Here is a 72089-nt window from a genome sequence, read left to right on the forward strand (position 1 = left end):
TCCTAGGTTTATGTACCCCTCCATAGCACCCGCAGGCATGACCAAAAAGCTTTGAGCCACTGTCTTGTTGTCATAGCTGATAGGAGCGTGCAAGATTCCAAAGAAAATAGTTTTCTTCTTATAAATACCCTTGACTTGGATGGTACTTTTGGATAAAGACGACTTTCCTTATTGACACCACACTCCATAGGATAGCATATTATGTTTAGCTCCTTTGTCCAATAAAGCGTTATATAGCACTTTCCCATAGGTGCTATTTAGCTCAATGGGGTATCGTAGAGTTGGGTCAAAATCTTCCAATTTGCCCTCTGTTTCAACTTGAATAAGATTTTTGAGTTCTTCCTAAATAATCTTCGCATACTTAGGATTCATTGGGTAGGGTCTTTGTTGGACTAGTTTAGCAGTGTTAATCATTGGAATTGTATGTTGCACTATGTAAGGTGGAACTCCCTTCATGTCATGGTATGTCCAAGCAAATATATCCTTGAATTACTTGAGGATCTCCTTGAGTACATATTCCTCCGTCTCTGTCAGGTCTTGGGCAATGAAAACAGGTTTGGAGTGCTCACCTGGGTCTGCTAACTCTATTTCTTTAACTACCATCGGACCATCATAGACTCCATTACTTCCATTATTAGGTGTTCTTTGGGCCTTTCTATATACAACTTTACGCTCCTCCGTGGTGTAGGATTTGAAATAATCAGGTGTAGGGTGTAAGCCTGTGGGATCTTATTGTGTTGTGGACTGCAATTTTGCTTCCACTTCCCTTAGTTGTTGAGCTAACTCTTGGTTTTGGCGTTTCCTTATAGTACGACTCAACTTTGGCTTCTCTGCGGCCTCTAATTGTGCAATGTCAATGGGTTGTGGGTTGCACCACATGACACTTTGAAGTATTCACCCCAATTATCTACCAACTTTTGATGAGCATCACATGCCCCCATATAATTGAGCCATTCTACGGTAGATTTCTTTTCATTTATCCTGGCACGTACATTGGATCGATATTTTTGCCTCTTATATTGCTTACTCCTTTTTTAAAATTTTTTATTATGGCTAGTCTCTAGTGCAAAGTCACTAAATGAATTGCTACTTGTGTCTTCTCCTCTCTGGGATAGATTGTCATCTAGGGTACCATTGGGCCTTGAATGGTTTGACCCCACATTTGCACCAAGATTTAACTCAAATTATTCATCCTCAAAGTCAATTTCAATTGATGATTCCGACTCCAAATCGTGTGGGCTATAGTCTTTTGAGACTCTACTGGTTTCACTGTCAGTCGAGCCTTCATTTTGTAGGTCATCAGAAGCGATATGCATTGCTCCTATCATATTTAAAGGTACTAGTTGTGAGACTTTGTCCCCATCAGGTGTTACCTAAGTCATCCCTCTATTTCCCCAAGTGTCTATGATTGCCGCTAGGTGGACCAGTCCTGGTTGTCAGACTCAGCCATTCTAGGTAGAACATCCATATGAGGGACCAATCTCTATCATCAGTGCCGTTCTTACACGTGTAACAATACTGCAATGGGGCCGAGTGAATTGTGGTATTAAATTGATGATCAATTATAAATTTGTTTCCTAGAGGATGTGCTCGACGAGTAACAAGATCAACTCGAATGACAAAGTCTTGGAACTATAAGTAGACATGGTTTTTAGACCAATCATGCACCATTTTTGCTTCCCTTATAAAAGGATGTCCTAATATCATCTCAAATGACATGTGTGCTTGCAAAAATTCATAACAATGAAGGCGTGCTTTACCTTGTGTCCAAGAACCTTTATCTTGAGATCTTCTAGCATCCCAATAGGTTTAACGATGGTCCCATCGACCATCTTCACCACTATGTTTGTAGTCCCAAGGTGAGGTCTCCCCATATATTCCCAACAATTTTTAGTTACAATGCTAACCCCAACACCCCCATCAAGGATTCCCTTCACCGTTAATCCTTTGGTAGTGATTGCTAGGGTCGCATTGGATTTATTGCCTTCAAAGTACTGTCCCAACTTAACAGGTATTTCAACAGCAGAGTTCTCATCCATGTTGGGTTATGGATCTAAGGTTTCATCCTCTACTGTCACTTCATTAGACTTATCTATCGGTGCAAATTGTTGTAACCCGACCTTCAGTTCTCCATTGAGGAAAGCTTGAAGAGCTAGGAATAGCTCGGGGTCTCCATATAGTTTAGACATGATGGTGATTCTAACTTTTGAAGCCATGAAATCCATCAATTTGGCAATATTTAACAAAACTTTTTGGGCTTCAATCCCTTGACATGGGGAAGAAGGAATCTCCATTTCTTCAATAGGGTCAGGTAATTGCTCTGTAAACATTCTCTCCAACAAGAAGGGAGTACGTCCACTTCCCAATAACTTAAAGTCATTTTACTCTTGGATGACACTAGGTATGGCTAAAGGTCAATGGTTTTTGTGAGGTTCATTTTGTGTAGGAAAAATTGTGTCTGTAATTTGGATCTTCCTAGGTGTTGGTTCTAGCTCCCTTTGGATCTCTTCTACCAACCTCCTTAATTGATTGACTCGCTTGATCTCCTCCATAGAGTTTGGGTAAGTTCCGATCTTCTTCCTATGTTCCATGGGTTGCGTCCATTGTGGCCCATCATGATCCTCCTTGTTTTTTACTTTTCTAATGGTCGTTTTAGTCTCCACGGTCTCACCTGAATCAGAATCATTTTCAACGTTGTTCATATACATGGGGTTCTCCACCAGACCCTTTGTTAGTCTTTGAATTGGGGTTTGACTTTGTTACCTTTTGTAATCTCTTCCTTCTTGTTTTTTTCTTCTTCTTGGATTGGGCGATTGAGGTCATGTCTCTTTCTTCAAGAATATAATTTTGGTTTTGGAGCATCGATCATGTGAGTACATTTATTGGTACACCGGTGACGTTGTGATGGCACCTCATTAATGTCAAGTAAGTTCAATGGCGTGATCCTTGGTGTATTCGGATTATTAGGACATTGGGCAATCAAATGATCTATGCCACATCGATTACACATGAGTATCAACATTGTAGATGTGCTCCCTTGATTGGTATGCACTAGTGTGGCATTCTTTGTAGTCTAATAGGACACTCAGCTACATGATGCGGACCCCACACTCGTAGCATTGAAGAGGTGGTCTCTTGGCAGTGAGATTGACATTTTTGCCTCTTGCTGCAAGAGCAGTTACTTGATAAACAGGTTTATTTTGTCCTCACCAGTCCTCTATGTAGTATTGTGGACACTCTTTGAATGCATCCATCCCATAGGAAATATTAGGGTATATATCTTCCTCACAGCCTTCCAAACAAGCACTAGATGGCTCACAATCCATCTGATTCATAGGGGAGACTCTTGGATGCGGGGGTTGTGGTCCTAGCACTGGAGGTGGTAGCTGTGTATCTTGAACAACATTTTGGGATCTAAGAACCATGTGTTGCGATATTTGTTCAATAGATGGGGTAGACATCAAATGCAGGAACTCGAGGTGAATCCGTCCAAGCCAAGGGTGGTCTATTCGCCATCACACATTTGAACATTATACAATCCTTAGCTTGGTGACCGTACCTACCACATAAATTGCAATTCCTATTGAGTTTTACTTTAAACGTAGGGCATTCACTAGTGGGGACTAAATCAAACTGATCACCATTGTTGTTCCCTTCTTGGATACATATGATTGTTTTGTGAGGCACAATTATCTCTAAGACTTGCTTGAATGGCCTTGGTGAGAACTGTTAAAGTCATCTCAGATATCTTTGACTCTTTAACAATAGGCTTTATGGTCAATTGGCTCATGCCCATATGCTTGCAAGCTACTTGATTTAGGCTCAATAGACACTCTTTCTCCTTGAATCATTAAATTTTCCTCCAATTGATTTGCATTGGTGGTGATACCTCTAATGACTAGGCCATTATAGATATCCTCATGTCGTAGTCCCCTAATGAATCTATTGAGAAATTCGTTATCATTGAAGCGCTCATTTGGATTACAATGAGAATTCAAATGTTTCAAGCAACTAATAAAGTCTCTCACTGACTCCCCTTCCTCTCATTGGGCTTTCTGGAGCTGAGATGCTACACCCCAAAGCACTCCTTCTTGTATATACTCTTTTAGGAACAATCTTCGAAGAGTAGGGTAAATTGTTTTCTCTTCCATCCTTAAGGTCCTATACCAATCCCATGCCTTCCCACTCAAGGTCATGCTTAAAGCATTATTTTATGTAGTTCATTGTGTTCTCTTAGGGAATCACATATTTGTTCAAATACTTTGATATGCTTTCTAGCATCCCCGTTCCCACTGTATTTTTGTGTGAGCTTGGGCACTTGTACTGCCTTACTTCTAAGCTCTCTATCAGACGTGTTACATATCTTTTCAGAAATAGATTGACCGATAGCTTGAGCAAATGTTGCCAAGTCACCCAAGTGAGCAGGTATAGTGGGGACAGTTGCTCTTGGGACTGCATGTGGAATGAAGGTTGGCATCGGGTTAGGCATGCGGGTGATCCTTGGGTCCCAAGTTGGGTACGATGTTGTGCCATGTGGTGGCCCAAAGTTTATATTGGTGGCCCCAGGCATAACGGACATAGGATATGACATGTTAATAGTAGCTGGTATGGCCCCATTAGAATGAGTACTCAGATAGGGTGGTTTTGGAGTGTAGGATGTCAAAACAATTGGGGGTGTGGGAGCTACATGGGTATGAGGGCCCATAGGTACATATGATTGATGCACACTTTTAGGTATTGTTCTGGGCATTGTGCTACTATGTAGTGATGCTTTAGTCACGAATGAGGTCCAAGGTGTACTTTTTGGTGGGACAGGCATAGTAGCCATAGATTCTTTGAGGGAAAGATGAGCTAAATTTGGAAATGTGAAACTATTGCTTGTGGGTTCAAAGGGTATCGAGACTCTAGGAAAAACAACATATGAAAAATCAATGGGACTCACTGAGGGAGTCTCCATTTGTGATAGGGTTGGTCATTTGGCCTTTCCCGTATCCAAGAATCTCTTAGGACCCACCGAAGGAATGTTAATTCCCTGGTCTTGCCTCCCAAACTAGATGGCACCATGGATGACATCACATATCATCCGTTGCTGCTCCTCTAAATTTGTGGCCCCAAACGTGGATTATAAAACTTCTAACCACCCCACATGGTATGTGTAGCCTGTGTACAAATCAATCAATGTCTCAGTTTTTGTAGGTCATACTCCCAATTTTCAGTGAGAAATATCCCCTCTAAGCTTGGCGTGCTGGAGGTTCCCCTTGAAGTGGAAGCATTATAGCTCCCCATCGCCTGACCCTCTGGGATTGCTATCTTGGGAGCACTCAATTGCTTAGTTGGCATGGTTTTTGTCACTTTCATGGCTCAACTTTGTTCTAGCATTCATTGGTTCTCAATTTCCCTCTCCCTCGATGCTTGCATATATCGTTTGATCTCTTGCACTTCGGCAAGACTCCTACCATTGGGTAGTAGAACCTCAGGGGGTGATGACTCGGTAGGGTCTTTAATGAGCGGAGTAGGTAGGATGTCAACATGGGCACTTGGGGAGTACAGGTTCTACATGAGAAGCGAAAGGCAAATCTACCTCCCCATTGCCCTCGTTCACTTCACTAATTGTGGGCTCCGAATGGGTGGCTCGACTAAAGGTATCTTTTAAGAGGCTAAACATGCTAGACCCGTGCCATGGGGCAAAGGCATGCATGTCTTGAGTTGACATTTCAGGGTTTTGTGTAGGGTATCCCTCCATCGCATCTGAGTCAGAGGAAGAGTCACTAGCTGCTAGGTGGGGGTCTTGAGTAGTACTTACTGCCCTGGGTTCCCGTTGAGGGCCCAAAGCCTAATGTGGAGGGATAATGGGTGCCCGTGTAAGCAGAGGCACTCTCTATATTTTCATGCTCTAGCACATTACCAGAGCGTAGGTGCATGTGACCTTGGCACCCTAGAAATTTTGGTGAGTGCCCGCGAAGGCCGCTCACCTAGTTTTTGGGTGTTTTGCAACCCGGTTTTACTCTCAATTTTTTGGACTTTTTGGTATTTATTTTCTGACCAAGCTATGGAATATAGCATGTGATAGCTCAAAATGAGTGTCTCAACGTGGGGTTCTTTATAGCCCTAGATTTGGTTACTTTACGCCCTCAAAATCCTTGAGATAGTCTTTTACTAGTTGGGCACAAGGCTCAAAAAAGTCCAAGGGTGCAAGTGTGAAGGGGAGAGAGGAGGACTTATCCCACAGGCCCTCATTCCTCTTGGGGGAGTAGACTATATATATAGTATTGAGTCTATACTATATCATAAGATTGAGGACTCAGGCCTGGGCATGGGCTTGGTCTTGGGGAATGATCACGATCCTTCTTTTAGTACGCCAATTTTTAAAAATAGAGAATACGATAAAACACAAAAAGTTGCAAAAAGCACAAAACTGTGATGCAAAACAACAGATCTAACCCTAACCCTAACCTTACCTCATCCAAAAAATATATTTGTAGAGAAAGCATTAAAAAAAAAACTGCAAAAAGGATAATAAATAGTTACGTCGCAAGCTAAAAGCACATCGCCTCCTCGGCAGCAACGCCAAAAATGTCATGTCACAGACGACTTGCTTTGCATTGCGTGAGAGCCACTAAGGCTGCAAACATGCAACCTGTGAAGCGAGGAAGCTCAGGAATGCAACGATGTATCACTCACCTATGTCTATCTGTCGTTGCACAAATCTGGAGCTACCGTGAAGAGGGAGCCTGTCGATGCCGCTGCTCAACCGCCTCGCCACCGTCGATGCCGTCGCAATACTCAATCGCGCGCACGCACGCACACACACACACACACACACACACACACACACACACACACACACACACACACACTCCTGGGAGCACACAATGGAGAAGGAGATGGAGATAAGGCAAGAGCACTCTCTTTAGCATGCACCACTCAAAATTAGGCATTTAGGTCACAATGACCCTTTTACATGGGTTTGGCCTATTCACACATAGGTGTCCATACTATGCGTAAAAGACTGCAAGGTTGTCCTATGTTGGCACATAAGCCAAGCTGATCTCTCCTGCTGAGAGACTCAGCCTGACATAGTGGTAATGCACCGCAATGTGCTTTGTGCAAGCATGAAAAACTAGGTTCCTTTCAATTGCCAATGTGCTCTGACTGTCAATGTAGACAGTGTTGGCAATGTCTTATCCAACACCCAAATCAGCCATAAGGCGTCAGAGCCATACACACTCAACCATAACTATGAACATTGCCCTGTACTCAGGCTCACAACTGGAAGTGGCCACAGTAGGTTGCTTCAAGCTCAACCATGATATGCATGAACTGCTGAGCATGAAACACAAACCGCTCGTGGACACTCGCGTGCCAAAACAACCAACCCAATATGAGTCTAAAAAAGCATGTAAATATGATGGCAATGATCCCCCCTTGGGATAAAACAAGCCAAGATGTAAAGTGCCACTCAAGTAGCAAAAAATCCTCTTGACAACCTGCCAATGCTTAGACCTTGGCCTATGCATAATTTTCTGACCTATGAGATCGCAAGCTGAATATCTGGCCTTGTGTTGCATACATAAATAAGGCAGCCAGTAATAGTTTGGTAAAGAGTGACCTTGGCAGAATCACCAACATCATGAAGAATCAATTTCAAACTTGTTTCCATGGGAGTGGCAGTATGTTTGAAATCCTCAATTCCAAACTTACATAGCAATGTCTCTATGCAACATGTCTGACACAAGGCAATACCACCATCACACTACTTAAGAAATATACCCAATTAATGATGCAACAGACCCAAATATTTCATCTTGAAAGTAGCATTCAAATCAGCGTTAATTTCAGCAATATGTCTCTCATTTGGTCCAATGATCAGCAAATCATCCACATAGAGAACCACAATGAGAAGTACATCACCCTCACGCTTTACATACATTGTGCTTTCTGTTGGACTGGTACAAAAGCCTCGTTTGACCAAATGAGTGTCAGCCTTCTCATACCAAGCACGAGGAGATTTCTTCAACCCATACAAAGCTTTCTTACATTTGCACACTTTATCTTCTTGCCCTTTAATGACAAAACCGCGAGGTTGTGCTACATAAACTTCTTCAAATATGTCACCATCTAAGAAAGCAGTCACAATGTTTGATTGATGTACATCCCAACCAAAATGAGCTGCCAATGCACATAGTAAACACACAATAGTCATACAATAAGTGGGAGCAAAAGTGCCTTCATAGTCTAAGCCCTTTTGTTGTGCACAACTCTTTGCAACAAGTCGAGCCTTATAGAGATCAATCTCACCATCCGTCTTGCATTTCAACTTGTAAACCCACTTCGTACCAATGGCCTTTTTGCCAGGAGACAACTCACATAAACTCTAGGTGTCATTTTCTCTATGTGCATCATATTCTGATTGCATGGCATCCATCCAATTTTTTGGGTTCCTCAACATCACATAAGCTAGACACAACCAAAGCATAACAATCTAATGCATAAAATGCATGGCGAGAACCTAAACGAGTACGACTAGACAAATGTGCATCCAATTTATTGTCATGCAAAGTAGTCATCGACCATTTTGGCGTACCTCTAGCCTGCTCATTCTCAACCCTTTTGTCATCAAGTACATCATGCACATCTGCATCAATAATAGGCTGATGTGTAACATTTTCAGAAACCCCCATAGGCTGTACATTTGCCTCATTGGAATTTACATTCAAACTTCCACCATTGTAAAGAGGCAACAAAATGTCATACATGTCCTGTGAGCTTACAATACTGTCTCTAATACATGATAGCAAGGGCTGAACAGAATCTTCCACAAACACAAAATCCCGTAAAACCAATATACACTTTGTTTGTGGATGATACAACCTGTAAACTTTGCTTTCAACACTATAACCAACAAAATTTCATTTAATAGCCTTATCATCCAATTTTATGGGTTGTGTTTGTGGCACCAAAGCATATGCCAAACAATTAAAAACACGCATGTGCTCAATAGAAGGCTTTTTATCATGCCATGCTTCATAAGGAGTCGTAGACTGCAAAGCTTTTGTAGGACACCTGTTAAGTATATAAGTGGCACACATGATGGCCTCAAGTCAAAACAAATGCGGAAAAGCTTGACTTTTGACCATACATCGTGCCATTTTTGTAAGTGACATGTTTTTCCTCTTAGCAACACCATTTTGTTGAGGCGTATAAGGCATTGTACATTGGTGTTTTATCCCACGACTAGCCAGAAATGCATTAAATTCATGAGACATGTACTCCCCCCTTCGATCTGAATGGAGGGTGTCCATAGTACATTTCGAGACATTTTTAGCCATAGCCAGAAATTGTTTGAAGCACATAAACACTTTGGACTTCACCTTAAGCGGATATACCCATGCATGCATGGAGTAATCGTCAATGAAAGTCATGAAGGAAAGGTACTTGCCCAAGGACGAAGTTTGCATGGGCCCACAAGCATCACTATGCACAAGTTGCAACCTGCATGTGGCCCTAACTGAATGTAGTAAACTCGCAAAATTCAGATGCCCATGTACAATGGAAAGAAGGATCATAAGTACATTTTGTACTAAAATCCCACTCTGCATCTACATCACCATCACAATCTCCTTTCACATAAGATTCTACAATTGCTGCACTTATAGTGAAACCAACCTCTTTCTTCTTAATCTCGTTTGCCTTCAATTGTGGACACTGCTTGATCAAATAATCATTAGCTTTATAATTATGGAAACACATCTTCTATACAAATGGACGATAGCATTAAGTGGGCTATGCAACCAGAATACAATTTGATTGTGGCTAATGAGACATGGGATTTAGTTAAATTACCAAAAGGCAAAAAATCTTTACCTTGCAAGTGGGTATACATGAAGAAGTATACAACGGAAGATCTCGAGCCTAGGTACAAGGCTTGTCTAGTTGCCAAGGGGTTTCAAGCAGTCAAAAGGTGTGGATTTCGATGACATTTTCTCTCCAGTAGTCAAGGTGACTACATTTTGCAGTGTGCTTGTCTTGGTTGCTATCCAAGGCATGGAACTTATCCAAATGGACTTGAACACATCATTTCTTTATGGGGATCTAGATGAAGATGGCTACATGAAACAACCAGAGGGTTTCGTAGGTGAAACCCAAAAGCCAATCAGGGCAGATTTGGTTTGTGGACTTGAAAAGGCACTCTATGGCCTCGAGCAAGGTTCAAAGGCAGTGATATCAAAAATTCATCAAATTCATGCAGTCTCAAGGTTATATAAGAAGTCAAGAGGATCATTGCTTATACACAAAGAGGTTGAACGATGGTTCTTTAATCATCTTGATCTTGTATGTAGATGATATGCTTATCACATGCAAATCAATTGATGAGATCAATCAATTGAAAAAGATGCTAAGCACTCAGTTTCCAATGAAAGATTTGGGAAATGCCAATCACTTTCTTGGTATGAGCATCAAGAGAGACAGGAAACATGGAATTCTTGAGTTATCTCAAGAAAAGTACATCCACAAAGTCTTGCAACATTTTAATATGCAAGTGGGAAGTCACTGAGTACCTCAATGAAAGCATACTCCAAACTTAGCAAGGAAGATTCTCCCAAGACAGTTGCTGAGAAAGAGGAAATGGCGAAAGTGCCATATTCTTCAGTAGTTGGCAGTTTAATGTACGCTATGGTAGCCACAAGACTAGACATTGCACATGCAGTGGGAGTGGTTAGCAGGTACATACCCTGGCAAGAAGCATTGGAAAGTAGTGAAGAAAATCCTCAAATGCTTAAAGGGTACAACTAGCATGTGTTTACACTTCAGAAACAACGATGCATCACAAATGCGGATTATGCGGGTTGTGTGGATTGTAGAAGATCCACATCTGGCTATATGTTCATGTTTGTTGGAGCAGCTATCTCTTGGAGATCGTGTCTCTAAGACTGCACGTCTTCATCTACCACTGAGGCAGAATATGTTGTGTGTCTGCCGCAAGCAAGGAAGCCATATGGTTAGCTCGTCTAGTGGGATATTTGGTCATGAGGTTCCAGTACTACATTGTGATAGTCAGAGTGCCACTGCTTTGGCAAAGAATCCGGTGTTTCGCTCAAAGTCAAAACACATAGAGGTCAGATACCATGTCATATGAGATGCATTGGCTAGCAAGCGCATTAAGCTTGTCAAGGTTCACATTGACGACAACCCTGCAAATGCTCTCACAAAGAGCCTAGCTTCGGAGCGATTTACACATTGCATATAACTTATGGGTGTATGATGAAGCCTAGGCAATGCATCATCAACGTTGTATAGACTAACTATATTGATGCCACTATTGGCCACCATGACCTTCAAGTGGGAGGTTGTTGGGATGTAGTCAAGGTGGCGGTGGGAAACCACCCTTACACTTTTTTCTTCCTAATCAAAATAGGGAGAGAAAGTGAGAGAGTTGACTACTCTCTTACTTTCCTCTCCACTAACACAAACAGGCTGTGCTTCATCCCCTTCCCCAATTCTCTTCTCCCCTCTCTCGCATGCTTCCCTTTCTCTTCTCCCCTCTCTTGCATGCTTCCCTCTCTTGCACACTCCGCATTAGTGCCCCATCAATTTCCAATGCTTCTGCTGGCAACACCTTGTCTAGGAATTTGGTGAAAAGGAAAATGCATTGCCATTATTGTATAGCTAATGATCACTTGATCAAGAAATGTCCAAAATTGAAGGCAAAAGAGGCTCGTTCCACCACAAATGCAACATTTCTAGAATCTTCTGTGAAAGGAGATTATGATGTTGATGTAGATGTAGAATGGGCTTTTAGTGCACAGTGCACTTATGATCCTTCTGTCTATGATGCATGTATGTCAGATGCTGCAGATCCGCATGTGTGGTACTTTGACAATGGTGCTAGACAACACGTTACCTCTCATTGTGACTTGTTTATGCAACAAACACATGCGCGATGGCCCTGCAAAATACTCAAAAATAGCATAACATAGCTCATTAATGACAAGCCTGCATACTTGCTAATTGTACTTGCCCATAATTCGAGCTATACGCAAGAGGAGAGAGATAGAGAGCGCTAGAGAGTAGGAAAACACATGCAGGCGCATCTCCTAGAGAAGAGTACTACATCGACACGGCGTGAGAGAAGAAAGGAGAGGGGAGAAGAACAACACGGATAGTGGGTGGAATCTCCACCTGTGCAAGAGTCACCATTTCCCTCTTGCATGCATTTACTTTATAGATTTCTTGAATGGTGTGAGTACAAATTGACCGGCCGGTCATAATTGGCCAAAGCTCATAAAAGAGCACTTGAATAATGTAATGTACATAAAGTGTACATAAAATGTATATTTGTTCACATAGGCCTTTGCTCGGTTAAGACTTTTCTACCTGTCAGCTGCACTAGATAATAAAATATCAATTCCATTACATACCTCTCCGCTAGAAAGCAATTGTCCTCAGTTGTAAAGATAAAAATCTGCAAATCATACATGTCAAAAACAGTGGTTAGTATTCTGTGTCAGAAATAACACGTAGTAAAATGAAAAATTTATGAAACGAAGAACATTGCTTATGCTTGCTGTTAGCCACATACACCTATTCAAGTGTCCCATACCACTAGAATAAGCAGTATATATCATATCTTGATGAATTAGGATATCATTGGTCACACTCATCATTCAATAATCTATTCTCATCAATTTCAAGTTTACTTTCATAAATACTGTCGCGACAGAAAAGCATCGTATACCAATTCCCAATCCAAGTCCAAATCCAAATATCTGCCTACATATACCCATTTCAAATCCAAAATCCAAATATCCTTCATTTTGTACACTTGGGTAACAAAATCATACCAGTTACAGTGGTGGCTAGCCACTACAACATGATTTCGTGATTGGTGTTGCCTAAATCGGTGAATTGTCTGTGCAGATCCGTCGATTTAGGCAGCACACCAACATAGCTTTGTGAATCTATCTTTTGTCGGTCTGCTGCTTAAATCGACGGATCTACACAAACAATTGGTGTTGCCTGAAGCGACAAATCTACACTAGGATGAGTATTTTCACATTGCCTAAATCGGCAAATCTGTGTGTCTATGACCAATGGACTAGTTTAGGCATAAAAATATAATATTTATCACATGCGTGAGACCAATTTGGAGCATGTTTGAGTAGGAGGGTACTTATAGACTGTTGTTCACTATCCCAAAGCACCTTAGCTCACTTGAGTAACTATATAGCTTAATGAAAAATGATCTTAATGAAAAATCCTTTAGATCAATGAGAAACCATGGTCGTAGCAGTGCCGAGTATTCAGCTTAGAAGACATTGTAGACAAATGAAATATGAAAAGAACACTAACGTATTTGTTGTACTTACCATCAGGATATTGAATGGGTATCTATGTATGCGTGTCGAGAGAGATGTGTTCTCTTTGAATGGTATAAGCAAACACATTTAGGATTTTGGCACAATCTTGTATGTTAGTGTTCATATAGTCAACCAATAAGTAGTAAGATATGGATTAATTAAGATATTTGATTGATTAGCCAAAAAAGGTATTGGAAAATCTCAAAGAACATGGTTAGTATATTATCAATGAAGCTTTTAAAATGAGTTTGCAAAATTAAGTAAGGAGATGAGTTATTTGAGTGCCTCTCATTATGGTATGCATAGTTTTTTGTGAATCCTTAATAAACGAGTTAGAGAAGTGTAACAAAAACAGATGAGGATCATGATAAAAATCAATTGATTAAGGTCAATCAACACAGAGATACACACGATGAATAAACTCAAAGTGCTAATACTAATGACCACAATGACACTTTCTCTTTTATAGCTTTACACTCAACTACATGGTAAAAGAATCAATCACAAGAGGTGATCATTTGCCGTAAGCTGGCGATGTTGAGGTTAAAATTGAATATTTATGTATGTTATACTATAGTCATAGACAAAAATCTAGAAAAATTGCATTTGAAAAATTTTAGATGGGCTTTTTGTCACCATAGATACAGTGAACCCTCTGCCTCCCAGTTGTAACCTGCAACAATTGGAGTCATTTCTTTTCAGTCAGAGCGGGTGTGTTGTGGCTCTTGAGACAGCCACTGGCCATATTCGAGGCGAGAAAAGTAAGGTTTATGGTATTTGTACAAACATCAGGTAAGGTAATATTTGTAGCTGGTATGTGGTACACGTGTGTGGATTTCAGTCCTTTCCTCCGAAGATGGTCAGATAGATAGGGTGAATGGACATCCCATTGATTTCCAATGTAGACGTCCCAAAATTCCGCAGACATACGTGGTTTGTGGTAATTATCATACATGATGAGGTTATGGTGGGGGTTATTGCATAGAATTTTACCAAATACATTGTGAAAGTGGCCAAGCGGCACACAATGAAAAGACTGATAGACATTATGCTTGACAAACATGTCCCAAACTTTAAACATAACAATGGGAAAGCAGCCGCACTATTGGTTGAGGGTGAATGCTTTACGAGCCCGAGTGCTTTTGACCGTCGGTGAGTGCAGTAGGTTGAAGGCATTACTGTAAAGAATTTTATTTGTGATGTGTATTTCCCCCGTGCGAAGTTTTTCTTTAGCCCACTCAATGTTGCCTGGGCGGGGTATGCCGAAGTTTGGAAGGCAAAAAATTATGGTTTCCCTTTGATGTATTCATGCCAAGCACATAGGGTGTTAGGTACCAAATAGTCTGTAGTTGATCGTGCATGGCAAAAATATCGATAGAATTTGATACCCCAGTAGACGTCATTGCCAATGGTGTAATCCTACAGAATGGAAATTTGAATGTCGTGTAGTGCCATGAGAAAGTCATTTTGGCGTCAGGAAATTGTTGTAGTTGCTTAACCGGAAGTGGGCTAGCTAGGTAGCCTATAGCGGCCACAAAAGGGGTGGTTAGAGCACACACACAACCGAATTACTTGCAAAGAGGCCAGCTTGTCAAGTGCCGACAACAGCAGCACGTGACGATTGAGGAGGCGTTCACTTATGATCTTCATCAATGTCCATATAGAATCAAGTGGGGATTCAAGACCCGCCTCAAAAGCTTCCAAGGTTGATAAGGTAGCATAGGTTGCACCGTTTGCTGAAGAGCTTGCTCAATGTTCACCTCTCCAAGTATTTGGGGGCCGATCACTATTTTGTGGTCATCAGATTCAACGGACAACGGGGAGAGAGAGTGTTTGTTGTAGTTCCCTTATAAGCTCAAGCGGCGGTGCACGTTGCATATCCAAGTTCCTGTGAGTGAGCAACAAGGGTCATTGAATGTGAAGTGAATGGTAGAGGGTACACCATATGTCTGTTGTAGGCAGAAAGAGGGAGTGTGCTATAGTTTGGCAACTGTGTAGATGTGTGTGTGTTGCAGCTCTAAACCAGGGAGAAAGAGTTGGAGATTCGCGTTGGCCTTGTTTCTAGCTTATGTGATGTAGAGGAACCTCTATCTTTTGATGAAGCATAGAATTCTAAAAATTGGATGGCTACTATGCAATCAAAATATGATGCACTTATAGAAAATGACACATGGACTTTATGTGATTTTCCTCTTGGAAACAATTCCATTGGTATGAAGTGGGTTTACAAGTTGAAACGCAAACTGGATGGTAAGATAAATCGCTATAAGGCTTGAATTGGTGCAAAAGGTTATGCACAATAGAAAGGTATAGATTATGAAGAGACGTTTTCTCCCACTTATCATATGTGCATTGGCAACTCATTTTGGATGGGATGTACATCAATCAGACTACTTCTTTTTTGAATGGTGAAATATTGAGGAAGTTTATGTAACGCAGCCTCGCAATTTTGTCAAAAAAGGACAAGAAGATAAAGTGTCCAAATGTAAGAAAGCTTTGTATGGGTTGAAACAGTCTCCTCGTGCTTGGTATGAGAAAGCTGATAATCATTTGGTTAAATTAGGTTGTTGTAACAGTCCAATAGAAAGCACTTTGTATGTAAAGTGTGAGGGGATGTACTTCTCATTAGTGTTCTATATGTGGTATCACTTGTCCAAATGAGACACATATTACTAAATTTAAGGCTGATTTGAATGCTACTTTCAAGATGGAAGATTTAGGACCATTGCATCATTACTTGGGTATACAATTTAAGCAGTGTGATGGTGATATTGTCTTGTGTCAGACATGTTACATAGAGACATTGCTATGTAAGTTTGGACTTGAGGACTGCAAGCCTATTGCCACTCCGATGAAAATAGGTTTGAAGTTGAGTCTTCATGATGCTGGTGATCCTACTGATGTCACTATTTACCAAACTGTTGTTGGATTCCTTATTTATGTATTCAATACGAGAACAGATCGAGACCAGATATTGAGTTTGCAGTCTCACGGGTCAACAAATTTATGCATAGCCCAGGGTCTAAGCATTGGTAGGCTGTCAAAAGGATCATTCACTACTTGAGTGGTGCTTTACATCTTGGGTTGTTTTATCCCAAGGGGGAATCATTGCCGCTAGGTTTATATGATTTTTTGGACTTGGATTGGGCTCGTTTTTATGACACGTGAGTGTCCACGAGTGGTTTTTGTTTCATGCTCGACAGGTCATGCATATCATGGTTGAGCAAGAAGCAACCTACTGTGGCCACTTCTAGTTGTGAGGCTGCGTATAGGGTAGTCTTCACAACTACGGTTGAGTGTGTATGGCTCACATGCCTTAGGGGGATGATTTGGGTGTTGAATAGGACACTACCAACATCATCTACACAGACAATTAGAGTGGATTGGAAATTGCGAGGAACCCAATTTTCTCTGCTCGCACAAAGCACATTGAGGTGCATTACCACTATGTCAGAGAGAGACTCTCAGCAAGAGAGATAAACTTGGCTTATGTGCCAACGTAGGACAACCTTGTAGATCTTTTCACAAAGGTGTTGTCTCATGAGAAGTTCAAAGCTTTCCACAAAGCTTTGGGCTTACTCCCCTTTGTGGCTTGATCATGTCCTCACGACATGGCACTTCCCTATACTCTATGTACGAGCTATCGTTCATGGAATCACTTCCAAGGGGAAATTGTTACCATACATATGTAGTAGTGATGTGTGTGAATACACTTAGGACCGTCGGGGCATTTTTTCCCTCACTTGGAGGTTTTTCCCCCTATGCATTGTATACATGCCCATCATTCTAGGGCTAACTTATCTTTCCATTTTGCACTAATAAAGAATACTCTGTGTTGTGTGCCTTAAGCGTCTTCGTCTTCTCCAAGCTGTGTGTTATTGCAACCCTATTTCCAGCATCATGATAGTGCAGATTTAGTCCAAAAATGTATGCATAGAACACTTGTCCCATGTGGGCCAATTTTTGTCCACTTTATTTGTGGACATAAATTCCTTTCTGAACACAATCTTGAAGGCTACCCAAGTTTGTGGTATGATGCCCTTCTCCTTGAGAAACATCCAACATTTGTAGGCCTTACCTTCTAGGAGCAGACTTGTTTGCAGTGCCTTAACTGCATCTAGAATGCGTCTACGATTGTGAATCCCATCCCATTTTCTCAGGAATATATTCACAGTATCTTTTTTGCACTCCCTTTACTCTCCTCTAAAAATCAGTGGCTTAGTATTCTTTAACAAGCCATCCAGCTCTTTTTGACAGAGAAGGTGCAACCCTCGTGCAATCCCTCTGGATTGAAACCTTTCTCCTACATACCCCAGGGGTGCTCCTACGAGGCACGAGTGTTGCACAAACCCTAGTTTGCTGATGAACTTGGCCCTTGGCTGATGGTGCATGAATTGCACAATCATATCAGACATCTTAGTAACATTTGCATTCAAGTTTGAAAAAATAGACTCTAAAATAGTCAAGCGTTTCTATAGTACTCTAAACTCTTGGATATCAAGCAATACGATGCTATCATCCGACCCCGTTGCAGTGCGGGTACCCTCTGTGAGAGTAGCCGACTGCGGGGTAGTAGTAGATGGAATTGGTGCAGGGTTTTCAAAATCAAACATATGTTGCATGTCAATATCCAAGTCCATGGAGTAATGTGATGTCCTAGCCAGAGAAAATATGTACCTTAAAGAGGAAGTTGCCTGCGAAAAATAGATGTACCCAAAATTGATTATCAATTTGTCGACGTCAACTTTGAACTTCTTAAATCTTTGCCCAAGCGTGAACTTTGCTAATATTTGAAAGCCCATTGAAAAAGACCATGTCTAATATGGCACCTAGAAACCACCATCCCTCATGACATGGGGTAGGTCATCCTGCTCCTCCTCCTCCTACTAAGCGGCCCTGCACACCGCTTTGTCTTTGTCGGGAGCCAAAGAAAGAGAGATTTCATGCATATCTCTTCCCAAAAATAGCTCCATGGCTTTCTCTCCCCAAATTAGCTATGATACCATTGTGAGACCAGAGGAAGCTTGAACCCTCTCTCTGCACCCAACCTCTGCCCTTTATATAGACACTCTCGAGCTCAGTTCGAGACTAGCCCCTGGCCTAACAATTTTTGTCTTCAAATAGTAGCTCTAATTTGTCTTAGAGTTCGGTTCCTATGCCTTGAAGAAACAATTCAATCTTTTGATTGTCCAAAGTATCTCGCTCTGTTCTAGACATTTAAGCATAGCGTCCCTCAAACTCTCTCATTAGTTCAGTGATAGAAAGCCCTTCTTTTGGCTTTGAAATCCCCTTTAAGAAAGCTTGAACCCTCTCTCTGCACCCAACCTCTGCCCTTTATATAGACACTCTCGAGCTCAGTTCGAGACTAGCCCCTGGCCTCTGGCCCTTGGCCTAACAATTTTTGTGTTCAAATAGTAGCTCTAATTTGTCTTAGAGTTCAGTTCCTATGCCTTGAAGAAACAATTCAATCTTTTGATTGTCCAAAGTATCTCGCTCTGTTCTAGACATTTAAGCATAGCGTCCCTCAAACTCTCTCATTAGTTCAGTGATAGAAAGCCCTTCTTTTGGCTTTGAAATCCCCTTTAAGAAAGTTTTTTTTGTAACCCTCTTAGAGTGTTCCATGAAGTATTCTCCGTTAAGTCTAATTTGAATCGCTCCCATTCGCTTCCATGCGGCTTGCTAATTCCCCTTACATTCTCTCTAATCTCAGGGACCACAACAAGCTTGAAACTTCCAATCATCTTTGCCTCTGGTACTCATCGTAATTCCATCTCCTTCACATAACCATGAAGATACTTTGTGACATGTTTTTCTTCAAATTGATCCATTTCATTTAGAGTAGCATGAAGGAATTTGGTTGTTGACATCTCCCTTCTTTCCGCCGTTTGTTGTTGTTGCATAAATATAGAAAATGTTTCAGCATTTGCATTGTTCCCTGATTGAAACGCATCCTATGTTGTTCTTGTTGATCCATAGCTTTAAATATTTGTGTTGAGACGTATAAAAAAGATGTTGAACCCTCACCCTAGCTTGCTTAAAGTCGGGTTCACAAAAAATGTGTCACAAAGTACGTAGCACGGCTACGAAAGTAAAAAACAAGCAAGTCATGGAGCCTTTGAAGCAAAAGACTCACTAAAAAGGAACAAAACTCTAGCCATGAAAGCCTAAAAAGAACCAAGATAAACTCAAAACTTGTGTGTGTGTGATGATTTGGTATAGCCTTGCTCCCAATTGCACAAATATAGGGCTTGCTTGCCCTATTCTAAACAATATCTTCCTCCAATTCTTCGTTGAGGCCATTTCATGGACGCTTAAATACCTCCATAGACAAATGTACACACCTTTTTGTAGAGAATTGGAGCCCTCACATACTCAAATACAAGGTAGCAACAGTGCAAGACTGCACTAGCACATAAGAAGCGTGTGTATCCCATCTCAGAGAGGCTTAAAGTGCTCATATTTCACTTTTAATAAGTTCTTAGAGTCATAGAACCGTGATGTGGCATTTTGAGCAATTTTTTGCTCTAAATGGGTATTTTTGGATCATTTTATGACCTTTTTGGCCATTTTTAGCCCAAACATGACCCATTTTGCCCGCAAAAAGCCCAAACGAGTTGGAAAAAATCACTCAAATTGTGAAATTTTTTCCTTTAGCTTGATATTTATGTTGAACCTCATTTTCCTAGATAGGGCTTGCTTGCCCTATCGTAAACACTATCTTCCTCCTTCAATTCTTTGTTGAGGCCATTTCATGGAAGCTTAAACACCTCCATAGACAAAACCACACCCCTCACACACTCGAATACAAGGTAGCAATAGTGTGAGACTACACTAGCACACAATAAGCATGTGTATCCCTTCTCAAAGAGTCTTAAAGTGCTGATATTTCACTTCTAATAAGCTCTTAGAGTCATAGAACCGTGTTGTGGAATTTTGAGAATTGTTTTTGCTCAAAATGGATATTTTTGGATCATTTTATGACCTTTTTGGCCATTTTTAGCCCAAACATGACCCGTTTTACCCGTAGAAAGCCCAAACGAGTTGGAAAAAATCACTAAAATTATGCAAAAAATCTCTTGAGCTCTTTTTTTAAATGTTAAACCTCATTTTCCCATTTGAAATGACCTCTAATCATATCACCGATGACTACGCACGCCAGCTGTTATTTTTGGATAATGTTCATCCGCATTGAGCTTTCTAGGCGAAACAAGTGTGCCACCACAATGCACTTGACATGTGTACATTTTTAAAACAAATTAGTCATGTTAAAATGTGATAAAACGCACAAGAGTGCCACGTCTAGAGCCTCGCCTCCTCGATAAGGTATGTACACAACTGCAACCGTGGCAACCGCTTTCACACATATGACGCTATGTACATTGTAGCATTTGGTCTTGTACATCAAAAGGCATAAATTTGAGGTGACATTTTAATTTCACATTGTAAATGTGCCATGGCACGACACCATGCTGTTTTTGTTCTTCATAGGTGTGTTCCATTTTGTTTCAAGGAGACATGCTTTGATGCTTTCCGTGCTTGAGCATGAAAGTAAAGAATTGAAGTGTAAAGTGGAAGCATTTATAAAGGTAATGTTAAGTATACGCATTGAAACATCGATAATAGGTCAACAAAATGCAAAAAAATGTAAAAATTTTTAGCCTCAAAGAGTAAACAAAAATAAATTATCCAATTTCAAATTTAAGGAAATCAGCGAAGAATGTGAAAAAATAGGTCATATTTTAGAGGTTCCTCTTTTGAAAAAGCATAGAGAGGATAAATGTGTATGGTTAGCACAGTGCATGGATGAGGACTAAGTCCTTTGGTGAAGACCCCGTCATGGAATCTACGATGGGGGCTAGGCACGTGAGATGCGAGGTAAACTCAGTCATCTGATTTTACTGGGGAGTGTCTGAGTTTACTTTTTTTGTCTTAGTTTACTTTTGCTCGACAAAGTTCACTTTATAAGGCTAACAAGTGATAAAATCACAAGGTATGCCTAGTAATATCCACATTCAATAGAATTTATGTTCTCTCCCACAATTAATTATCTCCTCATCAACGTTAGAGAAAAAACCCATAAAAAATGATGCATGCCAACATAAATAGGATATAGCACAACAATCTCTCTCTCTCTCTCTCTCTCTCTCTCTCTCTCTCTCTCTCTCTCTCTCTCTCTACCCCCATGTCCTAATTGCTCATTTAAAACAAAGAAACCAATAGCAGGCAAGATTTCTTGCCTTGTTGATAGATCAATATTGGTTGCATGGTAGCTAGCATGCATCCATGCGCCACTCTACTAAACCCAAAATCCAATTTCCACAAAGTTTGGCAAATGATCTCCGACGTTTGCTTGTTCAAAATTAGTCTCCACAACCAGCTCATTCTAGGCATTATGTTGTCTCTTGCACCATAGCCACCACAAGATTTTTCTACGCTTAAATTAAAATCGACCTCCTGTCGTCTATATATTTTAACCTACACAACCAAGGCCCTTCTTAAAACTACACATATTTTTTAATCAGGACAATGGCACCAAGCACACAATGGAGCATTATGGTTTTTAAAGAATCTAAAGAGAAGCATAGGGATGTCGGAGCGGGGTGCCCTCTCTATCTATTTTCTCGTGTGTGAGCATAGCCTTCTTGCAACAGAAATACAAGGGACATGCACTTGCTTGGCCATGGGTGAGGTGCACCTAAGCCTACACTTAGATGCTGTTTAAATGTTTATGTGAGAACACCCAGGTCATGGCATTAATCAAGATGCATGGAGGGTTTTCAACTAACAAGCAAAGATAAAACAAAAATCATATAACATTTCAAGTTGGCCTTTCAAACAACATGCATCAAGACAATGTCCACGACATCTTAATCCTCCTCTTCACATTAGCGTATAACTATTGATGCATCATCAGCATGTGAAACTTCCATCGGCTTACAGTAGGCAGGGAGTTAAACTTGCAACATACCAATAGCAGTACTAGTCTCCCACCCATAGCCGGATCTGAGTAGCTACGTGTTGCACTTGCCTCCTTGTGGCGAGCTATTGCCTCTACCTAGTGACCTAGTAATTCCACATTGTTGGCACAACAAGGACTCATGCATCAATTATTGCCTCTACCTAGTGACCTAGTGATTCCACATTGCTTGCACACCAAGGAATCATGAAAAAACAACATATGGAACTTCCATTGGCTAAGAGAAGGTGGGGAGTTATATTTGCATCCTACCAATAGTGCTCGCTCTCATGAAGAGCCTTTTGAATAGCTACATGTTGTACCTATCACATTGTGGGGAGTTGGTTGCCTTAGGCTAGTGATTCCATCTTGCTGGCACCAGGGACTTCAAATTGTACCATTTTACTAATGATGCCCAATGCATTGCTCGCCCTCATAAAGAGACTAATGAGCAGCTGCATGCTGCACCTGTCTCGTTGTGGGGAGCTGGTTGTCTGTGTGCTGCGATTCCATGCTGTAGGCACAAGGAACTTCAAACTGTATCATTTTACTAGTAATTCTCAATGCACCGGCCAAATACAAAGCAGGTTGCATGCCAAATCCTACACATGGTGGGCAAGTTTACACTCTAAAAGTTAGACCATGTCATATTACAATCATCACAAAACAGAAAACATGAAGCAAAAAAAAAAAAAAAGCCCTAGATTGTGAAGCACTTTGGAGAACACCCATCTCCTTTCTATCATGGTTGCACAAGGCTTTTCTCATTGTAGCTATTTCCCCGAGAGAGAGAGAGAGAGAGAGAGAGAGAGAGAGAGAGAGAGAGAGAGAGAGAGAGAGAGAGAGCGAGCTTCTACAAAGAGCTAAACTTTTTTGAAACACTTTTGTGGAAGGCTCTTGTGAAAAATACAACTACTCCCATCATCCTACAAAGCAATTACAATCAGAATGAATTAGGGCAAGTTTGCTATGCCCTTCGACAAGCCAACCACGCACATGATCTTGCGCATAAAATGACTCTTCCCAAGGAGATGTCTATATCTTCCTAAAGGAAGCGAGGTAGCATCACCTAGGTAATAGCATGCCTGAAACAATATTTATTTGAGAGGAGCTTGTTCAAGCAAGGGAATCCGGTGATGTCGGGGCAGAAGCTGGCACTACGGTCACATTGCAAATCCCTGGTAGTGGAATCTGAGGGCCATTTTAGAACGTTGAGCTCCACTATTAATTCCTATAAGTTGCATCTTTAGCACCGCAAACAACAAGGTAGTGAATGTTATTAGCCTCTAGCACACCCATACACCACCTCAACCTCATTAAGACTCATCTACTCACCTGTACTCCATGGTGTTGCTAGTAGCTCGTACTCTACATGTTCAGGCCACACCGTAGCCACCTCCATTGCTCCTCCCCATCTCCTCCTCCCTCCTTGCAGACCTTCATGGAGTTGCCTCTTCCGACTTCTCATCTATGCTTTGACACATTTCTACACAAAGAAGGTACATGTTTTTGTTGTATTTGTGTGAGAAAATTCGTGTTTGGGTGTGTGGATAACAAAATGATTATGCTTTGTTTTTGCAGGTATTTGCTTGACCCTTCGTACTTCTCGCACACTCACATTCTTTAAATGTAAGTGCTCCTTCTTTTTATTTCATGCACACACACATACATAAATATTTGCGTTTGTCTGTGTGGATAAAAATGTTTATGCTTTGTTTTTGCAGGTATTTGCTTAACCCTTTGTACTTCTTGCACACTCACATTTTTTAAATGTGAGTGCTTCTTCTTTTTCTTTTATGCACAGACACATACACATAAATACACACACACACACACACACACACACACACACACACATAATCACTATTTATGATTATGATTAAGCTTATGATGCACATAATGAAAATGTTTATGGTTCTAACAATACCTTTGTTGTTATGCTTATGCTTATGATAATGCTTATGCTTATGGTTTATTTTATGCTATGTCACTAACAATGGTTATTGTTTATTTTTTATTATGCTAGCAACAATGGTTATGGTTTTGATAACTCTTTTATAGTTATGTTTATGTTTATGTTTATGCTTATGCTTATATGATAGTGGCAACCGTTATGGTGTTAACAATGGTTTAGGATATGTATTTATATGGTTATGTCAGTGGCAATGGTTATGGTTTTGACACCCTTTTATGGTCATGCTTATCCGTATGTTTATGGTCATGATAGTGACAATGGTTCTGATTTTGTTTATGATTATGTCATTGGCATTGGTTAAGGTTATGGTGTTGTTTATGGTTAAGGTAATCATTATGTTTAAATTTAAGGTTATGGTTTTTCTTGCGGTTATCATTATGGTTATACTTAATGTTTTGTGTTTATTTATGGCAATGGTAATAGTTATGGTTATCATGATTTTGATTATTGCAATTTCTAGTTTCATATTTATGGTCGTTTGCTTAATACTTCTTTATTGTTTTATGATGCACTATCAATCTATCTTAATGAAAAATGCAATTACATTTTCCTTCTTCTTTTGAGTAGAGAGGTTGTGCCTTTGTTACTGCAGCATATGTAGCAACAAATGACACTAGTCTTTGCTAAAAAGAAAATGTAGGTGTAGACGTTGGTATGTGCGTTTGTACAGGTGTTTGTACATGCATCGATACAAACGCTTGTATAGACGCATGTAGAGGTGTCGGTATACACGTTGGTATATGCATCGATATAGAAAGTGATTATACCGATGTGTATACCGGTTTGACGCGTATACGGACGCTTATTCCAACGCATTATAATTTTAGACCACGCTTATTTGTGTCGGTACAAACGTCGATTTTCGCACGACGTGTTGTAGTTCCAGCACAACCCAGACCATTCCATAGCAGAATGGCATAGTACCACATATATTGTAGAGCTTGAGACTTGTGCCGAATATGCAATACAACCCATGCATTAAACCCTCAATATTTACACTCATTTTCTGTCCTCTCTGAGTCCGCATCCTCTACCCCATAGATCCGTCTATACCTTTACTTGCCTCTAAACCTTCCACCTAGTCCCAACATGAATCATGGGCTGCAATAACTCCACCCATAGCACTCATCTAGGGACTGCAGCTTCCTTCGCTGTTGGCTTTCGCTCGCCTCAACTGCTGCCTCCTTGGGCCTCCTTTTAAGTAGCTCCATTAGCCCCACCTCCATTGCACCTATCCAAAGCCCGATTAGGCTGCTCCTTACCTTCTCTCTCTCTCTCTCTCTCTCTCTCTCTCGTCCCCCAAGAACATGCATGTGCACACGTGTATTATCACCCTCAAAACAAGACCTAGCAATATATAAGAATTTAAGCTCCATCTCTTTACATTGCAATGCAAAACTATAGCGTCTGCATCCAAAGTCATTCTTTGACATATAGTCTGCCTAGCCACTGAGCGCTACCATAGCTCCATAGTATGCAAACACAAAAACGAGCTCGATGGCTAGACTTACCCTTCACGATCCCTCAGGTCCTCAAGCAACAAATCCTTGATCGAAAATTTATCGGGCCTGCAACACCTAGAGACTCCCAAGGCTCCACTTTGTGCGCTCTGCTATTCTTCTCCTACTATCTTGCTATCCTCCGCCTTACTTTCACTAGAGTATAATGCCCACCAAAAATGATAGGCTATCAACAAGCCTTATCACACACACACACACACACACACACACACACACACAAAGAGAGAGAGAGAGAGAGAGAGAGAGAGAGAGAGAGAGAGCGTGCTAGTTGCAGTCACGTTGGACAATAAGCCTTGGCAAGGAGCGAAGCATTTCCAAGCAAAGCATCTTTCTCCAACAACATATGATCTCACAAAGAAAAGCATCGACCGCCAGCTCTAGAACTAAGAGAGGGATCATGGAAGATTCCACCTCGTGCATTCCTGAATAGTGCCTTGCCTCGCTTCAAGAAGAGCCCGCGTCCTCCTCCTGCGTTCGTTATGGGTGCCCATCACGGCTGCCATCTGCTTTCCCTAGCGTCTGTCTCCTCGACATCATGAGCGAGAGAGAGTGAGATGAAAAGTGAAGAGGGGCAGGTCTCCACGACCTCCATTTCACTTTCCGTCCCATTTAAAACAAGAACATCCTCATGAGATTCCTCCTTAAGCACCTACTCCACTCCACTCGAGGTATTTAATAAACATCCTAAAGAGTAGCACCCACCATTTTCATTCATCATTATCTTCTCCATAACTTTCTAATGAATGCTTACTGCAGCACTCACCAATCAAACTTTTTTGCTTTGCTTTGGATAATTGGAAGCCATGGCAGAAACTTAGTTGGATCACTATTTTTTTTGGGCCATCCCCCATCAAGGCTAAAGGGTCTGAACTGCTTACCTTACTATGGGGAGCATGGAATAGGGCAAGGAAAAATCTGTCAGTCTTGTGGTCTAAACAAGGCTAATGTTGTCCAACAATTCGACTCCATTTGGTGGCCCCTCTCCCCCCTAAACCCTATCACCAATAATTAGATAAGGACGGAACTTAGATGTCACAATAAAGGTATCTCCACTTGGGGAGTTCTTTGGAACAGGCAGCTACATAGGTGGAAATCAGTGGAGGAACTTCTCTTCCAGTTTCCCCTCCAGCCATGGGAACTCTCGCTCATATTATCCAGACTTGAGGTATTCCCTAGTTCTGAGCTCTTGAAGCTTTCACTTAAAAAAAGTGTCCCGCTTAGTGCCTTTGGATGGAAAGGTGGGTTCAAACTACAGCACCCGCAATTGAATCTTGGTGACATCACCCCCTCCCTGCACATCACCCTAAACAGACACTGGAACGTCAACCTAGAAGGAAGCAGTGGATGTTCAAATTCAAAAAGCTGTGGGACAAGTCAATTCAACCCAAGAAATCCGTCCTCCTTTGGCTTATACTCTTCATAAAGCTCTGGACAGGGGAGAAAAGCCTCAATGTAGGGTTATCTACGGGGACCTATTTCAGATGCAATGTAGAAGTAGAGTCTATTTTTCATTTATTCCTAAACTGTCCTCAGTCTGCTGTTATTTTGTCCCCTATAAGAACTGTACTCAAAAAACTAGTCTCTTGGAGACAACTCTTACTAGGCAACTCTATAGGTATTCTGTCCTGCTATTGGAACCTAACTAGGGCTGAATTCTTATGGATCATCTGGAAATTGAGAAACAGTTATGTGTTTAATGTGGATTACCAGGCTCCCATCCTGAAAGCTCTCTCTGTGGATTTCAATCTACAAGTGTTCAAAGTAAAAATTAATGAAGCCAACATCTACTATCTGAGGAACTGGATTATTAAAGATGCAGAGAAAGCTCACAAGGCAAGTGGAGGCTGAGGATCTTGAACTCCCCATCAACAAGAGAAAGCTAGTGGAAATTAAGAACATGCTGGCTGCTAATCAGGAAGCTTCTCGGGCTGCGTTCAAGGCTGTTTCCAAAGCGGGAAGCTTCATGGAAAAGATACAAGGAATGATCGACTCTCTGAAAAGATTAATCAAAGATACATATGGTTGAAATGATGTATATGGTCGGGTTGTATATGATCGAAAATATTTGTTTAGTATCAAGGCAAAATTTTGTAATGGGTGGGTTTTGTAAAGGGAGATTCTCCCTAGAATGGGTATGGTCTCGGGTAAGGTCACGGACTGCAGGTGCTCCATGGTTCACGGTTGTAACTTTGTCCCCTCTCTTCTGTTAATATAATTTTCATCACTTTGTTGGGAAAAAAAATAGCCAGCCAAAAGGAGAACCCATGTCTTTGGCTCTGCCTTTTGGGCAAGCCAAAACTGGCTTAGGGGGCATGAAAAAGCACATGCATGCGTGGTTAGGCCGCCATTCTGCCAAAGCCTAGGTGGTGGGTTCAAACCCCCGATGCTCGGTCCACGTGTGTATTTTGCTCACCCTCCGCCCCCCTCAAGATACGTGCGCTTGCATCCCCGCCGTTGATCCCATGATGGGATCTTTATTACAGACCCTGTGGGCTTTAGTGTCAAGGCGAGGCTTGTCCTTCTATGATGTTGGCAATGACAATGTTCACTTTGCTCACGAGTTTGTGAATCTATTCTTATTTGTTGATTGCATTTAAGGGCAAATGAGAGTAATCCTCAGTGTTGGGGACACCCCTCATCACTAATTGACACCTCAATTTTAGAGGGGATCTATAATTGAAAATTGGCGTCGCTTGTCAGTGAAGATCACAATCGTTGATCCCAAATGTGAACTTGATGTGAACTTCATATGCATTGTGAACTTGCATATGAACTAGATGTGAACTCTGCAGGCTATGTGTACTATATTATGGTGGTGTGAACTCGCTGTAAACTCGATGTGAACTAGGATCGCATCCAAAACCACAAAATATAATGCTATCATTTTTCATGCTTATTAAAATGTGTGCACAAGTGTAGTGGTTAGGGGTTTGCCAGCATGATGGCGAGGTCTCGAGATCAAAGCCTCAGTTGCTCATATTTTTTCCTCCAAATGGATCGAACGGCCCACGATCAACAATGGTAGATCCAAGGAGGTGTACACACCCTTCGGTTGACGAGCACAGTGGTTGCTGACGTGATCTCTGTGTTTGTGTGCTTGTGTGTGTGTGTGTGTGTGTGTGTGTGTGAGAGAGAGAGAGAGAGTGGGGGAAGTATTAGGAAGAGCAAGCATGTGGACGATCGCCGTAGCAGTGGCTTGTGTAGCTTTGTATCTGCTATGGAGGTATCATCCTCGTTATGGCGGAAACCCAGGTCTACCCTCTTTCCCCATTGTTGGCTGTTTACCTCTCATCCTGCTCAACAAGCACCGATTCTACGAATGGTCCTGCGAGGTCTTCGAGAGCGCCCATGCCCTCACTCATCTCGTTTTCATGGGCTCCCACACCACCATTGCCACTGCTGATCCTCGGAATGTGTACCATATCCTCAAATCCCGCTTTGATTTCTACCCCAAGGGCCCCAACTTCTACCCTTACTTCCATGACATTTTTGGTGTGGGAATTTTCAACAGCGATGGCCCCATCTGGCGCTTCCAGCGCAAGGTCGCCAGCCATATCTTCACCTCCAACTCTCTCAAGGACTTTGTTGTGGACATTGCTGATGCTGAGATTTGTCGTCGCTTGATCCCGGCTTTGGAGTTTGCACGTAAAGATCAGAGTGGATGCCCACTTGATCTTCAAGCCCTCTTTATGGATTTCACCTTTGACACCATCTCGCAGCTCACGTTCGGTGTCGACCCTGTGCGTCTAGTGAGCTGCAAATTCATCAAATCAAGGTTGAATGGGAATGTGCAGCATGTGGAAGTGGGCGTTGAAGGAGGCAAATCAAATTGCATTGATTGTAGTGATTACATTCAACCCAATGGACAGAGCTTGTCATCCCATGCGGAAGATGGTCGCACGTTGCAGAGAGAGAGTGGTGTGTCATATATGAAGGTTCCCGGTGACCTAATACAGGGATTTGCGGAAGGATTCCCTGCTGCCCTCCATATTATTGCAAATAGATTCCTGACGCCAAAATTTGTATGGCAAGCCAAAAGGCGACTGAACATTGGAAGTGAAAAGAAACTTCGGCATGCCTTGAAAGCAGTGAATAAGTTTGCGACCTTTGTCATTGAGAAGAGCAAGAACGAGAACAGCAGGCGTAAAGACCTGCTTGCCATGTTTATGCAGGTATCAAAAACACAAGTGGCCAGCCTGCTTGAGGGCGAGGATGACGTGACCTGGAAGGAGAACGGTGACAATGAGGAGGGGCAAGCACTCTCAGACTCTTTACTGAAGGACATCTTATTAAGCTTCATCTTAGCAGGGAGAGAGACCGTGGCGTCCGGGATAACATTCTTGATTTGGCAGATATGTCTTTACCCAGAAGTAGAGGAAGCTATCCATGAGGAGATCAAAAGGATTCTCAAAGATCGCCAGTTGAACAAATCGGGCGCCAAAGAAGTTGGAACCTTCGCCTATGAAGAAATAAGGAAAATGCATTACCTACATGCAGCATTATCGGAGTCGATGAGGTTGTTTCCCCCCATTCCATCAGATCCAAAGTATGCGGCAGAAGATGATGTCCTGCCGGATGGAACGAAAGTCCAAAAGGGTTATGAAGTATCATACAATGTGTTTGCGATGGGAAGAGCAAGGCAAGTGTGGGGGGATGATTGTCTCAAATTCAAACCCGAGAGGTGGCTCGGAGAAGATGGGGCCTTTGTTGCTGTGAGTCCCTTCAAGTATCCCGTCTTCCAAGCTGGTCTACGAACATGCTTGGGCAAGGACTTTGCTTATATACAGATAAAGCAAGTTGTTGCATCTCTTGTTCGGGATTACAAGATCTCTCTGAGCCCTGGATTCAAACCCAAGTTGTCTTTTAGTATAAACATGCTTATGACAAATGGGTTGCCAGTGATTCTCCACAGAAGGCAGAATGATGCTGCTAGTTGAGACTCTGATATTATGGAGTCTTACATTATTTCTTCCTAGGCACAAGCTTGTACTGATTATGTAAATATTTGGGTCACTTTCTGTGATGAATTAGTGCATGCCCCTCGTGAAGTTTGCCTTGATACATCAGTAATGCTCGGGACAAGTCAGTGTTAAGCGTAATTTATATTTATGAGGGTTTTGTGGTATACTTGTGTTAGGTGCCCCACTTTCTCTCTTTGTTTTCTTGTTTATAGCTCAGGGTACCCACTTAAAGTGCATATAGTAAGTGGGTTCCTGGAGCTATATCGATAGTAAGCAGGTGCCTTGAGCTATATCGATAGTAAGTGCACACCTTTAGCTATAAGCATTGCAACCACATTGAAGTGCCGTTTCATAATGTGCGCAGTACGGTTCAGTTTTCTATCCAAAAGAGCAAATTGTTACGATTTATTGTAGTCTTGGTTGCCAGCACCACCTTTGAGACTTTAATTTTCTGCTTAATGCAATAAAGGCAATCAAAGTTGCAGTGTTTTGTTGCGAACAACACCCAGGATGCAGTGCATGTAGACTAAGGGTTACCACTCATCTTTAGTATGTTGATAACTTAAGTAGACCAAACCCACCTTGTAATGGACAGAAAGGAGGTTCATATGCCCCAATGTTGTACCATACACATCTTTTTTGTATAGTGAGTCATCCTCACCGGTAAATGAAATCCCCATCCCAAGAGGGATCAACAGCTGAAGATGATCAGCAATTCTCAGCTGCTTTTTTGCAAAGGGGGGGCAATTGGGACTTGCTGGATTTGAATTCATCACCTCCCCATTGAGATGCCAATGGAGCCCCATCGAGACACCAGCACTCTACCATCACACTAGCACACATGTTTTTGAGGTGATGGTTGAGGTTTGTCATCCTTGGAAGCGTTCCTTGGACGTATGGTGGTTAAAGTCACATTAAGTTCACATTAGTTCAAAATGCTCTATCGTTCACATAGAGTTGACACATAGGTCACACTCAACCGGTTCACATGTAAGCTCACAAAGTGTGTCGGACAGCCGAGATTTACCTCATATGGGGCGTTCACTCTGACCATTGATCCCACATGGGTGTGGGGGTTGTACTGAAAACTAAAAGTCATTTAAAAACTTGTGTGGGAGTGCAACGACAACCGCTCAAGGTGCATGTGTGCACCCTATCCCCACCACATCATGTTCGGCATGCAACCATATTTCAAATTCACTTCAACCAAGTCTTCATTGCTCCTCCACAACATAGCCATGATGCCCCACAGCACACACTATGAAACATGGTGTTCAGATGATGGCTTTCAAAGCCTTTGTTGCAATACGCACTATGAAATGTAGTTCACTCTGAACATTAATCCCACATGGGAGTGGGAGTGGACCCATTCACAAACTAAAAAATGACATTCAAAAACTTGTATGCGTGTAAGGCATGTTTTACCAGAAAAGGTAACTAGCAAAGAACTAATGGGGTACATTGGTGGATTGTGAAGGAATTAAATTGATCAAATTCAAAACAATCAACCACAATGGACTTCGTCTGGGACCTTACCAATCAAAAGTGCTTACCAGCACCTCGTCTTTACCATTTTTTTGAAAAATTTTGAAACCATAATCTAATGGTGAACACAATGGAAAGAAAGAGTTTATATTCTAACGAATATAAAAAGTTTGCATTGTCCTGATTTTAAAATCACCCCAAAATAATGATTTTAAAACCTCGTAAGTGGACGAAAAGAAAATGACAATCTAACAGGATTGCATATCTCAAACACAGGCTCAAATACTCTTAACACACCTTCGAAAAAGAAAAGAAAATTTAAAATTGTGGCAGGGACATCACATGGATGGAAAAGCAGGGGTTGCTTTTTGACAGGCATTTTACCATATTACCCTTTTTTTAGGGGTGAAAATGTGAGCTACCCTGCAAAAATTACAGTAAAATGCCAAATAATAATAAAAGCCTACAAATTTGAAGGGTAAGGATGCCCGTCAAAAATCACCCCAGCTTTTAAGTAGCACTTGAAGCTCTAAAATCCAAGATGCACTGGGCTTTTAGAAAGTTGGTGTTAAGCATGCAACAATGCAGGAATGAGAACCCTCATAATGTAATGACTGCTGATGAGAAAGATTCTACTTGCAGCATCGACAAATGCACATTGTATGAAAGGGCTTATTATGTACAATGCAAATAGCTGCTAGTAAGAGTATGCTATCTTGTCTGCCACCCAATCATTCTCCAAGGCACGCCCCATTCTCCGACCCACTTGGGTTCGCTACATCTGACTGAGTGTCTGCTTGTAGAATCTGCGATGAAGGCCCCAGCCTTATTACCAGATCTTCCACAGCTATCTTTGCGACATCTTTCCGCACACCAACATCTGCAGCATACCTGCTTAAGCAATACATTCCTACACTCACTACAATGCAGCCCCACGATTGCGTGACTAAAAACCTTAAAGGTGAGGAGAACACAGCTGCCAGAGGTGCCCCAAGAAATGATATCGCTTGCCCGCTTCTTCCAATCGATCTCCTTTCGATAACAAGAAGACCCGTCCTGCAGTACACTGCAAAGTCTTCACAGTTGTTGTGAAAAATATGGTAGCACCCAAATCCATTTGCCAGAAGGTAGCGTGAGCGGTGCAGAACTGTCTCTGGCGTATCCGACATGGCCAGGGTGCACATTCCTCCCCGCGCTTTTGCAAGAAAAATGAGTGCATTTTCATTGTATTGAAACCTATATAGTGGCTGCCCACTTAGGAAGCACTCCAGGCATGTCAACACAACTCCATTTCTCCCTTTATTTACTCCACATTTTGTGCATGGGCTCGACGTCTGTGATGGAGATAAGGAGCTTGAAAATATTTTGTCCAAGCAAGTTCCAGTTCCCGTTTCTTCACCCTGGCCTCTTGTAAAGTGGATCACAGAATCATCCCCGACATAAATGCCTGCACACGCACAGCAGTCTCATTCAAATGCAAAATTTTGTTGAATATGTCCGTAAAGAAACTCACCCACTTTGCAGATTCTAATTCAGCAAGGTTGCAACTTGCTGAATTAGCTATTCTTAAAGAATCAGGAAGAACTGCTTCGACACACTTTGAAAGATCTATTCTAACAGACTTGGGTATCCTTATTCTAGGCAGCCATTGCTCAGGTATCACACCTCAAAATCCAAGATACTGGTTCTCAAAGATGAGAAGAATAAAACAGCCGTAACGGACAAATGTGCATGGCAGACATGGACCTGAATTCTGTAGCCATCACCAGTTTACCACACAGCTACCAGGCTCCCTCTCAATTCCAATGGCAGTAGAACTTGCACGAAAACTCTCTCATGGAATATGCACAACTGAAACTACTGGACAGTATTGGCGATAGGTGTGGAGAGATGACATCGTAATCACAGAAAAGTAGCAACATAAAGAAGCCAAACAAGGTCAAACTCTTCATAACAATCAATGCTCTCACCCATAAAGACATATTTGTAGATCATCAGGAGCCCACGTCATAGGCTTCTCTGTTATGTCGCGCCACCAGGTACGCCCTTATTGCGATAGGTGTGGAGAGATGACATCGTAATCACAGAAAAGTAGCAATGTAAAGAAGCCAAACAAGGTCAAACTGGACTTGACTGTGCGGCGAGGATCTGCTGCGGGAAGGTGAGATCTGCGAGGTTCGAGGGTCCCACTGCGATGTCTGACTGCTGAAAACTGAAAACGCTGGTCTCTCTTGAGGTCTTGTCGCGATGAATCTGCAAAACGCTGAGGTTGCTGCCTGATCCAAAAACGCTAGGGCTGAATCTGTCTTCTTGATGCAAAAACACTAGGGGTTTTTGCTGTCTTGCTGCTGCTGAGGCTGATCTGCAATCCAAATCGCTAGGGCTGATCTGGGTGAAAAACGCTAGGCCTTGCAAATGCAAAAACGCTAGGTTTGCTGATGGGGGTGAGTCTTGCTGAGAAGGTGCCTGTTGAACAGATGTTTCTGCTGCCTCTTCTGCCTGAAAGTGCTAGCGCTAGATTTCTTTATATACTAGCCCTACCCAGTTCCAAACAAAAGTCACTTAAAAATAATTAGTGAAAAATGTCAAAAATAGGGAAAATAGATCTAAGCATTGTAAAAATGCTCCTGATGAGTTCTGACTGTAATCTGATGATCATGATGTGTGCAACCAGAGGATATGCATCTAATCTAAGTGCCTGGACATGCACGGTCTGCGAACAGACTCACAAAAGTGCCACATCACTTCCTATTCTAACTGACTGAACTGAACTGAACCCATGTCATGAAGTAGCTTGTCCACGTACACATAGGGTTAGATGTGCACGTGACATCTCGGGCATGCTTCCTGGAGAAGGTGCAAAGTCTGGAGTAATGGCTTGTACTCTGTTGATGCAATAAAGAAATACCGAAGGGGCGCCAAGGTTTAAGGCCAACACTCTCTGAGGTGGAATTCCGTCACTCCGTGTTGCGCGTCGTCTCTCTCTCTCTCTCAGTTCAGCTATTATTGAAGTGCTAAGAGTCTGTTCAGTCTGTACTTTTCTATTGGCACGTGGTGCCTGTCTTTTGACACCTTATGCATGTCGAACTTGACCTTTTGGCATACTAAACAACTGCGAACAAAGTCTTCCACATCCTTTCTGAGTCTCGGCCAATAGAAGTAACGCTCCACACCTTCAAGGTGGTATCTATGCCGCGATGACCCATAAAAGGTGGGCAATGGCACTCTGTCAAGACCTTTCCCTCAAAGGCTGTGTAACACAGAACATCGTTTTCCTCATCAAAAAGTAGCCATCTCGTATGGAATACCCTGAAACTGTCTCCCCATTCTGTATCCGAGTAAAAATGTAGGCAAAGTCAAGATCGGTGGTGTACTCGTCAACCATATCCTTGAAGCTTCTGTGATGAATCGCAGAAATAGCCAAAACTAAGGGCTTCCGAGACAATGCATCTGCCACTAAATTTTTATGTCCCTGAACATGGACAAAGGTGGGCAATGGCACTCTGTCAAGACCTTTCCCTCAAAGGCTGTGTAACACAGAACATCGTTTTCCTCATCAAAAAGTAGCCATCTCGTATGGAATACCCTGAAACTGTCTCCCCATTCTGTATCCGAGTAAAAATGTACGCAAAGTCAAGATCGGTGGTGTACTCGTCAACCATATCCTTGAAGCTTCTGTGATGAATCGCGGAAATAGCCAAAACTAAGGGCTTCCGAGACAATGCATCTGCCACTAAATTTTTATGTCCCTAAACATGGACAATCTGGAAGTGAAACTATGACAAGATGTTAACCCATCGCATCTGCTTTTCCAAAAGTTGCTTCTGTGACAAGAAGTATCGTAGACTCTGATGATTTGTAAAAACTGTGAAATTGGCTCTGAGTAAATATTGTTGCCACTGTGTAAGAGCATGAATCACTGCCAATAGCTCTTTCTCATATATCTGTGTTACCAATTCTGCCGTGAAAACATCCTACTTTCATAAGCAATCACATGGCCTTCTTGCATCAAGACTGCTCCCAGACTACGACCACAAGCATCACAATAAACTTCGAACGGCTTTTGCAAATCTGGCAAAGCCAACACTGGTCCAGTAGTCAATTTTTCTTTCAAAATATGAAAAGCATTCACCTCTATCGGTACCCACATAAAAGGGACTTCTTTTTGGGCCAGTAAATGCAAAGGCAACTGTACGGACGCTCTGCGTTTTGCCCTGACTAATGATGTGGCAACTGTACAGAATTCCATGATTTGCGCTGCCAGCTTTTGGACCATTTTCTTGAGATTTTGCTAAAGCCTCCCGGACCTTGGCAAAAGCAGTGTCCAAGTCCCTCGTGTACTGGTCGGCTTCAAAAATCTTATCCGTAGTGCTAAGAGTGGAACCTTCACAGCACCTTCAATGATCTCAAATGGCGCCTTCCCCGTCGAAGAGTGAATTGTGTTATTGTAGGCAAATTCCACCGAGGGCAAAAAAAATTCTCATCGAGTCTTGTGGTCAGATTGCCCATCTGTCTGCAGGTGGAATGATAATGAGAACTCTAACCGTGTGCCAATGTTCTCCCAAATAGCCCTCCAAAACAAACTCGTGAATCGGGGATCTCTATCGGAGACTATTGTCTCAGGCATGCCATGTGAAAGTGCAAAGCAGAAGGTACTGGTAGGTGCGCGTCGTGATGTTGTGCAGGATTGGGGCAAGAAGCAGGAGGCAGAGTGCAGTAGAGAGGAAGCGCTAGGGATCGAAGCAGGGAGAGAGAGAGAGAGCTCACGTTTTTGGGGAAAACTCAATAAGTGAGTTTTGGGTTTTCCCACTTTTATTATAAGTGACTTTAAAAATATTTCTAGGTTTAAGGTTCAATATGAACCTAGACAAAGTATAAAATTGTACAAAAAGAGGTTATTTAAGCCTTTAACCCAACAACCTCCCACTTAAAGGCATAAATGACGCCTTTTAAGTTAACCAACTCCTACCAGCTGTATACAATGCTCATGTTAAGCCTTAGCAAGACTCTTAGTGAGAACATCTACAGGGTTATCCTATGTATGGATCTTAGTCAAGGTGACTAGATCATCCTCCAATACCTGTCGTATGAAGTGGTACCGCACATCTATGTGTTTGGTACGCGCATGAAACATGGCATTTTTGGCTAAATAGACGACACTCTAGCTATCACAACCCAACACGGGTGTATGAGTAGGCATACCAAGTACCTTTCTTGAGATAAAAACAACAATTTCAACTTTCTATCTCTTTTAATACGCATGCCCAAAATATGCTCTGCATCACCCAAATCCTTCATAGCAAATGCTAAATTTAGCTTAGTTTCAGAGCATCAAGACTAGTCTTATGTTTCCCGGCAAGCAGCATGTCATCGACATAGAGAACAAGTATGATGGGACTACTATCTTCATCTCTTTTGGTATACAAACAATGATCTGCATGGCTGCGTTTAAAGCCTTGAGACAGCATAAAAGTGTCAAACTTCTTATACCACTGTCGTGATGATTGTCTCAAACCATACAGAGCCCTTTTCAGTTTGCGTACAAGTTCCTCGCGTGTAGGAACTACAAAACCTTCAGGCTGTTTCATGTATATGTCCTCTTCAATGTCACCATGCAAAAACCTTGTCTTTACATCCATTTGATTCAATTCCAAATCAAGCACCGCAACGAGAGCAAAAAGGACACGTAAAGTTGTAAGCTTTACAACAGGAGAAAAGATTTCTTAAAAATCAATTCCTTCTTTCTGTGCATATTCTTCTGCAACCAATCTTGCCTTGTACTTGGGTTTTTCATCCACTATCTTAATCTTGTATACCCATTTGTTAGGAAGAGCCTTTCTCCCTTTAGGCAATGACACAAGATCCCAAGTATCATTTGCATACAAGGATTTCATTTCCTCTTGCATCGCAAGCTCCCACTTACTATTTGACTCACATGATTTGGCCTCTTTATATGTAAGAGGTTCACCCTCATCTGTCAACATTACATGATCCAAAGAGGGGTTAAATCTCTGCGGTTGCCTTCTCAAACGAGTTGACCTACGTACCCAATGATCTACATTCTCAGGCAACGGTTCTACATCATAAGGCAACTCATTTTCAGCTCTATCATGCTGCTGAAAATCATTTTCAGCCAATTCAGGTGGCTGTCCATCCTCAATAAGAGCATCAAATTCATGTCCTACCTCTTCTGGCTCAAGGTTAACTGGCTGATTATCAATTTCAGCTTGCGGTAATGCATCATGAGGCTCTTTTTCAACATCAATGGGTGGTATGGGAGGTGAAATCTGACTGTTTTCTTGTCAGCATCAGATTTTGTAGCATTCTTAAGTAATTTTGCCTCATTGAACACTACATCTCGGCTGCGTATTACCTTTCTAAACTATGGTAACTGTAACAGACTTGGACACTCCAAGTCAAGAATCAATCACCACAGCACCAAATAACCACTTCAAAACAATTCACAGATCACAATAGATTTACACTGGCCCGACGGAGTTCCATGCCTAGAGATATTGGCCCCAAAGACTGCCGCCCCTTTCAGTATTTCTTTATGTATTAAAATCAATGTTAAAGTACAAAGAGAGGTTAGGGTTTCACTCTCAGACTCTGCGTCCAGATGCTCTGCAGAGTGAGCCCTAAACCGTGTATTTAAAGGTTACAAGGGATGCCCAAAAGCAGAGCCCCACAAGCTTCCAATTCAAAAGCAATCTCTATCTCTCTCTAGAGAGCCAAAAATAAAGCAAATTCTCTCTTGCGTAGCAAAAAGCCTGCAAATAGCGTCGCTAGAAAGGAGAAAAAGCATCTTCCGCGATTTTCGAAAATCCGTACGCTAACCACGTGGCATTTTTCAGCCTGAAAATTAGGGTTAGGGTCTCCAAAAATTAGGGTTTCTGCAAATTAGGGTTTTTGGCAGAATTTAGGGTTTGCAAAAATTTTAGGGTTTCTAGCAGAAATCAGGGTTTCTGCTGTCGGTAGCCACGCCATCACTTTGTTACATACCACCCTCTTGAAAGCATTGTAATCGACCGCGATTACGCCTGCAAAACCGACAGAAGCCATAAACTGTCTTAGCAGACACTAACTGTTAGTACCTACGTACTAGGAACACACATCTAGCACATTACCAAATCGACAGTCACATCACAGGACATCACAGGACATCACTAGACATCACATGACATTCAACATTCATTCGGATCTTAGACCATGATTTATCGGCAATGTAGCTAGCAATCACATCTAGGTCCAATCGGGACCTCATCGATGTCCGATTGACTAACCACTATTGCAACCATGTCTATTCGAGATCAATCAGACCAAAATGCTACAATCATTTTGTCTATCAGTTCCTGCACTTAAAAGAAGTCAAGAACAAATCAATATCATAATGAGGAATTCCATTTCATAAAGTCATACAGCAGAATACTGTCAGCTTTCAGTATCCGTGAAGCTCAAAGAGACATCAATGACTCTAGTATCTAAATCAAGGCATTTGTCGACAAAGGAGCGGAGTGACTCCCCTCTTGTGCATCCCACTGCACCAGATCTCCCGCCAAGCTGAATTCTGGGTTCTGTTTGGAGTAGACTATGCTAAACCAAAAGCATCGAGGTAAAGTTTCACAATCTGAGGAGTATCTGGCATCTGCTAGGTCCTCCTCCTCCATCCACTTCGCATCCAATGCAGGATAGTTCTTGAACTTAACCAAGAACCGCCTTCGGACTTTACCTTTATTCTTTGTATTCTTATGTGCCAAAATCTGTTCGAGAACAAGGATCTCCTCGTTTTCTTCCACTTCGGGTTGCTCATCAGACTCCCCATCATCAGGCACATCACCCTTAAAAGGTTTCAAGAGACTCACATGGAATGCATTGTGAATCCTCCAAGTATCTGGCAGTTTCAATCGGAAGGAGACATCATTTATCTTTTCAGTGATCTGGAAAGGTCCGTAGTATCGCATACTAAGCTTTGAAAAAAGTCTCTCCTTTCCCTTTTTTTTTCTTAGGCGTGCCTTCTCAAAACGTAAGAGCACCCAATCATCCTCCTTCAATTTCAAGTCGCGACGATGGAGATCCATTGCCTTTTTCTATCGTTCTTGAGACTTCTGCAAAGTCTCGCGAACCTTGGCAAAAGCCGTATCCAAATCTCACGTATATTCATCCGCTTCAAAAATCTTATCTTTCGTGCTTAGGAAGGGTGGAACCTTCGTAGCACCTTCAACAATCTCAAATGGCGTCTTCCCCGTCGAAGAGTGTATCGTATTATTGTAAGCAAATTCCACCAAAGGTAGGTACTTTTCCCATTGAGTCTTCTAATCTAAGATATAAGACTTCAATAAATCTAGATCCAGTGAATTTGCAATCTTAGATTGCCCATCAGTCTGCGGGTGGAACGATGACGAGAACTGCAACCGCGTGCCAATGTTCTCCCAAATTGCCTTCCAAAACAAACTCGTAAATCTGGGGTCTCTATCGGAGACAATCGTCTCAAGCATGCCATGTAATCTGAAGATCTCGGCCACAAACAGTCTCGCTAAGTGATCCGGCTTGACTGTTTTCTTTACTGAAATGAAATGAGCCTGTTTGCTAAATCTGTCAATAACAGTCTAGATACCATCGTGACCACTTTGTGTTCTTGGGAGATCAAAAATGAAATCCATTGCAATACTTTCCTAGGGGCGGGTGGGTATGGGTAAAGGCTGTAACAATCCCTCTGCCTTATGCCTGTCAAACTTGACCTTCTGGCATACTAAGCAGCTGCACACAAACTCTTCCACATCCTTTTTGAGTCTCGGTCAATAGAAGTATCTCTTTACCCCCTTCATGGTGGTAGCAATGCCGCGGTGACCCGTAAAAGGTAGACAGTGGCATTCAGTCATAACCTTTTCCCTCAACGGCTGTGTAACGCACAACATGATTTTTCTCATCAAGTAGCCTTCCAGAATGGAGTATCCTGCTACTGTCTCCCCATCCCGTATCCATGTGAAAATATCCGTAAAAGCTTTATCTATGGCATACTGGTCGACCATAACCTCGAAGCTCCTATGATGTATCGCGGAAATAGCCAGAACCAACGGCTTCCGAGACAAAGCATCTACCACCACATTCTTCTGTCCCTGCATATGGACAATCTGAAAGTGACACTGTGACAAGATGTTTGCCCACCGCATCTGCTTTTCCGATAGCTGCTTCTGTGACAAGAAGTAGCGCAAACTCTGATGGTCTGTAAAGACAATAAAATCCGCTCCGAGTAGGTAATGCCGCCACTGATTAAGAGCATGGATAACCGCCAAAAGCTCTTTCTCATAAATCTGTGCTGTCATCTCCGGCCTAGAGAACAATCGGCTCTCGTAAGCAATGACATGGCCTTCTTGCATTAAGACCGCACCCAAACTACGACCACAAGCATCACGATATACTTCAAAATGACTTCTGCAAATCCGGCAAAGTCAAAACTGATCCTATAGTCAATTTCTCTTTCAATGTCTGAAAGGCAGTCACCTCTGTGGATCCCCACGAGAAAGGGACTCCTTTCTGTGTCAAGATATGCAAAGGGGAAGCAACCTCTACAAACTTTCGTATAAACCGCCTGTAGTACGAACACACTCCCAAGAAGCTTCTAACTTCATGGACATTCTTCAAATCGGGCCAATCACGTATAGTCTCTATCTTGGCCGGATCCATTTGCACTCCTGAGGCTGAGACAATGTGTCCCAAAAAGTGTATTTTTGGTAGGAAAAATTCACTTTTCTTTGCATTAATCACTAACTTGTGATCTCGTAATGCCTGAAAGACCTGAAGCAGATGGTCTCTGTGTTCTGCCTCATTCTTGGAGAAAACAATGATGTCGTCAAAGAAAGTGCCAACAAATAGCCTGTACTCTCGATAAATCATGTCCATCATCCGGTTAAGTGTCGCAGGAGCATTGGTTAAGCCAAAAGGCATCACCAAAAACTCAAATAACCCAAAAGTAGCCCGAAAGGCTGTCTTGTAGACGTGTCCCGAAGTGATTCGGATCTGATGATATCGACTCTTCTGGTCAATCCTGCTAAAGCACGAGGATCCCTATAACCTGTCGAGTATATCATCGATCCTAGGAATCAAAAATCTGTTCTTGATGGTGATTTTGTTGAGAGCTCTATAATCTATGCACATTCTCCAAGATCCGTCTTTCTTCAAAACCAACAACACTGGAGAGCAATACGGTGAAGTACTAAGGTGGACAAGACCCTTTTCCAAGAGGTCTTTCACTTGGTTCATAATCTCTTCATTCTGTGCTCGGCTCACACGGTAAGGTGGCTGGTTAGTTGGTGTGCTTCCAGGTATCAGATCAATGGTATGATCTTCAGGACGAGCAGGTGGTAACTCGCCTAGTAGGCCCTCTGAGAAGCAATCGGCGTGAGTGTGGAGAAAATCTTGGCGTTCTTTATCAAGTTTAGACATATTTGTCCTATCCTTATCGCTCAATTCTTTCATAAAGATCAAGTAAACAAACAGACTGGATTTCATTAATTTTGAAATGGCCGAAGCCGATACAATAGGTACAGACTCGCCCTTCAGTTTAATATCAAGTACAGTTGTTTTGTCCTTCTCTGTAGTCAAAGTTGCTTTTCTCGCCCGATAATCGACCACGACGCTGTTCTTGTGGTACCAGGGAATCCCTAAGGGAACATCACAACCCTCCAAAGGCATTATGAAGAAGTCCTTATGCCCCAAATACCCTTGACAATGCAACCGAAGTTTGCCAATGACAGGTGTAATGGCTACGTCCTTGCCGGGTGCCGCTAGAACTGCCTCCGCAAGTGGTCCCATCCGATCGGGAGTGATCTCGAGCCGCGCCGCCAATTCTGGTGAAATGAAGTTGGCCTTGGCTCCTCCATCAAAGAAGATCAGGGCCTCTTGATCTTTCACTTTGCCACAAGCTCAACAAAGTTTTGTACTCTCGTCCATGGTGTCAGGATCCGTACCCACACAATTTGGAACCAGTCTTGTTTTCATCTTGCCTTTTCGTCCACGTTCCTCAGCTGCTCTCGAACTCTCAGGCCTGTCATCGTCCTTATCATTTTGTTCTTTCTGTGCCTTTTTAGGACACTTTGCGGAGATATGTCCGTGTTCCCCGCATCCAAAGCACTTCCCCTCCTTGATGAATCGAGCTCGCTCCTGAGGAGTAAGCTTGGGTCGTGCATCCTTTTTCTCTAGGTTGCTCTTTTTCTTTCTACTTTCATTCCCAGATGTCTGTTCGGCTAGTTGTGTCATGGCCTCATCTGTGGGGAGGTCAGACTACCAGAGTGAATGACAAAGCCCCGCTTCACATGACTCATCAACTCCTGAATAGAAGCTGACTTTTGTTCCAAGCAGTGATCTCGGATCTCTGTAGGTAGACCCAAGGTATACCGCTCAATCTGTTCTCTGAACGAGATCTTCTTGAATGAAGAGGCGGGTAGAAAAGAGCTCCAGAATCTCTCACAGTAAGCATTAATTGTATCTTTCTTGGTCATTCGAAGATGGTTCCAAGCAGCTCGTATGTCTCGTTCATACTCTTGCGTCAACCAAGAAGAAATGAAAAGCTTCTTAAATTTCAGCCATTTAACTGGCGCAGTCTTGTTTAAAAGAAGCGTGGACCAAAGTGCGAGCATTCCCTTCAAAGTAAGAGGCAGCTCTCCGAATCTTGGAGTGCTCTGAGTAGCGTCCTCCCGCGAAGAAGCTCGTATGTCTCGTTCATACTCTTGCGTCAACCAAGAAGAAATGAAAAGCTTCTTAAATTTCAGCCATTTAACTGGCGCAGACTTGTTTGAAAGAAGCGTGGACCACCAAGTGCGAGCATTCCCTTCAAAGTAAGAGGCAGCTCTCCGAATCTTGGAGTGCTCTGAATAGCGTCCTCTAGCGAAAGCAATGTCAAACTGCTGTATAAAAGACAAAGCCTTCGAAGCATCTATATCCTGAAAAAGTATCAAATTTGATCGAGTGGCCACCTTCCTTAAACTCTCGAACCTTCTTGCTTTTATCTTCCAGAAAGTCATACTGGTTGGCTTTATAAAAATTCTTCTTGTTCACATAAAATTTTCCGTCATCGGAGTCTGAGCTGTCTGTAGACGAGTCCTCAGTAGAACTGTCAGTCTCTAGGCAAGATTTAGCCTTCTTTGCCATTTTCTTGCCCTTTCCGAAGCATTGTTTCTTGCTTCGCTTTTTACCTTTTCTGTCTTCTTCGCTCGAATCTGAAGAGCTAGAAGAACTGTCAAAAGAGGAAGAAGAAGAAGAACTGGGTACTCCTTCAAAGTGAACACGCTTCTTCTGTTTCTTTGCTTTGTCAAATGTCGACTGACGACCCAAATAACCCAGGAAGTCAATGCCTTTCTTCTGCTTTTTGCAGTGCTTTTTGGCTTTCCTTTGCGCATCAAAAAGCTGAGCAATTTGTGCATCAACCACCTTTTCTAATTCCTTCTCTGAATATTTCTTGTGAGCAGAAGGTTTCTTAAGAGTGGGTTTCAGGGGTGGTGTAGTGGTTTTTTGCCACTGCTCGTGCACTTCCTGAAAAGAAGTCTCGCTCATATACTTTGCAAATTTTGGGTCCTTCGCATAATTGAGCATCATCTTTGTTGCATCGCCGATCAATTGACGACACTCCATCTCTCGCCACTCTACCTGAGTAGGCCGAGGGGGGCCATACTCTCTGCCAGAATCTTCGTTGTGATCCTTGCCCGCATCTTCAGATGCAGAGGGAGTCGACTGATCCTTGAGTGAAGCCATAGGTGCCGCGGAAAAAATTTGGGGATCGGATTTCCCCTAGAAGAGAAATCGGCCGTGCTCTGATACCACTGTAACAGACTTGGACACTCCAAGTCAAGAATCAATCACCACAGCACCACATAACAACTTCAAAACAATTCACAGATCACAATAGATTTGCACTGGCCCGACGGAGTTTTGTGCCTAGAGATATTGGCCCCAAAGACTGCCGCCCCTTTTGGTATTTCTTTATGTATTAAAAATCAATATCAAAGTACTAAGAGCGGTTAGGGTTTCACTCTTAGACTCTGCGTTCAGATGCTCTGCAGAGTGAGCCCTAAACCGTGTATTTAAAGGTTACAAGGGATGCCCAAAAGCAGAGCCCCAAAAGCTTCCAGTTCAAAAGCAATCTCTCTCTCTCTAGAGAGCCAAAAATAAAGCAAATTCTCTCTTACGTAGCAAAAAGCCTACAAATAGCGTCGCTAGAAAGGAGAAAAAGCATCTTCCGCGATTTTCGAAAATCCGTACGCTGGCCACGTGGCATTTCAGCCGCTTTAGGGTTTCAGCCAAAAAATTAGGGTTAGGGTTTGCAAAAATTAGGGTTTTTGCAAATTAGGGTTTTTGGCAGAATTTAGGGTTTGCAAGAATTTTAGGGTTTCTGCTATCGGTAGCCACGTCATCACTTTGTGACAGTAACCACACTCTATAGCCCATTTCACCTTCTTCCCCATAACCTAGGAAGACTCCTTTAATGGACTTCTCAAGTCATTGCGTACATGAACAAAAGCTTCGCAGCCAAATATTCTCAAATGATCATAAGAGGCAGGTTTACCAGACCAAACCTCCTTTGGAATGTCATTTTTCAACGTACTATTAGGAGAGCGATTGCAAATATGAACTGCAGTTTTCAATGCCTCCCCCCAAAACTCTTGGAAAAGATTAGCGGTGGACAACATGCAACGCACTCTCTCGCATAAAGTACGATTATACCTCTCAGCCACACCATTAGAAGACGGATTATAAGGGGCTGTCAACTCCCTTTTAATCCCATTTTCATCACAAAAACGCTGAAATTCAGCGGATACATACTCTCCTCCATTATCAGATCTGAGACATTTAAGCTTAGTACTCTTTTGCGTAGTGACAAAAGCATGAAACTTCTTAAAAGCATTAAAAGTCTAACTCTTACTTTTCAACAAATGCACCCATTCTTTCCTAGTACAGTCATCAATGAATGTAACAAAATACAATGCACCACCAAAAGACTTAACAGGCATAGTGCATACATCGAAGTGAATAAGATCAAGAGGATTAGCTTTGTGAGAGACACCAGAGTAATAAGAAGATTTCTTTTGCTTTCCATAAAGACAATCGTTACAAAAATCCAAGTTTTTGCCTTTTACATCAACCCTCTTCAGAGAGGAAAGCACATCAATACCCTTTTGGCTCATATGGCCAAGTCTCTTATGCCACAATTCCGTGTGTAAAGCAACTTCAGCAACAACAAGAAACTTGCAAGGCAAAGCTTTGCATCGAAGATAGTACAAAGTATCCCTTTTAGACCCATTTGCAACAAGCATAGAGCCCTTAAGCAGCTTCCATGAACCCCCAGCAAAGATGGTAGTATAACCATGTGCATCTAACTCGCCAACAGATAGCAAACTTTTCTTAATGCCTGGTATAAACCTGACATCATTCAACACAAGCTCTTGACCATTGTTAAGAGCCAAACGCATAGTACCCATTCCCTCAATATTGCAAGCAAAATTATCACCAAGGTACACCTTGCCATAATTGCCTGCAGCATATGTAGCAAAACACTCCAAAGATGGAGTCACATGGAATGAAGCACCAGAATCCACTATCGATTGGGATAGGTCATCATTAGCACTGAGCAATGTATTAATGACATCTTTCTTCGAGATAAGCATGTCTTCTGCATTAACTATCACCAAATCTGAGGGGCATGAAGCCGCAACCAAGATTTCCTCAACGTCTGACAACTCCTCAATGACCACACTAGAGAATACATTTGCATTCTCAACATCCCTGGAGGAATCACCTGCTGATTTTTCCCCTTTCTTCTCATCTTTCTTCTTCTTATCTTGCGTTTTCTTCTTCCTTTCATGCTCTTTCTTGAAATACCTACAATCGGGTTTCTTGTGACCCTTTCTGCCACATTGATAACAAGTGACATCCTTATCCTTTGTCTTGCTCTTACTCTTTGTCTTGCTCTTACTTCTATTTTGAGTCCTGTTGCTCGCATCACGCTTTTGATTTCTACCTCTTGCATTGTAGGCAGAACAACCACCTTCCCCACTAGACTTGCGTCTAATCTCTTCATTGAGAATAGACCCTCTAACACCGTCATACGTGAGGGTGAGACTGTTGCTCGAGGAGACAACCAAGGTTTCCCAAGTATCTAGCAATGTCATAAGAAAGAAAATGGTTTCCCAAGTATCTAGCAATGTCATAAGAAAGAAAATAGCTTTCAGCTTATCATCGAATTGCTGAAGCCCACTGTCCTGCAACTGACTCAACACACCTGCAAAAGCACTCAAATGCTCAGAAGCTGACTTCTAGTCATCAAGCTGCATATTCACCAACTTTCGCATCAAATGCACCTGGTTCACATGCGTGGTGTTTTCATAATTGGACTTTAGCTTTTGCGATATTGTATAAGATGAGTCCAAAATTTAAATGCTTGATGTCCGTCAAAATGTCATCATTGATAGCCATTTTGATGTAGGCCATAGCCTTCTTATTCAACCTAGTCCACTCTTCGTCAGACAAACCTGGCGGCTTATTCTCTTCCAATGCATCTTCACAATCCTTTAAGAAAAGGATACCTTGCATGCTTTCTTGCCAGAGGTCGAAGCCTTGACCATCGAACCGTTTGATTTCCATCAAACTTTTAGTGTCAGATGTGGAAGAGGAAGAAGCCATTTTAATTCAATCACAAGTGTGTATACAAGAGAGATGCAATAGACTGAAAATTTCAGCAAATAGGAGCAACCACAAGACTTTGCATACGATAGACCATAATTTCTTTACATGAAACTGTCCAAATCTGAAATTTCAGCTGAAAAGTGAAATTTCAAGCACCTACACTCAGCTTTTCACTCAATTTGTCACGACAAACATCAATACATGTGATCCCACAACTTTGGTACACCTGCATATTGCTGTTTTGACCTGTAATAACCTGTAAATCACCTGTTTTGACCTAAAAACAGCCTGTTTTGGGCTGTTTTGGTGACCTTTTCGACTTCGGAAGATCGCGATGGAAGCGAAATTGATCGCGGGAGAGCAATTTTAACTCGCTATCCAGCAGACTGCGCAGGGCTGTTTTGAAACCCTAGGGCTCTGATACCTGTTGAAAGCGCGAAGCAGAAAGTACCGATAGATGCACGTCCCGATGTAGTGCAAGATTGGGGCAAGAAGCAGGAGACGGAGTACAACAGAGAGAAAGCGCTAGGGATTGAAGCAGGGAGAGAAAGAGAGCTCACGTTTTTTTGGGAAAACTCGATTAAGTGAGTTTTGGGTTTTCCCACTTTTATTATAAGTGACTTTAAAAAAATGTGTCTAGGTTCATATTGCAAAGTATAAAATTGTACAAAAAGGGGTTATTTAGGCCTTTAACCCAACACCATGTAGTCGGAAAATCTGTGCAATGAACAAACTCGGTTTAAATGATCCGGCTTGACTGTTTTCTTTACTTGAATGAAGTGAGCTTGCTTGCTAAATCTGCTGATGACGGTCCAAATGCCATCATGCCCACTCTGTGTCTTCGGGATATCAAAAATGAAAACCATTGCAATACTTTTCCAAGGGCGGGTGGGAACGAGTAAAGGTTGTAGTAATCTCTATGCCTTATGCCTGTCAAACTTGATCTTCTGGCATACTAAACAACTGCGAACAAAGTCGTCCATATCCTTCTTGAGTCTCGGCCAAAAGAAGTAACGCTCCACACCTTTCATGTTGCATCTCTTTAAGTTCATACTGAGTAGGCCGAGGTGGCCCGTACTCTTCTTCTGTTAATTCGTTTAAATCTTCTGCGTGTTCTCCTGCCGCCTCAACGGATGCAGAAGAAGTCTACTGATTCTTTTTGGAATCCAGAAATGTCGCAAAATAAGGGATCGGGATTTCCCGGTAGAAGAGAAATTGGTCGTACTCTGATACCACTGTAACAAACTTGGATACCCCAAGTCGAGATTCTATCGCGACACAGCAGTGATTCACTTCAAACTTATTCACAGATCAAAAGAAAGTCGACATGGCTCGACATAGTTCCGTGCCAAGAGATATTGGCCCCACATACTGGTGCCCCTTTTCAGTATTTATTTTTATATTAATCTTTGAGTAAAGTACAACTGAGCTCGCAGGTGCTCGCGCTCAGACTCTATGTCCGCATCCTCTAAGAAGTGAGCCCCATCCTCTAGTCCCCAATCCTGCCTCGACCCTCTCCCTCCTCTCCCTCTCTGTCAGATTCTAACTATTTTCAGCCTATTAAATGTTCGTGTGCGCTCCTGTTTGTGACAGGTTTTCTCGCCAAATGCCCCCATGACACGTGGTCTAGCAACACTTCTCCTCCCCTCCCCCCCCCCCCCCCCCAATGAGGTCGTGCTAGCTGTCCTTTAACCTACTGTGATTCTTACTTTTTTGCTTCTTTCTAGAAAAGTTTCTTCCTCCAATATTTTGTTTTGTTTGCCTGCTTGTATGTTTGTGTGCTTGTGGGTTCCTTTCTTTTGTTTGTGTTGTGTATTTTCGTTACTTGTGTCTGTGTAATCTGCATGATCTTACTTGTCTGCCTAAGGGCGAGTGTGTGTATGTTTGCAAGTTGTCTGTTTACCGCTTGTTTCTCTATTTTGTTTCCCGGTTTTGAATAGTCAAGTCCAGCTTTTAGGGGTACTGGCAGATGGTGTAGGAGCCATATGGTTGGAGTCTTGAGCCTCTTCTTCGGCTCATCTTTCAGACTTTTACTCAATGACTGTCGTCTTTGTGCAAGTGCTAGATTTGTGTCGTCTAATGCCTCAGTACTTACAGTCTCTACTGAATTAGTTTACGGCTTATGTCTGTTTTTGTAGGCGTAGTCGAGGGCAATTACAATTCTTTCAAGAGGGGGGTATGTCACAAAATAATGACGTGGCATGACTGACTGGACACAACAAGTGACTTTATAAATGTTCCAACTTATGGGTTCCTTCTGACGGGGCCCAGGGGACACTAAGGATAAACAAAAAAAGGCACTCAAACTGTTGACGTGGACAGTTGTACGGAAACCTAGTAATCGTGTTGACAAGCTAACGTGGCAAGCCATACGAAAACCCGGAAACGCGTTGACTGTGCTGACGTAGCAGCCGTACGGAATTCCATGATTTGTGTTGGCTGGCTTTTGGGCCTAAACCTTTTGAGTTTGAAGCTTTTAAACTGATTGCTTTTGGAGCTTTGCTTTTGGCATCCCTTGTAAGTTTATAAGAGCCCCTAGGGCCTCACTCTGCAGAGGATCTAGATGCACAGTCTGAGAGCAGAGGTCCCTCGGGAGTTGTACTTGGCAATGATTAATGATAAAGAAATACCGGAAAGGACCAGACTTTGGGGCCAATACCTCTGAGCACGGAACTATGCCGAGCCATGTCGACTCTCTCTCTCTCTCTCTCTCTCTCTCTCTCTCTCTCTCTCTCTCTCTCTATTAAAGTTGAGTGGTTTTGAAGTTTCTATTCGTGTGTTGCTATTGATTTTCTCGCTTGGAGCGTCCAAGCATGTAACATGGAGTCTCATACAAGAGATTCTTTGGTGGAGTTTTCGGCTTCCCCATTAAAATTTGGGTGGATTGTTTCTGTTTCAACTTTCTCAGTCGTCCCTTACTCCCGTGTCCCTAGACTTTGATGTATCACCCATATTTTGTAACCCCTGTATCACTGGTAGTTTTTCCCCTCTGGTTTATTGTCACTGAATATTTTAGGGGTGTTTTCACTACCACTTCCATTTATTTTGGTATGCCTATGGGCTGATGTAATGACTTTGGGCCGGTAACTTGATTACATAATACAAAGGGTTCCAAGCCCCCTTTATCTTTCTAAAAGAAGAAAAACAACCCAGCTTCTTGGCATGTACTCTTGCATGAAAGAACCTGCAGACACTCACCACCCACGACTCTCTATACAGTGAAACCAAGCTTCTTGACCTCCTCCTTGTGTCACTTCCACGATATACAAACAATTTATTGTACCATTTCACACAATATACAAACACAAAGGTCTCTCCACTCATCTCGTATTGCAGAAAGATAAAAATAGAATAAAAATTCCATTAATCCATATTAACAAAAGCATGCCAACTTGCTAAGAGCACAACCCATATATATCTATTATGTTTTGTGCTATTATTACCAGCTGGGGTACGTGGTGTCCCTACTTTCAGTACCTTGGCCTTTTCAAAGTCTTGAAGGATGTGCCGGTTTCGTATCTTGGCTTCAATGAAGCTGGAAGGTCTGTTGATCTACATTTGCCACATTTATGCACCCACTTTCACAAAACTGACAGATATGACTCGTGAGCCTTGCTCCTTTTTGTATCCTGTACTCTCCAAAGGGGTGTGTGTGTGTGTGTGTGTGTGGAGGGAGAGAGAGAGAGAGAGAGAGAGAGAGAGAGAGAGAGAGAGAGACGAGAAACGACCAGAACAGGGAGAATACCATGATGAGCGTAGGTGTAAGCGAAACGCCAGGAGTAAATATGGTCGCCTGGTTGAAGATCTTCTTCCCTCACTCGGTTAGAGAGGAGGCCCATCTCCTACATGAGGAGATGGAGATATCGCGCTCTAAATCTTAGGTACGATTAGACGCGATGCAGTAGAGAAGAGTAAGAGAAAAGAGGAATGGTGGCACCATTATTTTCCACGTGGAAGACGAAAAGCGTAAACAGCAACGGTGCAATCATCGGCACTGCAATGTGGAACTAAACCGAGGTAAAGAGACTCAATCTCAGCTGCGCAAAACCTAAACGCACAGTAGGTGATACCCATTTTGGACAAGAAAATGGGATGGGAATCAATAAAGATCCAAAAACAAAGGTATAAATAAAAATCTAAAGCTTCAAACTAAACTCTTAAAACATGCATGCATGCAATGAGACACACACTCTCTCTCTTTCCCCCTGCACACAACAGACTTTATAGAGAACAAAATGCAGTATAGAAGCAAGTTTCTTACATTTGACTTTGAAGGGAAGGTTGCCTCGATCAAAAAAGCCATGAGCAAGCATGATTGAGATATAGGCTTTCTGCATTTTCTCTCAGCTCTGTGTGTGTGTGTGTGTGAGAGAGTGAGAGAGAGAGAGAGAGAGAGAGAGAGAGAGAGAGAGTGTGTGTGTGTGTGTGTGAGTGAGAGACTTTCTCATAGGACTTTATCATAGAGGTTTGTTGTTGCCTCCCCCCCAATCGAGAGGCGAGAGTCATACGGCCAAGGCGATTGTCAGTAAGAGTAGGGCCACCCTCTGCTTTTATATGCACAGCCTTAGAAACCTTATCTCAAGAATCATTTAAGCTACAATTTTTTTAAAGCTAGACCTAAACGCACAGTTGCCAAGCGACGTGCCCTAAACACATGCTTATGGATGCGAGCAGAATGGTAGGAAGAGGCAAGAGGTAATTGTTCTTGCAAGCTGCAGGGGATGGCGATCGCACTTGAAGTTGGCAAATTTGATGACAAGAGAAAGCTTGAATTGACACAATGAAAGAAAATGTTTATAGTTTTGCCTCGGTAGGCTATGAAATACTCACATGAAAAGTTCCACGAGAGAGCCCCAATTTACCAACTAGTTGTCCCCAATATTTGGCAAGCTATATTGAAAGATGTTGGCATGCCAATCCAAAAGAGGCCTTCTTTTGTACTGTTTTCGCTTATGATGCAATCCTTAAAGGGCATCCTTCTCACAAGTGTTACTCCATTCTTCTCTTCAATTGCAATGCTACGTGTGACAGCAACAAAAGGAAATAAAGAAACCCTCTCTCCTCACTTGGCGTACATATCAAGTAAAGAAATTCCTAGCATAGCATTGGTTTTGAAGAGCCCCTAATTGGCATTCTCAATAGGAAGTTGTTTGCTTATGTCAATTTCTTCCATATTTCCACATTCCTTTGACATAGCATAGGCTATTGCATCGAGAGAGAAGACCCCCCCTTCACCCACAGTTTTCTTACTCTGGTAGGAAGTCGTTTGCTTATGTCAATGTCTTCCATATTGCCACATTTCTTTGACATAGCATAGGCGATTGCATCAAGAGAGAAGACCCCCCCTTCACCCAGATTCTTCTTACTCTTGCCCTATCAGTGGGCATATGCTATACTAAATGTTGTTTAAGAGAAACCATCCTTAATAGGTCCTTATCCAACTTCCCCGATCGAGCATATGCTCTAAGAAGGTTTTAATAAGGGAAAGCATCCTCAATAAGTAGACCATTAAGAACTCAATGTGAGGTAATTGTTCTTGCAAGCTGCAGGGGATGGCGATCGCACTTGAAGTTGGCAAATTTGATGACAAGAGAAAGCTTGAATTGACACAATGAAAGAAAATGTTTATAGTTTTGCCTCGGTAGGCTATGAAATACTCACATGAAAAGTTCCACGAGAGAGCCCCAATTTACCAACTAGTTGTCCCCAATATTTGGCAAGCTATATTGAAAGATGTTGGCATGCCAATCCAAAAGAGGCCTTCTTTTGTACTGTTTTCGCTTATGATGCAATCCTTAAAGGGCATCCTTCTCACAAGTGTTACTCCATTCTTCTCTTCAATTGCAATGCTACGTGTGACAGCAACAAAAGGAAATAAAGAAACCCTCTCTCCTCACTTGGCGTACATATCAAGTAAAGAAATTCCTAGCATAGCATTGGTTTTGAAGAGCCCCTAATTGGCATTCTCAATAGGAAGTTGTTTGCTTATGTCAATTTCTTCCATATTTCCACATTCCTTTGACATAGCATAGGCTATTGCATCGAGAGAGAAGACCCCCCCTTCACCCACAGTTTTCTTACTCTGGTAGGAAGTCGTTTGCTTATGTCAATGTCTTCCATATTGCCACATTTCTTTGACATAGCATAGGCGATTGCATCAAGAGAGAAGACCCCCCCTTCACCCAGATTCTTCTTACTCTTGCCCTATCAGTGGGCATATGCTATACTAAATGTTGTTTAAGAGAAACCATCCTTAATAGGTCCTTATCCAACTTCCCCGATCGAGCATATGCTCTAAGAAGGTTTTAATAAGGGAAAGCATCCTCAATAAGTAGACCATTAAGAACTCAATGTGAGGTAATTGTTCTTGCAAGCTGCAGGGGATGGCGATCGCACTTGAAGTTGGCAAATTTGATGACAAGAGAAAGCTTGAATTGACACAATGAAAGAAAATGTTTATAGTTTTGCCTCGGTAGGCTATGAAATACTCACATGAAAAGTTCCACGAGAGAGCCCCAATTTACCAACTAGTTGTCCCCAATATTTGGCAAGCTATATTGAAAGATGTTGGCATGCCAATCCAAAAGAGGCCTTCTTTTGTACTGTTTTCGCTTATGATGCAATCCTTAAAGGGCATCCTTCTCACAAGTGTTACTCCATTCTTCTCTTCAATTGCAATGCTACGTGTGACAGCAACAAAAGGAAATAAAGAAACCCTCTCTCCTCACTTGGCGTACATATCAAGTAAAGAAATTCCTAGCATAGCATTGGTTTTGAAGAGCCCCTAATTGGCATTCTCAATAGGAAGTTGTTTGCTTATGTCAATTTCTTCCATATTTCCACATTCCTTTGACATAGCATAGGCTATTGCATCGAGAGAGAAGACCCCCCCTTCACCCACAGTTTTCTTACTCTGGTAGGAAGTCGTTTGCTTATGTCAATGTCTTCCATATTGCCACATTTCTTTGACATAGCATAGGCGATTGCATCAAGAGAGAAGACCCCCCCTTCACCCAGATTCTTCTTACTCTTGCCCTATCAGTGGGCATATGCTATACTAAATGTTGTTTAAGAGAAACCATCCTTAATAGGTCCTTATCCAACTTCCCCGATCGAGCATATGCTCTAAGAAGGTTTTAATAAGGGAAAGCATCCTCAATAAGTAGACCATTAAGAACTCAATGTGAGGTAATTGTTCTTGCAAGCTGCAGGGGATGGCGATCGCACTTGAAGTTGGCAAATTTGATGACAAGAGAAAGCTTGAATTGACACAATGAAAGAAAATGTTTATAGTTTTGCCTCGGTAGGCTATGAAATACTCACATGAAAAGTTCCACGAGAGAGCCCCAATTTACCAACTAGTTGTCCCCAATATTTGGCAAGCTATATTGAAAGATGTTGGCATGCCAATCCAAAAGAGGCCTTCTTTTGTACTGTTTTCGCTTATGATGCAATCCTTAAAGGGCATCCTTCTCACAAGTGTTACTCCATTCTTCTCTTCAATTGCAATGCTACGTGTGACAGCAACAAAAGGAAATAAAGAAACCCTCTCTCCTCACTTGGCGTACATATCAAGTAAAGAAATTCCTAGCATAGCATTGGTTTTGAAGAGCCCCTAATTGGCATTCTCAATAGGAAGTTGTTTGCTTATGTCAATTTCTTCCATATTTCCACATTCCTTTGACATAGCATAGGCTATTGCATCGAGAGAGAAGACCCCCCCTTCACCCACAGTTTTCTTACTCTGGTAGGAAGTCGTTTGCTTATGTCAATGTCTTCCATATTGCCACATTTCTTTGACATAGCATAGGCGATTGCATCAAGAGAGAAGACCCCCCCTTCACCCAGAGTCTTCTTACTCTTGCCCTATCAGTGGGCATATGCTATACTAAATGTTGTTTAAGAGAAACCATCCTTAATAGGTCCTTATCCAACTTCCCCGATCGAGCATATGCTCTAAGAAGGTTTTAATAAGGGAAAGCATCCTCAATAAGTAGACCATTAAGAACTCAATGTGAGGTAATTGTTCTTGCAAGCTGCAGGGGATGGCGATCGCACTTGAAGTTGGCAAATTTGATGACAAGAGAAAGCGTGAATTGACACAATGAAAGAAAATGTTTATAGTTTTGCCTCGGTAGGCTATGAAATACTCACATGAAAAGTTCCACGAGAGAGCCCCAATTTACCAACTAGTTGTCCCCAATATTTGGCAAGCTATATTGAAAGATGTTGGCATGCCAATCCAAAAGAGGCCTTCTTTTGTACTGTTTTCGCTTATGATGCAATCCTTAAAGGGCATCCTTCTCACAAGTGTTACTCCATTCTTCTCTTCAATTGCAATGCTACGTGTGACAGCAACAAAAGGAAATAAAGAAACCCTCTCTCCTCACTTGGCGTACATATCAAGTAAAGAAATTCCTAGCATAGCATTGGTTTTGAAGAGCCCCTAATTGGCATTCTCAATAGGAAGTTGTTTGCTTATGTCAATTTCTTCCATATTTCCACATTCCTTTGACATAGCATAGGCTATTGCATCGAGAGAGAAGACCCCCCCTTCACCCACAGTTTTCTTACTCTGGTAGGAAGTCGTTTGCTTATGTCAATGTCTTCCATATTGCCACATTTCTTTGACATAGCATAGGCGATTGCATCAAGAGAGAAGACCCCCCCTTCACCCAGAGTCTTCTTACTCTTGCCCTATCAGTGGGCATATGCTATACTAAATGTTGTTTAAGAGAAACCATCCTTAATAGGTCCTTATCCAACTTCCCCGATCGAGCATATGCTCTAAGAAGGTTTTAATAAGGGAAAGCATCCTCAATAAGTAGACCATTAAGAACTCAATGTGAGGTAATTGTTCTTGCAAGCTGCAGGGGATGGCGATCGCACTTGAAGTTGGCAAATTTGATGACAAGAGAAAGCGTGAATTGACACAATGAAAGAAAATGTTTATAGTTTTGCCTCGGTAGGCTATGAAATACTCACATGAAAAGTTCCACGAGAGAGCCCCAATTTACCAACTAGTTGTCCCCAATATTTGGCAAGCTATATTGAAAGATGTTGGCATGCCAATCCAAAAGAGGCCTTCTTTTGTACTGTTTTCGCTTATGATGCAATCCTTAAAGGGCATCCTTCTCACAAGTGTTACTCCATTCTTCTCTTCAATTGCAATGCTACGTGTGACAGCAACAAAAGGAAATAAAGAAACCCTCTCTCCTCACTTGGCGTACATATCAAGTAAAGAAATTCCTAGCATAGCATTGGTTTTGAAGAGCCCCTAATTGGCATTCTCAATAGGAAGTTGTTTGCTTATGTCAATTTCTTCCATATTTCCACATTCCTTTGACATAGCATAGGCTATTGCATCGAGAGAGAAGACCCCCCCTTCACCCACAGTTTTCTTACTCTGGTAGGAAGTCGTTTGCTTATGTCAATGTCTTCCATATTGCCACATTTCTTTGACATAGCATAGGCGATTGCATCAAGAGAGAAGACCCCCCCTTCACCCAGAGTCTTCTTACTCTTGCCCTATCAGTGGGCATATGCTATACTAAATGTTGTTTAAGAGAAACCATCCTTAATAGGTCCTTATCCAACTTCCCCGATCGAGCATATGCTCTAAGAAGGTTTTAATAAGGGAAAGCATCCTCAATAAGTAGACCATTAAGAACTCAATGTGAGGTAATTGTTCTTGCAAGCTGCAGGGGATGGCGATCGCACTTGAAGTTGGCAAATTTGATGACAAGAGAAAGCGTGAATTGACACAATGAAAGAAAATGTTTATAGTTTTGCCTCGGTAGGCTATGAAATACTCACATGAAAAGTTCCACGAGAGAGCCCCAATTTACCAACTAGTTGTCCCCAATATTTGGCAAGCTATATTGAAAGATGTTGGCATGCCAATCCAAAAGAGGCCTTCTTTTGTACTGTTTTCGCTTATGATGCAATCCTTAAAGGGCATCCTTCTCACAAGTGTTACTCCATTCTTCTCTTCAATTGCAATGCTACGTGTGACAGCAACAAAAGGAAATAAAGAAACCCTCTCTCCTCACTTGGCGTACATATCAAGTAAAGAAATTCCTAGCATAGCATTGGTTTTGAAGAGCCCCTAATTGGCATTCTCAATAGGAAGTTGTTTGCTTATGTCAATTTCTTCCATATTTCCACATTCCTTTGACATAGCATAGGCTATTGCATCGAGAGAGAAGACCCCCCCTTCACCCACAGTTTTCTTACTCTGGTAGGAAGTCGTTTGCTTATGTCAATGTCTTCCATATTGCCACATTTCTTTGACATAGCATAGGCGATTGCATCAAGAGAGAAGACCCCCCCTTCACCCAGAGTCTTCTTACTCTTGCCCTATCAGTGGGCATATGCTATACTAAATGTTGTTTAAGAGAAACCATCCTTAATAGGTCCTTATCCAACTTCCCCGATCGAGCATATGCTCTAAGAAGGTTTTAATAAGGGAAAGCATCCTCAATAAGTAGACCATTAAGAACTCAATGTGAGGTAATTGTTCTTGCAAGCTGCAGGGGATGGCGATCGCACTTGAAGTTGGCAAATTTGATGACAAGAGAAAGCTTGAATTGACACAATGAAAGAAAATGTTTATAGTTTTGCCTCGGTAGGCTATGAAATACTCACATGAAAAGTTCCACGAGAGAGCCCCAATTTACCAACTAGTTGTCCCCAATATTTGGCAAGCTATATTGAAAGATGTTGGCATGCCAATCCAAAAGAGGCCTTCTTTTGTACTGTTTTCGCTTATGATGCAATCCTTAAAGGGCATCCTTCTCACAAGTGTTACTCCATTCTTCTCTTCAATTGCAATGCTACGTGTGACAGCAACAAAAGGAAATAAAGAAACCCTCTCTCCTCACTTGGCGTACATATCAAGTAAAGAAATTCCTAGCATAGCATTGGTTTTGAAGAGCCCCTAATTGGCATTCTCAATAGGAAGTTGTTTGCTTATGTCAATTTCTTCCATATTTCCACATTCCTTTGACATAGCATAGGCTATTGCATCGAGAGAGAAGACCCCCCCTTCACCCACAGTTTTCTTACTCTGGTAGGAAGTCGTTTGCTTATGTCAATGTCTTCCATATTGCCACATTTCTTTGACATAGCATAGGCGATTGCATCAAGAGAGAAGACCCCCCCTTCACCCAGAGTCTTCTTACTCTTGCCCTATCAGTGGGCATATGCTATACTAAATGTTGTTTAAGAGAAACCATCCTTAATAGGTCCTTATCCAACTTCCCCGATCGAGCATATGCTCTAAGAAGGTTTTAATAAGGGAAAGCATCCTCAATAAGCAGACCATTAAGAACTCAATGTGTTTTCAGGAATACACCACATATGGTGCACATGTTGACCAACGCATTGCCAAAAATGTCTACTTCTTTACAAAACACCACGTGTTTTCAAGATGTAAGCATAGAGGATTGAATCTATAGAGCGACTCTCGCTTCACATCCTTCATAAGCAATCTAGAGCTTCTTTTCCTGTAGTTCATGTTGGACATGCCATGCAATAAGTGCATTACAATCATTGACATTATGGAGAAAATAAAGATCAACCATGGATGTGTAGTGTTCTTTGTGCAATACATTCCCTCTCACTATCAACCCGAATTCAATAGACTTGATGGAGCACAACAAACAAAAGTGATTGCATCTACGTTGTTGCCCTCTTGTTGCAGCGATTGGAAATAGTCCAAAGCTTCCTTGGCCATGTAATGTTGTATATTCTCAATCTGAGCATTTACAAGCACGCTTTTTTTTTTTTGAGAGTCCTTAACTAAATATCTCGTTATCTATTTGTTTGCTCATTTTAGCTTCTTGCATATTGCCGCATGCCTTCGAGATGTAAACATAGTTGATTGCATATCTTGAGAGATGTTAGCAACAGCTAACACAAGCCACAAAAATCCAAACCTATTGTGGCTAAGTTGTAAGTTTCACTTCACATGTAACACCAGACTCCACAATTTTGATGCGACAACGTATGTGATTTATTGATTTTGTGGATAATTATTTGAGTGGAGTGGGGCCATGAGCTTTCAATCTATAGCTAGATTACTATGACACTTAGATTGCCAGTTATGGAAATCTTTTTTTACTAAAAGCTCCACTTTAACCTTTGGCTAAGGTATAAAAGTCATTTTTGTGAGTTTTTTGACAAGTTTTGGATAATGAAATCAAGATGTAGTTGTTCTGAATACTTGAATTTGTTGGAGCTAGGGTTGCTGGAATGCACACACAGCTTGGAGATGGATAAGAAGCTCAAGGCACACATGGAGAATGTACTAAATGTGCAAATACAAGATAAGATAGCCCTAGATGATGGGCATATATACAAAGTACAGAGAAAAAAACCTCCTGGTGAGGGTGAAAAAGTACCCCGAGAGTCCTAAGTGTATTCACACACATACTTCCATATAAATGGAAATAAATCCCCTCTGGGAGTGATACAACGAACGAGGGTTGGCACACAGAGTATAGGTAAGTGTTGTGCCCTATGGACGTGATCATACCACAAAGGGAAGCAAGCCCAAAGCTATGCAAAAGCTTCAAACTTTTCACAAGGCCACACCTTTGTAAACAGGCTTGCAAGGTTGTCGTCTGTGGGCACATAAGCCAAGCTTATCCCTCCAACTGAGAGTCTCTCCTTGACATAGTGATAATGCACCTCAATGTTCTTTATGCGAGCATGAAAGACTGGACTCCTTGCAAGTGCCAATGCACTCTAATTGCCAATGTGGATGAGAGTGCTACGAACTCCTCTCAAACTCCCAGATCATCCATAAGGCATATGAGTCACGCACACTTAATCATAGCTGTGGAAGATGTCATGTACTTAGTCTCATAACTAGAGGTGGCCACATTAGGCTGATTCTTACCCAAACCATGATATGCATGAATTGTAAACAAAAACCACTCATGGACACATGTGTCATAGCAATCAACCCAGTCTGAATCAGATAAAACATGTAAATCAGGAGGCAATGATCCCCCCTTGGGATAAAACAACCCAAGATATAGACTGCCACTCAAGTAGTGAAAGATCCTCTTAATTACATGTGAATGCTTACACCCTAAGCTATGCATAAATCTGTTCACTTGTGAGACTGTAAACTGAACATCTGGCCTTGTAATGCATAAATAAAAGAGGCAACCAACAAATGTCTAGTAGAGAGTAACATATGCAGGATCTTCATCATAACTTAAAACTTGTTTCCATAGGAGTGGCAATTGCTTTGCAATCATCAAGTCCCAAATCTTCTTAGCAAAGTTGGCACATATGTTGTCTAACATAATGCAATAGCCTCACACCTATTAAACTGAAGGCCCAGATAATGATGCAAAAGCCCTAAATCTAATGTCTCAAATGTGGCATCCAAATCAACATTAAATTCAGCAATATGTGTCTCATTTGGACAAGCGAGTAGTAAATCATCCACATACACAAGAACGATACATTACACATCATCTGCACATTTTACATACAAAGTACTCTTAGTTGGACTATTTCAAAAGCTACCTGCATTCAAATGATTATCCATTTTTTCATGCCAATCACGAGAAGATTGCTTTAAATTGTATAATTCTTTCATATATTTGTACAGTTTCTTTTCATGTCCTTTCTTGACAAAACCATGAGGTTGTATTACATACACTTCCTTATACAAGCCACCATTCAAAGAAAGCCGTTTTTATGTCCGACTGATGTACATCTTATCCAAAGTAAGTTGCCAATGCACAAATGAAAGGAATAAAAAACATACAAGAAGTGGGAGCAAAATTTTCTTCATAATCAATGCCCTTTCATTAAGCATAACCTTTTTCAACAAGTCTTGCCTTGTAGCCATCAATACTACCATCAAGCTTACGCTTATAAACCCCACTTTGTACCAATGGCCTTCTTGCCAAGAGGCAAGTCACATAAAGACCAAGTATTGTTCTTCACAAGTGCGCCACATTCATTTTGCATAACAACAATCCAATTCTATGATTTTTGTGCTTCATCAAACGTAAGAGGTTCATCCTCGTCACACAAACTTGACACAGCCAAATCATAACAATTTGATGCACAAGAAGAATGATGAGAAACTAAACAAGTACGACTAGATAAAGGTGCATCCAATTAACTATCATGTAAACAAAGTATGTCATTTCTTCATACCTCTAGCTTCCTCATTTTTTGCCCTATCCTCATTAAGTGTCTCATTTACATCTGCGTAAAACATAGGTTGATTTGTGATATCACTTGAAGCCTACTTAGACTAAATAGTTATCTCATTTGGACTTAAGTTTGTATTCCCACCATTGAAAAGAGGAAACAAGGTATAAAAAATGTAAGGTAACCTTACACATGTCTCTTTAGTACATGAGAACAAGAGTTGCATCTTTCACAAAAATAACATCTCAGAAAGTCAAGATATATTTCAATTGGAGATGATAAAAATTGTAAACCTTGCATTTAGCATTGTAGCCAACAAATATGTATTTGACAGCCTTATCATCCAATTTCCTGTGTTGTTGGTGTGGCATCATAGCATAAGCCAAGCAACCAAAAACATACAAGTGACCAATAGATGGCTTCTTATCATGCCATCCTTCATATTGAGTCATAGACTGAAAAGCTTTGGAGGGAAACCTGTTAAGTATGCAAGCAATACACGTGAAAACCTCTAGCCAAAAATCAAGCAGAAAAACTTGGATTTTGACCATACATTATGCCATCTTTATAAGTGACCTATTTTTCCTTTCAGCAACACCATTTTGTTGAGGTGAATAAGGCACTATACATTGGTGTTTTATCCCAAGACCAACCAAAATTGGATCAAATTCTTTTGGCATATATTTCCCCCCAAATGAGAACAAAGGGTACCCATAATACAACTAGATTCATCGATAGCAAAAAAAAAAATGAAGCACATAAATACTTTGGACATAGAGTTAAGCAAATAAACCCATGTATGTTACAAGTAATCATCAATGAAAGTCACAAAGTACAGATTATTACTAAAAGGCGTAGAGTGCATTGGGCCACAAAACATCACTATGAACAAGCTACAACTCATGAGTAGCCCACACTAAACCATCTTTCAAAAACTTAAAATGCTACATTTTTTCCAAAATACAATCTTCACAAACATACTTAGTGGTGCCTACAAAGGGGGCAATGAGGCAACCATATCATATTTCTACAAATACATCAAACTGGTAAAATTCAAATGTCCAAAATGAATATACCATAGTTTAGCATCTGAAGCAACTTTAGAATATATAACTGCATTTGCAAAGTTTTTCATACACTTGTCATAAGAATTGAGCTTGTATAGCCCATGACACATGATACCTATTGCCACAATAGTATTGCGTGAAGTAAGATAATGAACAATGCATGTGCCATCCACAAGCTTCATGATAAGATCAAGTCTTGCTAATGCAAAAACACAAAAAATAATAGTTTCTTCTTGATCCTAGGCACAAAAATTACATTAGAAAATGTGAAGGAATTATCATTAACTACAATTAGTACAATCTTTCCGACTCTCTAAAAGGCATTTTTGGGCACAAGTGATAATATTCCCATTAGGGACATCATCAAAAGATGTGAATTAGTCATGATGCAATATGATGTGCTTTATAGCACCATATCCAAAATACCACACATGTGAATCTACAGCCTTAATCATGCATGAATCATGGGCAGAAGGGTCATATTGACATTGTGCACTAAAAGCCATTCTGCATGGACAAATTTGCACATTTTGCAATGGCTGCATTTGAAGAAGATTCACTTTCTTTCTTACGTACCTCTTTAGCATTTAGCTTAAGATATTGCTTTGCTGTTACCATATACATGTGGTAGTGATGTGTGTGAACACACTAGGACCGTCAGGGGCATTTTTTTCCCTCTTTAGGAGGTTTTTTCCCCGTGCATTGTATATACGCCCATCACTCTAGGGCTATAAATTGAGTTTTTGGCATCCGTACTCTCGTCCCAATTGCAGGTGGAAATTGGTAGAGGAATCCACAAGATAATGAGCCATTGGGGAAGATTTGTCGATTGATGAAAGCCTCAATTAATGGGGATTTCTTAGCTTTAAAGATTTTGGAGATCTGAGGTTCAAGGAGTTTAAATAGAAGTTGACCATATACACACAAACACACATACATATATACATATACACACATATATTTTGCTTTTACTTGGGTCAAGGTCAGCCAACCTTGAACCTTCAAATGGTATATTATGTGAGTGTTCCCTTCGATTGTAGGTACCTTGGATTTCGATCGGCAGCCTCAAACCTTCGTCTATTGGGAAAGTGTGCCCTTCAATTGTAGGTAGCTTGAAGTTTGATGGGTGGCAAACGGGATTTAAACTTGGACAACCAAGAGTTTTGGGGTTAATAGTTGTAGGGGGTTGATCAGAGTTTTATAGTGGCCAAAAAGTAGTGAGGGTGGTTGGTCAAAGAGAGACGGTTAATGTTGATCAGAGTTTTTTAGTGGCCAAAAAGTTGTGAGGGTGGTTGGTCAAAGAGAGACAGTTAAGGTTGGTGGGTAGCTCTGTTGAATTGGGAACGGCAACTGATAAGGGTTAGCACTCTTGAGAAGTTTGTTACCATATACATGTGGTAGTGATGTGTGTGAACACACTAGGACCGTCGGGGCATTTTTTCCCTCTTTAGGAGGTTTTTTCCCGCGAGCATTGTATATACGCCCATCACTCTAGGGCTATCTATCTTTCCATTGCATACTAAGTAACACACCCTCTATTGTGTGCCTTGAGCTTCCTTCGTCTTCTCCAAGCTGTGTGCGTTTCTCTGCAACCCTAATTCCAACAATTGGTATCAGAGCAGGTTATGTTCTCTTGGGCTTAGTCGTCAGCTGCTCCAGCACACGCCTGCTCACTTTCTCCAATTACAGTGAGGTTTGGCAAACGTTCGCAGGTCGACAAATATTTTGGGCTCATTTCGGCCTCCGTTTCCACTACAGACAGGTCTGCATAGGCAATTTCGTCATTTTGTGTAGAATTTCTGTCAGTGCCGTTTTCTGCATAACAGGTGCCTTACACTCTTCTACGGTTTGTGCTATATAGCACGTGTTGTTCCCGCTTTGTTCTCCTATTTTCGAGCAGTTTTCACATCAGGTGCAGCATTTACCATGGCTGACAACAACACAGATGTCTTCAAGATGTTTGTTGTCTGCTGAGGACAGGTTAGATGGGGACAAATACCCTATGTGGGCTTATATGATGCAACACATTCTTGTGTCAAAGGGCGTCTGGAATATTGTGCAGGGCATTGATGTACGTCCTGGTTCTAAGGATGCAGGCGATGTTGAGGATGTTGCAAGTCTTGCTGCAAGGATTGTTGCTATTAGAGTTGTTTTGCCTATGGTAGAACAAGCTCGTTGGGATGTAAAGGATGCGCAGGCTCATGCATTGATTGAGTTTTCTGTGAAGCGCACAATTGTTCCTCACATCCGTAAAATCTGCAAAACAGGCTTGGGATAGTTTGGCTGGTCTTTATGCAAGCTGCAATGAGGCTAAAATTGCTTTGCTGCGTAAAGAGCTGGAGTTGAAGATTATGCATGAGGAAGATGATATGGACACTTTACTTGCTAGTGTCAAGGATATCAATGAGCAACTTATTTCTGCAGGTGAAGTCATTTCAGACAGTTTCCTTGTGCAGACTGTTCTTGATGCCTTACCAGACTTTTGCTAGTACTTGGAGACTTATGACCCAAGAAAATCCAGAAGTTGTCAAGTTTGATGCATTATGCACATTGCTATTGCAAGAGTCACTATCTAGAAAAAACAAAACTAGGTAGTGTGCAGTTGAACAGGCTTTTATTGCTTCTCAATGAAAGGGTGGTAACAACAATGCGGCCAATTCTTATGGTTTTGCTACGAGTGACAAAAATTCTGTTCCTAATGCTGCTGCTGGCAGTAATTTGTCTGGAAATTCTGGTGATAAGGGCAAAAAGAAGATGCGTTGTCATTATTGTAAAGAAAATGATCACTTGATCAAGTCGTGTCCTAAGTTGAAGGCCAAAGAGGCTAAGAAGAAAGAGGGTGGTTCCACTGCAAATGCTGGTTCCACTACAAATGCAACCATTGTTGAGTCTTCTGCGAAAGGAGACTGTGATGCTGATGTTGATGCAGAATGGGCTTTTAGCACAGAGTGCACATACAATCCTGCTGTCCATGATGCATGCTTGTTAGTTGCTGCAGATTCACATGTGTGATTTTGAAAGTGGTGCTACAAAGCACATTACCTCACATTGTGAATTGTTTATTTCTCTCGAGTCTGTCCCTCATGGGAATTTTGTCACTTGTGCCAACAATGCCTCTTATCTGATTCAGGGAGTTGGAAAGATTGTGCTTACTGCTGCAAATGGCAGTTCCTTCACACTTGTTGATGCACTTTATGTACCTGGGATCAAGAAGAATCTCTTGTTTGTATCTGCACTTGCTAGACTTGGACTTGTAGTCAAATTTGTGGATGACAGATGTACAATTCATGATCTCAGTTTTGGTGATGAAATTGTTGCATCTGGCCTTTTGTGCCATGGGCTGTATAAGCTCACTTTGTATGACAAGTGTGGACAAAATTTCGCAAATGCTATTGCAGATTCTGTTACCATATACATGTGGTAGTGATGTGTGTGAACACACTAGGACCGTCGGGGCATTTTTTCCCTCTTTAGGAGGGTTTTTCTCCCGTGCATTGTATACACGCCCATCACTCTAGGGCTATCTATCTTTCCATTGCACACTAATTAACACACTCTCTATTGTGTGCCTTGAGCTTCCTTCGTCTTCTCCAAGCTGTGTGTGTTTCTCTGCAACCCTAATTCCAACAATTGGTATCAGAGCAGGTCACGTCCTCCGGGGCTTAGTCGCCAGCTGCTCCAGTACACGCCTACTCACTTTCTCCGATTTCAATGAGCTTTGGTGAGCGTTCGCAGGTCACAAATACTTTGGGAAAACTCGAAGAGCTTTGTCTGCTCAGAATTTTGATTTGGGCTCATTTCGGCCTCCGTTTCCACTACAGGCAGTACTGCACATGCTATTTAGTCATTTAGTGCAGAATTTTTGTCGGTGCCGTTTTCTGCATAACAGGTGCCTTATAGTCTTCTACGGTTTGTGATATATAGCACAGGTTGTTCCCGATCCGTTTCTCCTATTCTCGGGCAGTTTTCACATCAGGTACAGCATTTACCATGGCTGACAACAACAACACAGATGTGTTCAAGATGTTTGCTACTGAGGACAGGTTGGATGGGGAGAACTACCCTATGTGGGCTTATATGATGCAACATGTTCTTGTGTCAAAGGGTGTCTGGAACATTGTGCAGGGCATTGATGTACGTCATGGTTCTGAGGATGTAGGCGATGTTGAGGATGTTGCAGGTCTTGCTGCAAGGATTGCAGCTGTTAGAGTTGTTTTGCCTACGGCAGAACAAGCTCGTTGGGATGTTAAGGATGCACAGGCTCATGAATTGATTGCGTTGTTTGTGAAGCGCACCATTGTTCCTCACATCCGTTCAGCAAAATTTGCAAAACAAGCTTGGGATACTTTAGCAGGTCTTTATGCAAGCCGCAATGAGGCTAAAATTGCTTTGCTGCGTAAAGAGCTAGAGTTGAAGATTATGCATGAGGAAGATGATATGGACACTTTCCTTGCTAGTGTCAAGGATATCAATGAGCAGCTTATTTCTGCAGGTGAAGTCATTTCAGACAGTTTCCTTGTGCAGACTGTTCTTGATGCCTTACCAGATTCCTACCAGACTTTTGCTAGTACTTGGAGACTGATGACCCAAGGAAATCCTGAAGTTGTCAATTTTGATGCATTATGCACATTGCTATTGCAAGAGTCACTTTCTAGAAAAAACAGGACTAGGCAGCGTGCAGTTGAACAGGCTTTTATTGCTTCTCAAAGAAAGGGTGGTAACAGTAATGCAGCCACTTCTTATGGTTCTGCTGCGAGTGGCAAAAATTATGTTCCTAATGCTTCTGCTGGCAGTACTTCGTCTGGCAATTCTGGTGATAAGGGCAAAAAGAAGATGCGCTGCCATTATTGTAAATCCAATGATCACTTGATCAAGTCGTGTCCTAAGTTGCAGGCCAAAGAGGCTAAGAAGAAAGAGGGTGGTTCCACTGCAAATGCTGGTTCCACTACAAATGCAGCCATTGTTGAGTCTTTTGTGAAAGGAGATTGTGTTGCTGATGTTGATGCAGAATGGGCTTTTAGCGCAGAGCGCACTTACAATCCTGTTGTCCATGATGCATGATTGTCAATTGCTGCAGATTCACATGTGTGGTATTTCGACAGTGGTGCTACAAAGCACATTACCTCACATCGTGAATTGTTTACCTCTCTCGAGTCTGTCCCTCATGGGAATTCAGTCACTTGTTCCAACAACGCCTCTTATCCAGTTCAGGGAGTTGGAAAGATTGTGCTCACTACTGCTAATGGCAGTTCCTTCACACTTGTTGATGCACTTTATGTACCTGGGATCAAGAAGAATCTCTTGTCTGTATCCGCACTTGCTAGACTTGGACTTGTAGTCAAATTTGTGGATGATAGATGTACAGTTCATGATCTCAGTTTTGGTGATGAAATTGTTGCATCTGGGCTTTTGTGCCGTGGGCTGTATAAGCTCACTTTGTATGACAAGTGTGGACAAAATTTTGCAAATGCTGTTGCAGATTCAAGGGATATTTCAGATGCAAAACTTTGGCATGCACGTTTTGGTCATCTGAATTTGCCAGTTTGCTACGTTTGCAGAAATCTGATATGGTTGCTTCTTTGCCGCCTCTTGAAGCACCTGTCAAACATGTTTGTGAAGGCTGTATTTTGGGTAAGATGCAGAGTTCTAAATTTCCAAAGGATGGTTTAGTTCGGGCCACATGCAGGTTGCAGCTTGTGCATAGTGATGTTTGTGGGCCCATGCAAACTCCGTCCTTGGGCAATTACCTGTACTTCGTGACTTTCATTGATGATTACTCCAGGCATGCATGGGTATTTCCACTTAAAGCGAAGTCCGAAGTTTTTATGTGCTTCAAACAATTTCTGGCTATGGTTGAAAATGTCTCGAAATGTACTATGGGCACCCTCCGTTCCGATCGAGGGGGGGAGTATATGTCTCATGAATTTAATGCATTGCTGGCTAGTCATGTGATAAAACACCAATGTACAGTGCCTTATACACCTCAGCAAAATGGTGTTGCTGAGAGGAAAAACATGTCACTTACGGAAATGGCACGATGTATGGTCAAAATTCAAGCTTTGCCGCATTCTTTTTGGCTTGAGGCCATCATGTGTGCCACTTATGTACTTAACAGGTGTCCTACGAAAGCTTTGCAGTCTATTACTCCATATGAAGCATGGCATGATAGAAAGCCTTCTATTGAGCACATGCGTGTTTTTGGCTGTTTGGCATATGCTTTGGTGCCACAAGTGCAGCGCAGAAAATTGGATGATAAGGCTGTCAAATGTATTTTTGTTGGTTATAGTGCTGAAAGCAAAGGTCACAGGTTGTATCATCCGCAAACAAAATGTATTCTGGTTTCACGGGATGTAGTGTTTGTGGAAGATTCTGTTCAGCCCTTGCTATCATGTACTAGAGACAGTAATGTAAGCTCACAGGACATTTATGACACTTTGTTGCCTCTTTTCAGTGGTGGAAATACCAATGTAAGTTCCAATGAGGCAAATGTACAGCCTATGGGGGTTTCTGAAAATGTTTTAGAACAGCCTATTACTGATGCAGATGTACATGATGTACTTGATGAGGAAAGGGCTGAAAATGAGCAGGCTAGAGGTATGCCAAAATGGCTGGTGCACACTTTGCGTGATAGTAAATTGGATGCACCTTTATCTAGTCGTACTCGTTCAGGCTCTCGCCATGCATCTTATGCATCAGATTGTTATGCTTTGGCTGTGTCTAGTTTACATGATGTTGAGGAGCCTCTGTCTTTTGATGAAGCACAGAATTCAGAAAATTGGATTGCTGCCATGAAATCAGAATATGATGCACTTATAGAGAATGACACATGGACTTTATGTGATTTGCCTCCTGGCAAAAAGGCCATTGGTACGAAGTGGGTTTACAAGTTGAAACGCAAGCCGGATGGTGAGATCGTGTGATAAAACACCAATGTACAGTGCCTTATGCTTTGGTGCCACAAGTGCAGCGCAGAAAATTGGATGATAAGGCTGTCAAATGTATTTTTGTTGGTTATAGTGCTGAAAGCAAAGGTTGCAGGTTGTATCATCTGCAAACAAAACGTATTCTGGTTTCTCGGGATGTAGTGTTTGTGGAAGATTCTGTTCAGCCCTTGCTATCATGTACTAGAGACAGTAATGTAAGCTCACAGGACATTTATGACACTTTGTTGCCTCTTTTCAGTGGTGGAAATACGAATGTAAGTTCCAATGAGGCAAATGTACAGCCTATGGGGGTTTTTGAAAATGTTTTAGATCAGCCTATTACTGATGCAGATGTACATGATGTACTTGATGCGGAAAGGGCTGAAAATGAGCAGGCTAGAGGTATGCCAAAATGGCTGGTGCACACTTTGCGTGACAGTAAATTGGATGCACCTTTGTCTAGTCGTACTCGTTCAGGCTCTCGCCATGCATCTTATGCATCAGATTGTTATGCTTTGGTTGTCTCTAGCTTACATGATGCTAAGGAGCCTCTGACTTTTGATGAAGCACAAAATTCAGAAAATTGGATGGCTGCCATGCAATCAGAATATGATGCACTTATAGAAATGACACATGGAATTTATGTGATTTGCCTCCTGGCAAAAAGGCCATTGGTACGAAGTGGGTTTACAAGTTGAAACGCAAGCCGGATGGTGCGATTGATCGCCATAAGGCTCGACTTGTTGCAAAGGGTTATGCACAGCAAAAAGGCATAGATTATGAAGAGACTTTTGCTCCCACTTGTCGTATGACTACTATGCGTTTTCTATGTGCATTGGCAGCTCATTTTGGTTGGGATGTACATCAATCAGACATTGTTACTGCTTTCTTGAATGGTGACATATTTGCGGTTTTGTCATAAAAGGACAAGAGGACAAAGTGTGCAGATGTAAGAAGGCTTTGTATGGGTTGAAGCAATCTCCTCGTGCTTGGTATGAGAAAGCTAACACTCATTTGGTCAAACAAGGCTTTCGTAACAGTCCAACAGAAAGCACATTGTATGTAAAGCGTGAGGGTGATGTACTTCTCATTGTGGTTCTTTTTGTTGATGATTTGTTGATCACTGGACCAAATGAGAGACATATTGCTGAATTTAAGGCTGATTTGAATGCTACTTTCAAGATGAAAGATTTGGGGTTGTTGCATCATTACTTGGGTATACAGTTTAAGTAGTGTGATGGTGGTATTGCCTTGTGTCAGAAAAGTTACATAGAGACATTGCTATGCAAGTTTGGACTTGAGGATTGCAAACCTATTGCCACTCCCATGGAAACAGGTTTGAAGTAGAGTCTACATGATGCTGGCGATCCTGTTGATGTCACTCTTTACCAAACTGCTGTTGGCTGCCTCATTTATGTATGCAACATGAGGTCGGATATTCAGTTTGCAGTCTCACAGGTCAGCAGATTTATCCATAGCCCAGGATCTAAGCATTGGCAGGCTGTCAAGAGAATTTTCCGCTACCTTAGTGGCACTTTACATCTTGGCTTGTTTTATCCCAAGGGGGGATCATTGCCGCCAGACTTACATGATTTTTTGGACTCAGATTGGGTTGGTTGTTTTGACACGAGAGTGTCCACAAGTGGTTTTTGTTTCATGCTTGGCAGTTCATGTATATCATGGTTGAGCAAGAAGCAACCTACTGTGGCCACTTCGAGTTGTGAGGCTGAGTACAGGGCAGTCTTCACAGCTACGGTTGAGTGTGTATGGCTCAGACGCCTTATGGATGATTTGGGTGTTGGACAGGACACTGCCAACACTATCTACACTGACAGTCAGAGCGCATTGGCAGTTGCGAGGAACCCAGTTTTTCATGCTCGCACAAAGCACATTGAGGTGCATTACCACTATGTCAGGGAGAGGCTCTCAGCAGGAGAGATCAGCTTGGCTTATGTGCCAACACATGACAACCTTGCACATCTTTT

General features: G+C 41.9%; 2 protein-coding genes and 1 pseudogene across 3 annotated transcripts; 2 read left to right on the top strand and 1 right to left on the bottom strand.

Moving 5' to 3' along the window:
• The first annotated feature begins 26723 nt into the window (after positions 1 to 26723).
• On the top strand, positions 26724 to 27946 carry LOC147452543 (uncharacterized; annotated as a pseudogene).
• A 900-nt stretch (positions 27947 to 28846) lies between these two features.
• On the top strand, positions 28847 to 30934 carry LOC147452544 (cytochrome P450 94C1-like). Its single transcript, XM_086518192.1, has one exon. It carries the CDS (start codon positions 28980 to 28982, stop codon positions 30744 to 30746), a length of 1767 nt encoding a protein of 588 aa, XP_086374318.1. The 5' UTR covers positions 28847 to 28979; the 3' UTR covers positions 30747 to 30934.
• Positions 30935 to 32616: 1682 nt separating this feature from the next.
• LOC147452545 (protein LEAD-SENSITIVE 1-like) lies at positions 32617 to 51961 on the bottom strand. Of its 2 annotated transcripts, XM_086518194.1 has the most exons (3): positions 51676 to 51961; positions 33210 to 33702; positions 32617 to 33135 (listed from the first exon to the last, which is right to left on the bottom strand). In XM_086518194.1, exons 1-3 carry the CDS (start codon positions 51767 to 51769, stop codon positions 32967 to 32969), a joined length of 756 nt encoding a protein of 251 aa, XP_086374320.1. In that variant the 5' UTR covers positions 51770 to 51961; the 3' UTR covers positions 32617 to 32966. The 2 variants fall into 2 exon arrangements, with proteins under 2 accessions (XP_086374320.1, XP_086374319.1); XM_086518193.1 differs by having other exon boundaries at positions 32617 to 33702; positions 51676 to 51951.
• Between the last annotated feature and the right edge of the window lie 20128 nt (positions 51962 to 72089).

Source organism: Adiantum capillus-veneris, chromosome 8 (assembly GCF_014529385.1).
Source record: "Adiantum capillus-veneris isolate H3 chromosome 8, ASM1452938v2, whole genome shotgun sequence".
Lineage (NCBI taxonomy): Eukaryota > Viridiplantae > Streptophyta > Polypodiopsida > Polypodiales > Pteridaceae > Adiantum > Adiantum capillus-veneris.

Bases quoted from the DNA above. Each gene is read 5' to 3' on its own strand.
- LOC147452544 (XM_086518192.1), top strand. From the start codon at position 28,980: ATGTGGACGATCGCCGTAGCAGTGGCTTGTGTAGCTTTGTATCTGCTA.
- LOC147452545 (XM_086518193.1), bottom strand. From the start codon at position 51,769: ATGGGCCTCCTCTCTAACCGAGTGAGGGAAGAAGATCTTCAACCAGGC. The intron at 33,703-51,675 runs GTATTCTCCCTG...GTGCGTGTGCAG, and splicing joins TTACACCTACGCTCATCATG to GCATTTATGTCGGGGATGAT.